The sequence below is a fragment of the Nesoenas mayeri genome (genome assembly GCF_963082525.1).
Source record: "Nesoenas mayeri genome assembly, chromosome: 2".
In the NCBI taxonomy this organism is placed as follows: domain Eukaryota; kingdom Metazoa; phylum Chordata; class Aves; order Columbiformes; family Columbidae; genus Nesoenas; species Nesoenas mayeri.
The window spans coordinates 120,018,738-120,082,311 of NC_137543.1; the positions used below are offsets into that span (position 1 = coordinate 120,018,738).

At 38.8% G+C, this 63,574-nt stretch overlaps 1 protein-coding gene across 1 annotated transcript; it reads left to right on the forward strand.

Moving 5' to 3' along the window:
- Positions 1–16,171: 16,171 nt before the first annotated feature.
- TOPAZ1 (testis and ovary specific TOPAZ 1) lies at positions 16,172–56,745 on the forward strand (the record flags this gene model as incomplete). Its single annotated transcript, XM_080364192.1, has 20 exons — positions 16,172–17,333; positions 18,847–21,280; positions 26,343–26,410; positions 28,781–28,911; positions 30,898–30,959; positions 33,239–33,351; positions 35,261–35,331; positions 36,069–36,206; positions 40,530–40,593; positions 42,269–42,420; positions 42,633–42,725; positions 43,003–43,118; positions 44,575–44,641; positions 45,669–45,843; positions 47,757–47,857; positions 51,853–52,018; positions 52,867–53,031; positions 54,078–54,281; positions 55,041–55,224; positions 56,499–56,745. The coding sequence occupies 20 exons, from the start codon at positions 16,172–16,174 to the stop codon at positions 56,743–56,745; spliced, it is 5,913 nt and encodes a 1,970-aa protein (XP_080220318.1).
- Between the last annotated feature and the right edge of the window lie 6,829 nt (positions 56,746–63,574).

Genomic DNA, 63,574 nt, shown 5'->3' on the forward strand with positions numbered 1-63,574 from the left:
AAAGAACAGTGTCATCAACCAGAAAGACTAGCTGCCTTCACCATCCTGACTAGCACGTAACTGGGAGGCTTCCCTGGGGGACTGGCTCATGGACACACCAGCAGGTTCCCTGTGCAATGCGTGGGAGAAGAATAAAACCAGAACTGGGGCTTATTTTGACTAAGATTCAACTCCATGATGTGCATTCAGAGAGGAGCCACCAAACCTCTCCTGCATCCAGCCGGCAGCTTGCACAAGCCCACTGCAAGGCACAGCGAGCCATCCTGGAATGAGTCAGTGCAAAAGGTTTCCCAGGATAAAACTGGGTTTCCTCTACCCTGGTTTCCTACTTTTCTTCAGTACTTTTTAGCTTTATGTACACTGACATTTCCCAGTTCTGAGTGAAAGCGGACATAAATGCCAGCTCTCTTCCACACAAGCAGGAAAGCACAGACAGCTCACAACACTCCTGACCAAATTTGCAGACTCATTCCTTTCCTAAAGCATCTAAAATATTTGATTGCTAACTCAAATCTTCCCAGCAAACCTTCCATCCAGAATTTCCTGGAAATGACCTAGCCATTTAGAATATTCAGCAACTCTCTTCTCTGGAAGGTTCAAAAGCTAGAAAAATTAATGTGTCAAACAAGGCTTTTAAAGGAATAATTAAGGTAGCAGGAAACATGAGCCAAAAACAGAGCCTCTACCTACTATCCTCTATTATTTTCCCTTTCCTATTATCAAAAGATCGAGTTCTTAAGCCTCCTGAACTCCAATGGCTACAAAAACCTGAGCTCAAACAGTAGCTGCTAATGAGAGGCATTTCCTAAAGCTACTTTAGCAGGTGTTTCCTGCTGAAACAGGGAGGGTCACGAATGTAAATCTCATTTGGGAAGCTTCTAACCCCGGGGATAATATTCAGTGGTGCTGCCACTCTCACTTGCCATCTGCACTAGAAAGTGGTTCCGACTGAACTAGATAGCACTTGATCCCACTGAGTGAGCCCAATTGTTTGCATTCTTGCACAAATGTGTGAATGGCAGCCTTCGGCGAAGCAAATGCTGGGTCTGTTCCCTTCAAAGGCTTTGCCAGTGATCCCTGCCCTGCTGGCTTCATCCTTAATTGGCCTACACGGTGGGGAGCAATTAAAAATAAATGGTGGCTTGCTGTGCTGCTGTAAGGGGAAGTTTTGCGATGCCAAGCATGAGCGCAGATACCTTAGTCCACTGTGTATGCCATGCACAGGGGGAAGAGGGAAAGGGAAAAGAGACCTGGCTATTCTGTGTAAGCACCAGGGGAAAAATATTACATTGTAGGCTGAAATAAATCATTATTAGCCTTATAATTAAAGGTTTGATTGTCTGGGGCAGGAGCATGCTTCCTCTGGTGTTTCTGCAGAGTGTGGGAATGGCACTTCCTATTACAACTGCAGTCCAGAAATGGGGTTTTCACACCACGTTTGCAAGATGGTACTTCCCCCCACCCCCCACAATACAGTCTCAACAGAGAGAGCAGAATGGTTCTTATCCACACCGAAAAATGAGATTTCTTCTAATGAAACCTCCAATACAGGAAGCTGTAAAACTAGTCTTTAATGAAAGACAACTAATCTCAAAGAAAAGCAGTGTCCTCCCATAACTGTCATCAGGTGCTCTGAAACTTTACATAAGAGGGGATTTTGAACCAGCCACTAACTGGTCACGATCATCTGTATCAAGCCACGGAGTTTCTCAGACAATTTCCAACTACTTGTTAAAGAAAGTCCGCTATAAGGGTGAACCGAAAATCCCAATCAGTTATGGAATTAAAACCTAAATTAAAAATACAGATTTTTGCTACAGACCAACCCATATTTCCATGACATTCAGAAGTGGATTAAAGCATTAAAAAAATCAGAGAGAGAGATTTGAGAGTCACTCGATTTTCCTTTGTTCCCAGAAGACATTTGACATGGGGAGTGGTCAGGTTCACCCAGGAACTAACCAGGTACCTCATGTCAGGAACAGCGAGTGTATAAACACTGCGTGTACATCACGACGAAATGGCAGAGTTGCACGTTGCCTTTTGCATCTTGTAACTTTACTACAAAGCATCTCAATGCTTCCTGTATCAAAAATGTGTGTGATACCTTCAGGAGTGTCCCTTAATTTCACGATGGAATAAAAAGAAACAAAGTCTGCACTGGAAAACCTCCAGGCCATCCTTTTCTTCTTGTCTCTCTTTGTTGATACTAAATTGAGGCAAACAAAAGGCTTTGCTCAGATGATACCCTAAACAATCTGCAATGCAGTTTTTAAGAGCTTAGTGTTTAGAATAAAAATCTAGATATACCTCTAAAAATTTTTTCTCCCATACCTAACCTGTGACGTTCCAATGTCTGCAACACATGTTGGGAGTGGGCCAGAAAGGTATATTTGTTATGTACCAGCCCAATTCAACCTCTGTGATTATAGAGAACTCCTCTCTCCCATGAAATGACCTAGAAGAAGTACAGAGAAAAAATTTTTTGCTGCAGATTTCATCTTCAGGGGGGAAACAGGTTATGTAAATCCGATCTCTGCACAGAAATATCTCGTGCTGTGCTGCAATGTAGCAAACCATCTGAAATGCATTGACAGCATATGATTTGCTCAACTGCTGAACTGGGACCTTTATGTGCAAGCACATACATTTGATATATTGTTTGTAGGCACCTTCAAAATTCACTTTCCCCAAACCTGCAAGATTTCAACATCAGTAGGATGCTGTGGGGGCTGCAGAGATGCTTTTCATGTTCTCTCCATAGAGGGCTGGAGAAGATAATGTAATCCATAATTCTTTGACAAAGAAACGTCACTCACTTAAGGCACTTTGCTTTTAGTCCATTAATTTGTGATACAGTTTCTACAAAAGAAAAAGTTTGAAATGATGCAAATGTCTCTGAAACAGTTCTGAGCAGAGAAACAGTGAGGGGCCAGTTGCTTAGTGATAATCACAAAGGCAGGGAAGAAAATACTGCAAGCCCTGCTACATCTGCGCAGTCAATGTGATGAAAAGGCCATGGCCTTGCAAGGGAAACAACATTGAGCTGCTTTGTTGTGTTCCTTGTGAAGATTTCTTATATGCTCATTCCGCTTGATTACACTCAACATTGATAAACAGGTCTTTTGACTCCAGGATTAAAAATTTCCTATTAAACCATGTTAAGGGTCCTAATATATTGTTACTATGACATTTGTAATATGGTCTTTAAAAACCAGGTGGTATTTCAAAGCACAGGGTAATCCATAGCACTTTGCATATACTTCTGTGTTCCTCCCACATACTTACAATACAGTATTTAAGCAGTATGAAATGTGTTTAGATGAGGCACAAAATACGCCAATGATTTGAAAGCTGCCCTAAAAAGTTTGTCTGCTCAGATAATTAGACAATTTCTGTAGGAAGAATTTACTAGGGCTGGTCTTATCAGCCATGATGTCACTGACGGGGTCCCGTCCCCATTTCTCAGGAACCTTGATCCCTTATTAGTCACACCATGGGCCACAGGCAGGAGGACATCAGCAAAATCCTTTCTGACCGCTGCCAGTGCCTTCCTATTCAAGAAACACAGCCAGAACTTAGTGAACACTCACATTTCTTTGTGTCAATTTCTGAGTGCAGTGCTTGTGATAAAAATTGCAGTTTTGCCTACCTAACTGCTAAAGTGCTTTTCACATTTACAGGTTACTCCAAAATAGTAGAGTACAAGGTGATGCAAAGATTATTTTTGTTCTTTTTTTCCCAAAAGGCTCAATAATTCTTCAATGAAGAATGGAAGAGGAGCACTGCCTTGGCTCACCTGAGAGAACTAATGAAATGAGGGTGCACATTATTTCTAGCCCCCGAGGTATGCTGTATATTTATACAAATTATGCAAACCCTGGGGCAATACAATACAAAGACAATAGTGCAAATGAACTAAAGATTAATGCAAATGTAATGGAACACCACAAAGAGAAATTCAGATTGCACAGCACCTATGCATACGTGTAAACAGAGCACTTCCACGTCACATGTGGATGGCTAAATCGCTGGCCATTTCCAGTGTCCTCAGATTCCCTTCCCTCAATTAATGTTACAGCTCAAGTTGCATTATCACAAACTGCTGGTACCGGGACAAGGAGCAGTCCTGGGCTCATCCCTCCCTCATGGTCACCAGGGCAGCACCATCTGCTGGGAACACACACGCTTTGGATAAATCTTTCCAGCACCAGCAGTTGTCACCACCCATCTTCTTAAGCACAAGATGTCCTAAAAATTTCCACTTTTCTGGTTCTTCTCCCTTCTTTTCAGCAAAGATGAAGTGATTCATCATTGTGAATTAATCAGATTGTTACTTGAGCAACTGGCACCTAGGAGAACTGGCCAGAAAGTTTGCATTTTAAGGTCCTGTCCAAGAAGTCATTTCAATACAGTGGCCTCTAACCTCTGCAGGCTAACTTCACTGGCAGACATTTTCAAGAGACTGGGATGCAATGCCAAAATTAAGTTGGGAACCTGATGCAGGGCCCCTTGGACTGAGCAATGGTTTTATAATAGGTGTTCATCCCTTCTGAGCAGACTTGTTTCAGACATCCAAGTGAGACATAAAAGGCAAGGGCTAATCCAACAAAAGGTGGTGCTAGGTGAGAGATCTGAGCTAGTGAGCATGGCACTGAGTGTGTTGTTTTGCCAGCATTAAATCTGTAGAAGAATTAGTCACATTTCCACAGTCAAAACTAAGCTTCATTATAAAGTAGGATATCAACATCTTCATTAGCTATGAAAAACACCATGCATCCTCCCCACATTAACAGCAAGAGCCAGCTGGAAAATTTTGGCAGGCACTTCTTTTTCTCTCAGATTTATTTTTTTTTCTGCTCAGAAAAAACATCCATTGGAGAAGTTTGAACCTTTGATGGAAATCAGGAAGATTTCACCCTGAAAGGGCACTCCAGGACAGAATTTCTTCACCCTCAAAAGCTCTGATTAAGGGTATGGGCAACACGCTGAGACAACCATACCACTGCTGCTGCAGAAAATACCTCCATTTGTCCTTCCTCAGGGATCTTCTCAGCCCATCATGTTGTGTGACATAGGCAGGACCAGAAAGACATTACTGAAAAATGGCCAAACTCTTTTTTCTTGAAAGAAATGCTGTATTCCGTGATACTACAAAGCATTTTGTGTTTTGGGGGTTGTTTTGTGGGGGTTTTTTTGGCAAAACCATAACTCTTGGATCTCCTTTAAAGCAAAACAAAACCTCCAAGAGCTAAGGATCTCTTAGTAAGATGTAGTTAAGACTGAGTTGAACTAAATTATATTATCTCAAGATATAAGCTTTACACTGAGTAAAAGATCTAGGAAAGTCACCCAGGAAACCCTAACAGAGTTGTAGGCTTTATTCAGTATCAGCCAACCAGTTGTGCATGCCGTAAGGTGGTTCAAGATGACAGAATATATCAGAGATTTAGAGACCAGATGCACTTAGGAGAGCCAATTCATCTAGTTTGTTACAGAAACACTTTTCCACTCTTATTGGTAATCCCAGTGGACTGAGTTAGCACAGGAAAATCTGCTTGTGTGTTCAGACTTCCAGCGTGAACTTTTTATTCACTGAGAATATCATCATAGATTAACAATCAAGAAAGGGCAATCCATCATGTTTTTCAAATAAATGCTTCCAGTTCACGGCTACCAACATATCAAAATATTACTGGATTTTCATCCCTGTCTGTCTACAACTTTGCAAATTCACTGCACCACTGTGTCATTTGCCCCACAATGGTATTTGCAAGCAGAATGCCCATTCAGTCCTGAAAAATCCAATCTACTACTTACAAACTGTATTTCTCCTAAAACATTTTATGATTCTGGAAAACAGTTTCTACCATGAGAATTTCATAAAATAGCAGGGAAAATTGAGAGTATAAATCTATATAAATACCTAACTGTAACAACTTCTGGCACTTTAATTCAACATAGTTTAGTTTCCTCCTCATAAAAATGGTTTAATTTCACAAAAGGTAGATTTTAACATAAAGATTACTATAGCTTAAATAATCTGAATGACATTCCTGATTAATTCTTTTTTCTAAGCTAGTAACAAAAAATTAACAGGAAGGAAGATCATTGTGACAAACAGTGTTCTCCGAAACCAGCTGGGGACTGCTAGCAGTAATTATTTACAGTTTTAGAAGACAAATCCACAAGCCTCAAATATTTTTCAAGTTCTAAATCCATTAATCAATATTTAAAGGCCATATATTATGAAGTTCTTCGTTTGGTTGCCCCACAAATGTTACTGCTGTTATCTCATGTGTACAGGGCACAGCAGCAACTTGCAGGCTTCACCAGCTGTTGCCTCACTCTGCAGGTCAAAGACACCCAGAGCAATGGTCCCTGACCCAAAGCCTGCAGTTTCAAAGGCAAGTCTCCCCAAAAATGTGGCATAAATGAGGGGATGTATGACAGGGGATAATAAAAACGTACGGGTTGTGCATTCTAGAGAATACTATTGCAGTGCATACAATGCCCTTTCAGAACAGTGTCTCTGAATCTCTACCTAACTAATGAGACGTGCTGTTTTAGTTTGCTTTTATTGCACATGGGCCATGTATTATACTAATTCATATTATATATCTTGAAGCCTTCATGCATGGCGGAGCAGCACGCAGAGGAGGGAAAAGAAATGGCAGCCCCCTCACAAAGCATGTCAGTATTTCTCTCTCCAAAGTCTCCTGCTTCTCCTTTTTCTTTTCCTCCCAGAGTGCAGAGGTTTGTACGTGTGTTGAATGCTGGTTGTGGTGGCAGAGCACAAACTCTAGTCCACAGGGCCAGCACACGCTGGTCGAGGAGGTTGGCTGTCACTCTGAAAGAGAACAGCAGATACAAAACCCAAGGTAAGGGTTCAAGTGCACTTGCTTTGGCATGGAGGGATTTGTTGTATGAATACCAGCTTTCATTCACACTGGGGTACGCCCATGGCATCTGCTCCCACATAGAAGAGGAAGAGAGACGTATCAGGGAAATAGTTGGCTGGCCATTGATTTCGAACAGCTTTTAGGCCATCTCTAAATCCTTGCATCACTTTATTGAGAGAAATATGCTCAAATGCAGTCATTCAAAATGAAGGGTCAGCTAAAATACCAGCTAGCGCTCCAAAGCCTGAGTGCTCCACAGACCCGGAGCAGAGTTCCCCAGCAGCCCCCAGGCTGTGCCCACTAGAAATGGGCACTGGAGGGTCCTGCCTCATTTTTACATTTCATCAACACCTGCATTGCTTTTTGCCCTGTTAATAATATCCAGTTGAAGCCAACTGAAATTAGAATCTCTGCCCAGTATTCACTGCTCAGGACTCCTGGGGACAAGAAGGCGTACCAGAGTGCAGGGCTGTTTTACTAAGAAAACACGCAGCGACTTGCACGGGACCATTTTTTTTGCTATTTCTCTGGAGTTAAGCAATATCAAAAAACTCCATCACATAACTCTAAATGACCCCACGCATAGCCTCTCAGCAGAGCAGTACATCCAGTAGCACTGACAATTCCACAGTGAACATAAGGACTCTGCACAGTCCCTGAACTATTTACAATAACCTCCTTCCCATCCCACTCTATGGAATACATTTATTTAGGCAAAGAGGAGGATGAGTGTATCAGAAAACAGGTCTCTGAAAAAGCAGCATCAAAAATAAATGCTGTACATAGTGCCTGACTTTTTTAATGAGACAGCAATTTGTTAAATCATCTTTCTGTTTCAATAAACACAGTCAATGAAGTAAGGGAATAGTGTTCAAGGAAGTCTGTAACTACATAAAAGCAAGGATGCTAGTTAAAAACATCCAAACAGATTCCTGATTAGAAAAAATTGTTTGTCTTTTGTTATATCTTTTAATTTCCTCAGTGGCCACGAACAACAGATAACACCCCCCAGGAAGACCACAATGTAGATTTGTGTGACAAACCACCACCTGAAGATGAAATGTAAATAGGATGGGATGGTGGGGAAAAGGCACAGTACCAAGTCTCTCCTGCACCACAGGTAGGACAGCAGGACAGCTTTTTTAGGACAGCATTTGCCTGGCCCTAATCACCTGAATCCCTGGAGGCATCATTCTTAGCTCACATAAGGCAACTGACTGATTTCACTTGTCTCTTTTCAGACTGTTGAGCATGCAAAATGAATACAAATTATTACCTGACTCTTTTTAAGGTTTCAAACAGAATGGGAAACTCTAACATATATTGCAAACATAAATAACTATTTGCATATTTGCAAAAGCAACTTAGATGTTTTTAATGTAAAAGGCAACCTTTATTTACATTTATTTATAGTTTTATTACACAACATAAACTAAGTATAAAAATGATTTTGCTGTAAATTCACACAGACCAAGGAAGAGGTTCATTGGGGCAGCCCTGAAAAATCATTCAGTTGTGTCACATATGGAAACATTAATCCACACATGGACTAACACTGCTTTGCATCTTCTAGCCTGTGTGCCCCAACTTCAAGAAACCCTCAGGAACAATATTGAGGACCTTTTGGTCACAAAGCTCTGCTAGCAAGTGTAATTTCCATAAAAGCTCTCTCGCCTCCAGCAGGTCTTTCATAAGCAAGATGGCCCCTGACAGCAAGCCCTGCCTGAAACCCTGTTCAAGAGCTTATAACCAGTAGCTCTGTAAGCAGTAGGACAACAAGCCCTGGTATCTGAAATCTCCCTTTTCTGTGGATTCTCTGATGCTTAATAAAGGGTGAGCCTTTCCTTCCGTGGATAATTTCTCATCTATGTGGAAGTCCATGTTCACGAAATATGCAGGGACTTAAAAGCTGTGCAGTCTCCCTCCCAACACAGTTGAATTTAGAGGAAATTGCCCAATGTTTGATGCTTACTCAGAGGCCAGGAAGGAATGACTGACATAAGCAGGCACGCAAGCAGTGAGTCCAGAACCATCACTGCAGCCACGAAGGAAACAGACTGCTTTGCTCTTCTGACTTGTCTGTTGAATGGTGACAACATTGCTATTAATCGAGCATTATCCTTATTGCCAGCCTTATTACAGGTGAATAAGCTTTTGAAAGACAAACACCTGAGGTACAAGAAAGGTTCTTCTGCATAGATACAGTAACATCAGAGAAGACCTACTTTTCTTGTCTTCTGTACCCTACGCCGTGCAAATGTGCAATCTCACTTCTCACCTGATTATCACAATATGAGTAATGCAAAGAACTCCAATTCTCGTGTTGAGCAACATGTCAAATAAGCGCTAAAAGTATAGTTTTAATTATCATCATGAATAAAAGTCTTTAAACTATCTGTGTACAGTCTCTGCTCAGAAAGTCTTCATGAAACTAACCCTTGAGATAGCTTGTTAAACTGTCTTCAGCTGACTGGCTTGGGGACCAGGAATTACTCTTTTTAGGACTCTAACAATTCAATAGTAGTAGTATGCAGAAAGCCTACAGTGGAGTCATGACTCATAATGGGGTTTCAGAGCTGTTGTGAGTATTATATCATTAGAGTTGTTCTTTATTTAGAGTCAAAGGAATAGCTCTAGAAAGTAGCAAGGCTGAAGACAACTCCAGCAAATAATTCCTCCTTTAACAGCGAAACATCTAATTTCTTCCGTAACTACTACACCTGATAGGTATGGAGACATTCTGATCAGCTCTCTGCAGTCACAGAGTTGCTGTTTGTGGGACACTGACTTCAGAAAGAACACCTTCCATCATTACTGAGGTACTCAGTCTGACTCAGCAGATTACAGCCAAGTAGAATAGTGGACACTCTTGCATTTAACACATTTTGGACAATCACAAGCACATCAACTATCCTCTTGCTGATTAGAAAAATATTTACCTAGGTGAAGAGATGAAAAAGAAATTATCCATCCTCAAATGCTGCTTAAGCAGCAGAGCATATAGGCAGGAAGTATTTGAATTTTAAATGAACCTGTCTTCTCGTATGCAGAATACAAATAGCAAAGGTTCCACTTAGAGGTTATGACCCAGCCACTCTGCTCATCAAAGTATGAAGACATGCAAGTGATGTCGATATTAACTGAAGAATTTATCCTGGATGCGGCTCCCTGCTGAATGGGTGCCTTGCTTTGACTTAGCATCAATAAATTTTACCTCAAACCCTCACTGCAGCACCTAGTATGTGCCTGGTTTATCTGAAGATCATTTTCTGTTGTTTTCAAATAGCATAGTGAATTACATATGAGGAAGTAAGCAGATGAATGCAAAAGTAGGTTAATCTCTGGTCTCCTCTCCCCTTCCCTGAACAGCAATTTCTTGCACACATAAACCAATAATGTCAACTTCCAGGCAGCTCTTCCCATAGATTACCCTGGATATGCCAGTGGGAAAACGTTCAGCGGTAAAGTCAGCATACGTTTTTAAATGGTTGTACGCTGCTTTGGTTAGGGGAAGCATCATAGTCAGCCCCATTGCTCAATGCAGTCAGCATGGCTGAAACAATTGTTTCATCAATTGTAAAAGGTATTTAACAATTGTTTCATCAATTGTAAAAGGTATTTTCACTGCTAGAGAGTAATACTCTCTCTCTCTCTCTCTCTCTCAAAAAAAAAAAAAAAAAAGGTAAGCAGCATCCATTTCGTAGATCTGTAGATCTGCAGCTCTAAAAAACTCAGATTCAAGTTCTGAAAACATACAGTAACTGCAAATACGCTCCTCAGGTTCAAAACTATACAAATATACAAACTAGATAATATTTGGGGGGATATGGAGTGATCTAGTGCTTATGGATGAATCACTCAAGGAAGAAAAGAGACAGCAAGTTATTCTGAGGCTCTACACTTTGTATGTCAGTCACCTTGACACTATTCAGCAGACAGAAACGTAAGGCCTTAATGGATGACCATAGCACAAGAAATTGAACTGAAGTCAGGCACTGTTCAATGCCCAATAGCAAGATTAATTAGGATTCCGATCTGGGTCCTAGTTTGCGATTGATCACTGTCACCATTCAAAGTTCAACGCTCTCCTTACTTTCCCTAGGAGCACTGCTGAAGATGATCCTCCACTGTTTCTTCAGTCAATCTGAATGACAGAGAAGTTTCCAATTACTATGTTTTGTCTTTACCTCTCTTTTCTTTCCCTAAGGGCAATTTTGTGAAGCAATTTGCCAATTTTTGGTGTGATCTCTGTCTAGCACTGTTTCGGCTATTTATCTACTCTTTTATTACATTCTGTCTATACCCTACCCCACACATAGAATTTCTAATCCTATGCCTTTTCTAGCTCTGATTTACTCAACTTCTATTTCCTCTTTTCCTTTCTTTTTTAATTCTCATTTAGAAATCACATTTCATAATCTTTTTTGGCAGCAAGACAGAGCTGTCATGTACTTGCTGGTATGCAGATGCTTTCCTTGTAAGTCCAACATCTTTTTCATCCAGCCACTAAAAGAAGTTGATTCTGAAGGCAGATTTAGTGGTAGATACGTGGTTATGTACTATCTAGTTAAAACAAAGATATGCTTTACTATGAGAATTTTAAAATAAATTGAGAGTGAATGTGTAGTCTTCTAGTTGACTAGTTAATCCACTACTGCGTCTGTATTTTTTGAATCTCAAATAGTTAGTTAATTTCATGAACTCCTAGCATTGGAAGTTTAAAACAGAGCCATAAATAAAAGGGAATAAAACAGAACACGACCTTAACACAGGAGTTCCCTCGAGGAACCTTAAAACCTATTAGTGCCACTTTCTGTAAGGTTCAGATCAGATGTGATCATCTGGAAAGTTGGTCTTCTAGAATAAACGTCAAGCAGCATGTTTACCAAAAAAAGGCAAATGGTATAGATGTCTTTCAAGCTTTGCAAAGCTCAGTGTGAGAGGTGCTCATCCCTCTTATGACTATCCTTTGAGAGAAACTGAAGGAGCACAAAATGTGCCAGAGGGAAACACTGATTCTACACAATCAATAATTTTGATTTTCATGCTGTCACAATTCAGTAGCAAATTAGGAATCAGAAGATCCACCAAGAAACGCCAGATGGTTCATTATGAAATACACCAGCTGTCCTTTTTCCTCCAGCGTCTCATTTTAAACTGGTGGAAAATTAAGTTACTTTAATCTACCCTGTATAGCTCTATAATAGAAACAGACACCAGAACAGAGGTTGAAATATCCATCTACTCACCAGATTTACCTCGTCTACCATCCTGACGCCATGCAGTCTAATCACTTGACAAAACAGATCACATATTTCCACCGAGGTACCTCTGCTCCCAACACCATACTGGCCCTCGTCTATTGGAGCGAATAGCTTTGGGCTAGACAAGCAGACAAACAGCTGTCAGTATAAACTGGATCAACACCTCTACATTTTGAGCTACCAAAGATGAGTTGAATGTGAACATTGCACCTCAAGCCTAACAAGGGCAGCTAGCACAATCCTCATCAGATGTCATGTCAAAAGTGGCTCCTGCATTAAGTGCTGAGAACAGAAAGCAAGGGCAGTTTTAGAGGGATATACATGACTGGCTTGAGACAAAACTCCTTTATTTAACAAATTAGCACTACACCTATTTCCCAAACACCCATGTATTTGGACAGAAGGCGGAGCGGGGGGAGGTAAAGACATTACTTAAAAATCATATCTATGTTTACTATCTTTGGGTGCTACCTTTGCAAAACCAATAAATCAGAACTGTTAACAAATCAATCCCTGGGGTTATAAAAGGGTACCTCCCTGGACATACTGGACTAAAACTCCTCCCTGTTTCATTTTAGTTGTATTAATTAAGGGATGAATTTGGCGCATTTTAAGGATGTAACAGACTACGCATATTCTTCAGAGCTCAGTCTCAGTTATTACAGCACAGCCAAGCTCTTTCCACTAAGGTTTGCTGGAGATAACAAATCTATCCCTCAGCCAAGCATGAAGATGTAAGCTGTGCAAAAAAGAAGTGGTCCCAGGGGACATTTTTCACATTGCCTCACAGAAAAAAACAATTCATTTTCAAGTTAATTCTTTTCAGTTCCCTAGCTAAAAAAAGACGACTTAATTCTGTTGTTAGATGAGTGTATTAGCAAAGCCTAAAATACAGCCCAGTAAAAAATTTATACGATTTGCTCACCTATATAGCTGGTTCATGTGCTTATAAATTTCAATCTTTCAAGAACTTTCAGAAGGTTACTCAAATGTAGCATTGTTAGATCTGCAGCCACGATTTCTCCACACTTGTAATGTAAACTACATTAGCTGGGGGGCTAAAACCACACACTTACTTTTCTGAGAGAATAAAAAAATAATAATTTCATGGACTTTACATAAATGTAGTCACACGAGTTCTTTTTTCTCTTTTGGAAATTGCCAGGCAGCTCTGACTGTACTCGTTATTCTGGAAAAACATGTTTTTAGGATTCCCTTTTTACTTTCAGATACTTGGTATCTCATATTTATCTTACTGTGTTTAACTGTCTAGGATGAACAAGAAACAAGTGAAACAAAGCAAAAGTGAATTAATAATAGCTCGAAAATTTAGATACCTCACTGAGATACAGAACTTACAAAACTCAAGAGAAACAAGCATTTATTTCCAAACAAAGCATAAATTTAAAATAAAGTTTAAACATTCATTTGTAGTATTACTAATTCAAATGTTGTTCAAATGTGAAAATAACTTTTTCCCCTTAAACTGTTTAAATTACTTTGAAAAGTTATTTCCACTTTAACACTACAGTTTTAATAAATATTTGACACAGTTCTTGTTTAAATAATATGCCTAGGTATTAAAATTCTCTCTTTTTTCAAGTATTTTTAAAAGATGGTTAAATTGATCCACTTTGCAAGACAACGTTTACACTACCTCTTTTTAGCAGTGTTGCAAACTGAATGAAATCTGGTTTTTAACATAATCCACAGCTGCTTCAAAATGCCCTTTCTGAGGCTCTAGCCCTTTTTTCAAAGGATTTCATGAAGAATGTCTTTAATTAGTATTCATTTTAAGTACACTTTTTATTCATTTCATAAAAATCTGGTCTGAGTAGAGTTCTCATCATTGTAAATAACTGACTAAATACTCAAATCTTAAAAATTATACTGAAGAGCAGTAAGATAATTCATATGCTTCTCTTCCCGATTTCCTTTACTACTGTACTGCTTTTCAGTATATCTTCCTCTTTCTTGTCTTGCTATCAAACTTAAAAGTCTGTGTTACACAGTGGAGAAGGTTATATTTGAACTGGAGAAGGTTAAATTTTCCCAGAGCTGAATGTTTTATTTAATACTAGCCTTGCAGAACACTGACGATGATAAATGCTGTGTAGCTAGCTCCCTTTTATCGGTCTTTTCTGTCCCAAGGACTTGAAGCACAATGCTGAGCTGGGGGAGAAACTGCCTAAGAAATCTGTATTTTCTGTTTTGATTAGCTTTAGTTAGCCACTCACCGACTTTTTTGTTGTACTTAAGCGTGTCCGTGTAACCTAAGAATATGATAAGCAAAAGAAAGTTAATGGCTTCCCAGCCTGCCTGTTCTTTCCTCATCTATGGAGGGCTTTCACCAAAAATCCAGTGTTCTTTGTCTTTATTTGGTAAGCGATGTATTATCTCTACCTGTAGATGGAGAAACAGAGATAAGGTGAGTAACATGAGTTGAAGACACAACGAGCCAACATGAGTTGGTAAAATATTACTTTACTCTTCAACTACTCTTTTACATTCCACAGCCCTGCCCTTCTTGAAAGCAGTGACACAAAAAGCTTTGTTTCTGTGCAGGGGTCTCCAACTAGGACAGGTGAAACATGAACACCACCAAGCACAAAGTCAGGGTGAAATGAAGGAGGCGCGTCATCTCTCAGAGACACCTGCCAACAGAAAGGGACCACTGCTAGGACACAGCCGCTTATCAACCACGTGCAATCTTGCTGATCGCATTGTTGGCACTGTTGTCACCATTCTAGCTTTAATCGTTTAGGATCTTTGTAGCACTCACCATTTAGACTCAACCTTCATATAACTTTGTTTTTGCAAACCAGTTTCTACGTGTTCACGTTACTGAATTGTCTTGAAGCTTTGGTGTCCTCCATTTGTGTTGAAACTATCACCACATTTGAAGCTCAAACACTAACTTGCGCTGTTTTGACTACATAGCCTAACTCTTTGAGCTACTTATTTTCCAACTCCAGTACGGAGGAACTGTGTTATTTGAAATATAAAGTTCATGTAAGCTATGGTTATGCAATTGTATCGCCCCTCCATTCTGTAGAGCTTCTGAGGCGCTGTGGACAAAGGACGCGATGATGCTTCGTTGAGGTGGATGAAACACCTCAAGAAACTGGAAAGCCGGGCAGTCTGGCATTTTTATTTCTCTCAGCTCTGGGCGAGTTGAACATTTGCTGCCATTTGGCGCCTCGCAAGGTTTGGTAGCTCTACCCAGGACCCCGGTACCTGGCGGCCTCTCACCCCGTGGCCGCCGCGGGCACGGAGCTCCGGGCCACAAAGGGAGCGGCACGAAGGCTCCGCAGCCGAAACCAAGGAACCACTGCCCGCACGGGCAGCGTTCGCCACCCCAGCGCCCGGCCCCGCCTCAGGACAGGGGTTTCCGCCATGAAGGCGGCACTGTTGACGCGGCAAGAGGACGAGCACAAGGAGGCGGTGGTGGCAGCCGCTCCTCTCCTCCTGCCCGTGAGTGTCAGCCCGTCCGGGGCCCCCCTCCGCCCCACCGCGGGGCCGCCCTCACGCCGCCGCCCTGCGCCGCCATTGCTCCCCGCGGCGGGCGGCTCCCTCGCTCTGCGAGGGGCGCGTTGCGGGCAGGCGGCGCTGGCGGGGGCTCCGACGAAGCGTCGAGGGAAGGAGCGGTAGAGAACGGACGGGGCGAGGAGAGAGGGCGGGTGGCGGCGCAGGCGGCTGCTGCAGTCGCGGGCGGCGTGGCGGGGGCGGCCGCGACGCGGTCCCGGCGGCGGGGGAGGTGCGGGGCTGCTTCTCCTCTCCCTCTCTGCCGTGGTGCGGACTCGCTTGTGGCCGTGAGCTTTCCCCAGGCGGCCTGGGCTTGATTTCTGTTCGGCTGGGCTCCCGCGGAGTGACCCCTGACGGGGGTTGTGCTCCTGTCCCGGTCGGGCCTGTGCCCACCTGGGTGCCGGGTGAGTCGGGGTTGCTGTTACAGGCGCACTGGTGAGTGGGTTTTGTGGATGTTGTTGCCGTCTCTAGGCTCCTGTGATGCCGCAGTTAAGGTCTGGGAAAGTGGTAAGGGCCAGCGAGGTGAAGTTGGCTGACAGGACAGTCGCCAGCCCAAGCTCTCAGGGTGCCGAGGTAGGACATGAGCCAGGGAAGGTGTTGGTAGTCAAGCAGAGGCCTCCTCTGGCACCAAAGAGAAAACCTGGGCAGCCCTTACCTTGCTGTATGCAACCTGCCATGCCCTCCAGCGATTCCTGTGAACAGTTTGTTCCTCCTGTGCCCATGCAGAAAGAGCAAGGTGAGAGTAGCCAGAGACTCCCAGGTAAAAAAAACAAGGGGGTACGATGTAGGAGGGCTGCCAGAAGCAAGAAGGGTGTAACTATGCCAATTTCAGACACTGCTGTGTGTGAAGATTGGCAGACAGCGACCACAGCTGCAGCAGTGTGCTTGGAAGAGACTGTAAGGACAGGGACGGGACAAGGTCAACAGCCATCTTCTTCAGGAACTACTCTGCAAAATAAATCCTCAACAGGGATTGAAATGAAAGAACATAGCTCAGAAGGACTGAACCTCTCAGCTTTCCAGGAGAGTTCTGGAAGCTCAGCAAAAAAAGACAAATACTCCTTTATGGAAGTAAAACTACAAATCCCATCCTCAGAGGAGGAAGTTGAGAACACAGAGAGACATGACATTTCTTGTTTGCCAGAACCAGAGGTGTTGCATCCGAGCACATGCAGTACTCAAATGAAAAGCACTGGCTCTTTAATGATATTGAATATGCAAACCCCAGATCTCGAGAAGAATTTGGGGACTCAGGAATCCTTGTGTGAACCAAAACCTCAGGAAGAGGTAGATATGCCAGAGAGGTTGGATGGGTATGCTTTAATTGAAGCAAGAAAGCCAGGGACACAAGAGAAAAGAAAGAGATGCTTGAACAAGAAGAGCAGGACATCTTTGAAACCAAAACTACAAGGTCCCAGAGAAGGGGGTAGATCTGCCTTGGTAGAACTGCATATACCGTATCCAGAGTCCAAGAAAGGAGCTCTGAGGAAGAAGGACAGAAACATGCTGGTGTCAGAGCAGCTACAGGGTGTAAGTGGGCAAGCACTACCAACAAGCAGAGGAAAGATGCACAAGTGTTGCACGCAAGAAGAGCAGCAGAGCTCAGACCCTCAGAAAGGAGCAGACGGCCTGGGGGAAAGTGGTAAGCACTTGTATCCCATTGTAGAAGTACAGGTGCAGAATTTGAGCTCCCAGGACAAGGGACTGGTGTGGCAGTAAGACGCCATTAGAAAGTGAAAAATACAGGAGATAATTTTTCTTTTGCACGTTTATCCATGTGAGACAAAGTCATGGGAGCAGGGAAGAGTGGCTTGTACCCCATATCAAAGTGACTGTTAGTGTGTGGCAGCTAACTTAGCTCAAGAAGTGTAGAGAAAAGAGCTAGGATCTGCTTTACAGTACAGTGAATACCGGCCTTAGAAGAAAACAGATTTTTAGGAAGAGGAAAGGCTTTTCTTGAAGGGGTGAAGCAGTTCTTTAGCACAAAAGAGGGCAGACCAGATTCCTGCTTGGAGGGTGGAAAGGATATTGGCAGCACCAGGCCCTGAGTAGGAATTTTTTTTTCCCCTGTCAAAAACAGTCTGTTCATTTATGAGTGAAAGGTCAGGGACAAGCAGAAAAGGAGGCAGTAGTTTCAGCAAAGCCCAAATAAAAGTCAATTATTCATTTATGTTTATATTATTCAATTATTTTTGAATATGCATAATACTGTTTTGTTTTAGTGATTGCCTTTATAGGAGGCCAGGGTTTGTTTTCAGAACATTTTACTTTTTAGTTTCAATTCTCTGCAAAATCCTAAAATATTTAGAAGCAAAGACCGTCTTTTGGTGTTTTAAGAGCATGTTATATCAAACTGGAAGAATTTTGAAAGAGGATTTTTTAAAGTCTCATTTTTTGCAGGACTATTATCTAAAAGACATTCTTTTTACCCTTGAAGTGGGTATATCCACATGACAAATACTTGCTGTAATTGTTAATAAACGTTTTGTCTAGAACTGATATTCTGAAAAACTGAGGTATTAAAATAGTATCTTACTTTGAAAATAAAGATCTAAAAAGCCCAACATTTTACTAGTACATAATTGAGCCTGTTCTCCAGACAAAATTTTCAGGTGTTCATTTTTTTTTTTTACATAATCTGTACTTGATCTTAAATAAAAAATGTCACTTTGTAAAAATGCAAGTCCTGCAGTTTTTCTGGATCTTCTTGAACTGTCTGATGCATTTGTTTGGACTATACATGTGAAATAAACAACTATATTCTTACGAACAAGCTTTCTTATCACAGAGAATCTTCTGTGTAAAAAAGAGATTTTAAGGCTGTGCGAACAGCATCTGCACTTTCTTGCCAGACTTGCTCTAATTTGGTTTCCACCTATATTTTAAATATACAACTTCCAGTGTCCTTGTGACACCTTAAGATTCTGTTCATCTTTGCATTTTCTGAAGACAAAACATTATTTGATACTGTAAGTCTGCTAACAGTGCTTGTTTTTAAAAAATTGATAAAACTTTACAGAAATGTTTTAGTCTTACACAGTATCATGTTCTTTAGTAGCCTTGAATGTTTTTTTCTGTTTATAAAATATTGCAATAGGGTAGTCTTTTTCCCTTAATGTGTTCTTTAATGACACTTCTTTTTTTTTTTTCATCAGCAAGGGAAAAATGGAAAGCAGTTGAGCAAGACTCCAGTACACAGGCTGTGAAGAAGCTTAAGACAAATCGAAAGAGATCAGAAGATTCCAAGGAAAAGGAACCTCCCTACTCTAAATCTCCAACGGTCACTACATTAGGTGGGACTCAAAGCAAGAGCTTTTTATGCCATCCTGTAACAAAGTCTGGAGTAAAGCATGGAAAAGAGAAACCCAGACCTGATGAAATCAAGTGCTTGCAAAGTTTTAGTGTGACTCCTGCTGAAAAAGTGAGAAATGTATCTGCAAAATGTGATGCTGAACATTGCAGAAACGCCCTGAACCATTGTAATGGCTTGTTCTGTGCAACAGAAAAAAATCCGTTTGTGAGATTAGAGACCTGTAGTTACATCAATACGTTTGTAAAGTCTTCAGCTAGTGGAAATACCAGCAGTTATAAATTAAGTGGATTCTTCCATGTAGCCCGGGGTAAAAGAAAGCATATTTTTCCTGATGGCACTGTAGAACAGAGTGATATAAACTGCAGCACTAGTAGCATGCAAAATGAAAGATCACCCATAAAAGGTGGTTTATTGTTTAATAAAGAAGAAAAAACTCAAAATGGAAAAGGGTGTTTTTCATGCTGTCAGAGTGAAAACAATAAGTGTTTAAGGGAAAAGAAGTGGAATATTGGTAGAAAGCCTAGAAAAAAGATGAAGATGACTGAGAAGTCATCAGTGCAGAATATTTTCACAGACGTAGCTAATGAATGCAGTGAGTGTGAGTTAAAAACAGAAGCGGCAGTTGCCATCTCAAGCTCTTTTGCAGTCTTAGGACTAAATCATAACGAAATTACTCTGTCAGCTTCAGGTGATCATACATCAAATCTTCATGTAGGAAAAAATACTCAAGAAGCACAAAATAGATCAGTCTGGAGAAAGAATAGTACCAAATTACTTGCATTTGAAGATGGCTTTAAGAACACATCTGAGCTCTCTGTAATGGCAAAAAGAGAAAATTCCAACAGTGTGGCACATCATTCTGCTGGCTCAGGTAGCCTGAGAGTGCTAGCTGAGGTCCCTGATATTTCTAATAGTCACAAAAGCAAGAGAGAATTAAAAATTAACAAAGTTAAGAAATTGCTGTCGTTTACCTGTCAAAGAGCAGTACCTATGACTGGTAAAAATGTTTGGCCTTTGGAATCTTGTGCCAGGACTTCTGAATGGATTCATAAAAATCATGGGTCTGTCTCAAAAGGAAAAAGACATTTGAGGGCTGCCCCTGAGGAATCCCCTGATAAAAGCAGTGTTAAAGCTGTAGGAAACAGTGCTGTGGCTGGGAATTTGACTCAGTTGGATTTGAATACGTCATCGACACAAATTAACAAAGAATATACACAGAAAATAATGGATCCAAATGCTGAACGTCTGACTTCACTTGAAACACCAGAATCCTCTTCTGTGGATATGGATGAGAATTTGAGAATAAGCAATGAAAATGTGGAATCACCACTTAATATGGATAGAAGTGCCATGACTTTTAGCCATGATGATGTGCAAGAAGTTAAATCAACCTTGAATCTTAAAACGAAACAAAAAGATAAAAATAAAAGAGCTGTAACAAAAAGAAACCTGTCTGTGGCAGTCCAGAATGATACATCTACAGGTAACAAAAGCAGAATAAACTACAGCTGTAAAGCATCAGTAGTGAACCAGACATTTTCTGATTTAAAGCTAATGAAAGTATTAAACCCTGGAAACCTGACAAAATTCAAAATTCCTTTATGTAGAAACAAACCTGAATCCAGGAAATTGGAATCTGCCCATTCATTGGAAAGAGAAACCTGTAGTCCACTGGAGCTTCTTGACAGCAGTAGTGTTTCAAGGAGGCAGAAAACAGGTGAAGAGATTTTGGTAAGTTCTGAGCAGCAGTCTCTTCCTGTCACGAGTGATGCTACATGTACAGCTTCCATGAAAAAAGAAGCTGTTGAGATCAACAGTGAGGACTTGAAGCATGATAGCTCTGAAAACCTTTCAAATGAGATGTCTGCACTCTCTGAACATTTTTCTTTAAACCCACCTCCTTTTCTTGATGGACAACTGGAGCCATCTGTGCCTGATTTCCGGGCTACTGAGTGTGTACTGAAATCAGTTGATCACCCCGTTGCATTAGAAATAAATGATAGTAAATCGAGAGAGGATCTTTCACAACATAAAAGGCAGAGTTTTCCAGATATTCTTGACGCTTATGAAGAAGATGTTCTTGTCATTGATGTAATTCAGGATGACCCTGACCTTTTTGGAGCCATTGATGAAGAAGAGCTTGCAGTTGCAGACTCTGAAAATTGTCCTCTGAAGGCATCCTGTACTAGCATCAGCATTAAAGACGAAAAGCGGGATCTTAAGCCTGAGTATCCAGTTATCTCAGGAAACCAAGATTCAGTAGACAATAATTTTAGGTATGCATATTGTTCTTTCTATTACAATAATCCTAAGTAGTTTGTTCTCATATCAGTATACTTTGGTTGTAGGAGTTAGCCTTCCTTACAGAATTTCATTAATTTCTGGGTTGATTTTAAGTGTCAAAATTTGATTGAGATAATGACTGTGTTCTGAATGCAAATTAATTTGTTCTGCATAAGAACTAGGATAAACTCCAAATCAAAGGAGAATGTAGCCCTAAAGAATAGGTTTAGACCAAGCAAAGTGAAATATGAAAGTATAAATAAAACTAATTAAGACTAATATTCTTAATAAATTTAATATTTTAAAATATATGGCTTGATTTGAGACAGCCGATATCTCAAGGTGTTTTTTTAGTTGTAAAGTAATATAATACTTAGACATATTTTTTACTTTCTAGGTGTAGCTTATTCTTTTGCTGGATCTGTATGAGTAGATGGATGTTTCTGCCATTCTTCTTCCCTGCCTTTCTCCTATTGCCAGACGTGTGAATAGTTTTCAAATCTGTAATTTGACTAACACATTATAGATGTTCGTGATCCTGTATCTTCATTCAGGAAGTTCCTGGTGTAAATTATTAGGCATTCGTGTTCTTCTGGGTTTTGAGATGATAATGAAGTCACTAAAGGAAGAAGACAAGTTCAAAGTAGAAACAAACTTTTGTAAAAGAGGTAGTAGTCCTTCATGGGATAGATGAACTCATCAACTGTCTACCCTGTTTTCTCTTTAAGGTTTGATTCTTGTGTTTGATAAATGAGTTTTAAGATTAAATTTTTCATTTTATGAAGAAAGACATAAAGGTTAGATAGAAATACAGTACAAGATTTTCCTCTGAAGATTAGTTTTTTTATTGGGAGGGGTGTTTTAATTTTCTTCCTCTGCTCTTTCTGGGTGGCTTTATGTTATCTGTATTTTAAATAATGTTTTAATTATTTTCAACATTATACCATCTTGTAAGTGTGTTCATTTTTTTTCTTTACTCTTCACTCTCCTTATCCTTTCCCCTTCATTACACCCATATGCAAAAGAGGAAAAAGATTCTTTTTTGAGGTGCTGAGCAGTTTTTTAGACATGAGAATATAAAACTTTCAGATGTTAGTAGAATAAAACTTCTGCTGAAAACAAACTTCTGAAGAACAGGGCAAGTCTTTAGTAGGACCATCCAACTTCTTAAGCAGCAACTAGGCTGTATAGTAAATTTATTAGAATGAGCATTCATTTTGTAGTACAGGGTATATTATATGCACTGTATGACAGAATGAATATTCACTGTTTATTACCTCTGGGTAAATAACGACTGTTCAGAAATGGTTTCTAACTAACAGTGTCCTGACAGCTGTTGCAGAGAGCACCAGAGCTGCTGAGCCCTTTACTATTATACCATAGTGAATACATGAGTGTAAAGTTTGCTATTTGTATAAATACTAACGGGAAATTTTATTTGGTCTTGTAAGTAGCTTTGTAGGGAGGACAAATTGTCCTTTTAATTAGTAATGACATTTAGAGTGACATTATCACAACCATGAGATAGGTGAAAACTGAACTTGTTTGAAATCATATTTCAACTTTCTTCCTGGTATCTGCTGAATTTGTGCACCATCAGCTAAGAAAAATAAAAATGCATGGTCCTTATTCCTTAGAATATCCCTCTAATTTGCTAAAGAAGCAGGCAAAATTGTCCATTTTTGCTTTTCACCAGCCATGATTTCATGCAAAGATCATTAGACAGTGACTAATCATAGTTGTAACAGTCAGGAACATATTAATGAACTGAATACGAGAATATTAAAATAAGGCAATAGACCTTATCACAGTTTTATCAGGCAGCTTATGATATCACTGGATGATACGACGAATGGCCAGTTCCTACTGTTGTTTTTTATTTTGTTAGTATTTACCAGATGCAGCTGGGACTTCAACTTTGGCCAACCGAAAACATTATTTTGGTGGAATTACTCCCACATCATACTACATATTTTAAAATAAAATATTATTTTCTGTTAGTATACTTTTTTTTTCCTTTAGAGATATTCTAGAGTATTGTATATGTGTTCTTGTTTGGCTTCTTATTTTATGCATACTCAGTTTTGTTTCATTGCAGTATTAGTTGGTAACACCACTATAGTCTGTCCATGTAGATCAGTGAGTCAGAATTGCACTATTGTAAACCATCTCTAATATGCACGTTTAGTTGAACATTTGGTTAGTGTTAGCCATTACTCTGTAGATGAATGTAATCCAGGGGATTTTACATAGAAAAGCAATGCAAGCACTTAATGGCTGCACATGGTGGTTGATGCTGAATGTTTTCTTTAACTATCTATATGTATCTTTTGTTAGATGATGATAGAATCTCCATCCTTGCTAAAACTGTCTTAGTGCATGTATACATGGGGATGAATTTCAGCACGTTGCTTCTTTTGTACTGATATTTTAGTCTGGAATTGTACAGATCAGTAAGAACTAATTCTGCCAGCAGCAAGTTATTACGAAAGTATAGCTGGGTTGTTAAAAAGCTTTTTTAAAATGTGTTGAGTGTTACTTACAAGTTTAATAGCACTTTAATTGTAGTTGTAAAGGAACTGATTAGTGCCTTAATTTCTGGTGTTCTTCCAACCACAAAAATCTTACGTCTAGCAGCTTGTCAAAATGACAGTTGCTATAATGAAGTAATACTTTTAATTCAAGTTTCATTTTGAAACCAAAGCACTGAAACTGTGTGAAGGTTATTTCAGGTTGATTCCGTAACTGACAAGTGTTCAGTGGCAACTGTGAGCCATTGTGGATGTGGAACCATTAAATGTGGATCCATTTAGTTTGAGCTTTGAATTTAAACACCAAGAAGTGTTTAGCCAATGACACTTTTCATCTTTGAATGTATCCTCAAAAGCCAGAGTGGTTTTTTTAGTTCTGAAAATCCAAGAAAAATCATTTTTGCCTTCCAGATTCCAGATAATGAGGACACATGTCCTTCAAAAGTAGAACATACTGGTTGCAAAAGTGATGGAGGTCCAAAATTCAAATAAGGCTTGGGGTTTTTGGGGGTTTTTTTGTTTTGTTTTTCTTCGTTTCAAGCAAACCAACAAAGCACCCAACAGCCAACAGACACCTGGCCTAGCTGTGCGTCTGTCTGGCTTGAAGTTTCCTGACTACTGTAATTTTGCTTGTGCACGTGCTCAGAACTGATGTCTCTAAACAAGTAGGTTTAAGTAGGACAAGCAAGTACTCTTAATCCAGGATGATTCAGAACAGGCTCTGTGTGTGTATGTCCTGAATGGTTTGATTCAGTTAGCATACTCTGACCTTTAGGATAAGTAGGACTGGTTATTCTTCTTCTCGTGGTTGCATTTTAAGAAGAGAAGAGCAGGTGCTGGTCACTTCCAGTTACTAGTTGCCATCATCAAGAGAGGATTCTGGACCTGCAGCTTGAATGGGGCAGTGAAACTCACTTTTCACATAGATTTCTGTTTGCTGTTTTCTACTGCGTACCCCTAAGTAACTCCCAACAGTGCAGATTTTTGAAACAATCATCTGAGGTGTGTATTTCCTCTCATGTAGGGAATGTGGACACTTTAAATGGTATCCAGTGTGTGTTCAGATCCCGACAGAACTAGTAGATTCAGTGGATACCTTTGAAAGCACATCCGCAGCCATTCTTACTTTTAGGAGCATTTTACTGTTTCCCTTTAAATAAAAAGCCTAAACTTGAATCCATTTTTCATATGCAAAATAGCAAATTGAACATTGTGGTTCATGTAACTTGTGCTGTAAGGAGAGATTTGTTTAAACTTCAGCAGCAGCAACATACTACGAGAGCATCCCCCATTCTGATACAGTCTAGTCTCCATTTCCAGATCGCTAAAATGTGTTGACCTCTTCTGCTTCTGCCAGCGCTCCTAGATTTGTCAGGCTGGTAAGCAAAGGCCAAGTACTGTAATTAGAGTAGTTTACTGTGTCTGTTTCAGGCGCCTTCTTCACAAGAACTTAGAAAGTGCTTCTGTTAACTATTTCACACTACACGATTAGCAGAATCTGGTAAAGATTTGGAAGTGGCTTTTACCTGAAGATGAAGATTTCAGTCTGCTGGTGCTATTAAATGTTTTCAGTTTTAAGCAGTGTTTATGAAGATAACAGCCATCTGGAACTGTCTGCACTGCAATTTTGCAAAAAAGTCAATTGTTGTAGGCAAAATCAATCAAACTTTAAATTTCACATAAAATGTGTGAGAAAGAGGAAATAAACCTACAGAGAGTCTGCCTTTAAAAAAATCCCTCTCATCTTGCTGTAACTTATTTAACTCTGCTTCTTAATATATCTTGTGTATATACATAGATAACTGTGCCTGTATATTTGTATAGTTCCAAGTGATGTGTACTGGGGAACTTTTTCATTTCCACTAGATTATTGCAAATTTTCATTGTTCATTTTACTGGGCAGCTTGCTGTCATTATACTTGGTGTCATTCACCAGGTACAAGTTTCTAAAATCTGTGATGATGTTGTTTTATATATTCTATAGGTAATATTTTAATTTGTATTTTTGCCTTCTTAGCTTTTATAAGGAGAAATACTTATTTTTTTCCAACTTACCTTTAAAATGGGTGAAGTAAATATCTTTCTATAAACAAATGTTTTGTTACTTTATTTTAGATTCATGGTTAGGCAAATTGTCTTGAATATAAAATTACTATAAATTACATTTTGTAGAGACTGATGAATTGGTTTATTAGCACAGTATTTCCATAATTTACTATACACAGATGATTTCCCTTCTTGGTGTTTTAGGCAAAGGTGAAATGACATAATGAGCTTTTACTGAAAAATTTGGGGATTTGCAATGTCTTGGTTTTACTTAAGATATTTAAGTGTATATTTATAACGATGGACCTAAGAAAGCCAAAAGAGAGAGTTAAGAACAGTCTTACAGCAGTGTGTTGTAAGTTAGGAACCTGTTCATAACTAGAAGTGTTACTGAGAACTTTAATTATGTGTAACTGGTTAGATTAATTCTGCTTTTGTGCAAGATGGAAATGTTAAGTACACTTTTTGTCCAAAACAGACACATTACCATTCAAGAATCTGGAATGTCGAATGGTTCTGAAAATTCCTGTGATTGGGTGCTGAAAGGTAAGAGTCCCTGGAGATTTTTGAATGCATAATCAAGAGAAGAAGGTAATGACAAAGATGCTCAATGGCAAACCCTAGGATTTCTATTTTCTGTATTAACAGTTCCGTAATACTTTTGTATTGTAAAAGCTATGTGTTTCCTAATGCATACAAAATGAATGTATTTTGAAAAGGTACAAACCTTAGGCTTACAGGCAACATCTGCTTCTCTCTAGTACTGCTCTGTTGGGTGGGTTTTTTTTGTGTGTGGTTTTTTTTTTGTCATCTCTGTGATACTTTAGGCAAGAAATCCTGTTAGTTGATGAGGTGATAAGACGCTGAGTATTGTGATACTGCTTTGGAGTCTGACTCATAATCTCACTTGGTTGTTCTTTTGTGTTCATCAGCAGATAGAATTTTATCTATTTTTTTTTCCAGGTTGTACTTTTGATTTTTGCGGATGCTATGTCCATTCCTCTGACAAACTGTGCTGTTTTATAAGTATGCTAATTTTTTTTAGGGAAGGATACTTCTGATTTAATGTTGTGGGTTTTTTTTCTTCCTGTTTTAAGCAGAACAGTCCAACTAGACAGCATCTGAGTGTGATTTGTTTTGTTTTTTATAGTTTGCATACAGATGTAGTATGCAAGGTATGTCTGAAGTGGTAGATTCTCTTAGATATGTTGGAGGAACAGGATTTTGACTTTGAACAGAAGCCTGTTAGTGGCACACTAGAGAAGGTACAGATAGCTGAGACTGGTTTTGAAGGTTCTTGGTGTATCCCTTTCTGGTGTCAGTTTGTCAGCTTGGTGTTTACCTGGCACTCTGACATTATGTATTGATTTTGCTGCAGGCTTGAAAAGTATCTGTGACAGTACCTCTTGTGCTGTTTTTCTGTATTAATGTCTTATGTTCACGTAGAAAGGGTGAGTGGTTCGAGCAGATGTAGCTTCCTGGAGAAAAAGGAGTGAATAGTGATTATCTGGGGAAGAGAAAGTTTCAGGCTTCAGTGATCAGAAGAGGAAATAAAAGGCAATGAGGGTTTAAGAGCTCAGACAGCAACAGGCACAAGTTCCCCGAGCAGGAATAGGGAGGAACTACATAGTTATGCCTCTGGTGATGTAAGGAACCAGGAGATCCTGTTCCATGGCATCTGCAGAACCGAGGTGATTGAAACTAAACCTGGGAGCAAACCCTGTACTATTTAGTAATTCAACATTTTCTTAGACTGTTGGTTTACTTTATGTTTTAATGAAGTTTGAGGCTAAAAGTCTTTGTGTCTTTTTTGCAGTGCTTAAAATAAAGAAAAAAGTTTAAGTCATTCTTCCCAGATCTGAGAAACTTAGGATCACATCACACTCTTAGATTCATATGCACATGGTAACTTATGTTTGATGTATCACTTTTTAAAAAGACCGGTACAGAACAAAAGAAAGATGTCTGGGTTTGGTAATTCCTGACAACTTCTGTATTTGTTTAGAAATACATGTTACTGCTTTGGTGTCTTGTGTTATGTGGTGATGTCATGGCTACTTGTCTCAGTGGCTTCACAGTCTAAGAAGGGCAGCAAATACTACAGTTAAGGTATTCTGGATGGCATCAATCTTCTTCATCTTTGAAGTGGGAATCTTATGTACATTGTCTTCACACAAATGTGTCTTGTACTGATGATCACACAGAGACCAGTGACTTATAAGATAAAAGCCTTTCCAATAATAATCTGATTTTTTCTTCCTGTATCTGGACAACATAGTGCAGTTGAAATACATTCATGTGATCTGATGAAACAGTGATTTTCTTTTCTGTATAGGGCTCTTCTGTTGTACCTAAACAGCGGCTTCATAAAGCGGCAGTCAGGTGTTCTGTTCATTTCCTGTGGCATCTGCAAAAGCTGCTGAAATTTCCTGACACTGAGTTCTCACTGAGTTTACTGTATTACAAGAATTTGGAGTTTCTTAAACCTATCTGTATTTAGTTCAGGGTAGCATGATATCATTATCATTAGTTTATCCCCTTTTCCAGCAAAGACTAAGTATTTGCTTAGCAAATTACCATAAGTATCTTTGGCTGTGTTTTAATAACAAAACTTAACTGAATTTATTTCTAAAATATTGAATTCAATATTATGTAAATAAACCTATTGTACTGTTTTATGGGAACTGCTCCAGAACATACAGCTTGGATAGGATTTTAATTGCAGATTCAGTTTAATGTTGTTTGAAATTATTCGTTCTTTAAAGGTGAAATAATTTTATATATAAATTTCACATGTAGGAAATCCTAGGAGTTCTTAAATGTCATTAGTATTAAGGCTTTGTAATATTTAGGAAGCAAAAGCTTTGTTGTCTTGTAGCATGCAAAACACAAAGTAATGTGTGTATATGTTTTCAGCTGCAGATATTAAAACCCACAACTCTTCCAGAGGTAGCAGTCCTTTGGGAGGTGCTACTGAGGACTTTCTTGAAGATGGGCAACTGAAGGAACTAGATGAACTTCTAAAGAGTTACAGTGTGGATGAAAAGGTACTGAGAAATTATGTTTTGTGTCACTAAATAGTTTTAGGAATGATTGTGTAATTGGATAATTTTAATTACTAATGCTGTTTCATCAACAAAATTTTTAATTTCCTGTAGTAAAAAGAATATTAGCATTTCATAGTTTACTGTGCTATTGACAGTGTAATTTTTGCTTGACAGAACATGTTTTGTTTTGGTTCTAATTTGTCACTAATAATTCGTCTTCAAATTTGACGTGAAACAAGATACTGTTATATGAGTTATTAAGGTAATTCTGTATTACCAATGCATGAAAATTATTGTTCTGGTGAACACCTAACAGTACTACTGTGCATATGTGACATTTTTACATAACATACCTAGTTTTAAATTTGGTGTTAAATGCTTCTTACCACACAGTCTCAGAAGGATGGGGTAGTGCTGGAAGGCTGAGGAGCTGCAGAGCCATCATGCATCCGAGGAGGGTTATTGTGTGCCTCATTACTTGGGCAGAAGTGCCATTACATTAACATACTGACTTCCTGGCAATACAGAGGGAGCATTAAGCCATTTTCTTGCTCAGTGACTTTATCTGACCTTTCTACTCTCTCTGTCCTCCTTCCTGTAGATAATAAGTCTAGGTCTTTTAAGACTTGCTGAAATGTTATGCTATTTACTTCTTTGATAATGGATTGGAATTTACATCTCACTGCCCTTCAGACATAGCTGCTGATAGCATTTACTGTTTTCCTCTGCTTCAAGAGTGAATAATGTTTTAACTGGATAAGTTAAACTGTAAAATTCACATAGCTAAAAATTGATGAGTAATTCATAAGGTAATCAAACAGTAGGGAGTCAGCTTCCCTGGCAGAATCACTTTTTAAAAGCAGAATAGAAACATTTCGTTCAGCAAATGGTATTGGGTCTGCTAACATCTGATTCATAAAGTGAACAGCACCGTTTTGTTCCCTGACCTCTTAGAGAGGATAAAAGGGTTTGTCAATAGTATAGGGTACTGGAGATGTAGTACTTGTTGCAGTATTGCCAGGTCAGTCCCAATTGGGCTGGTTTGTAGTGTTGTGGCCTTATAAAATCGGTGTCCTAATGTTTGCTTTTCTGTGCCATGTTGGACAACAGTAAATATGTACAACTAATTGCACCCAAAACTCAACCTTAAGCCACGAAATACATGCTACAGCCCTAAACTTATTCCTGTGTGTGGATGGAAAACTAGCTGTGCAGACCTGGGGAGGGAGTGGAATGGCAGAACACTTGTTGCAAATATTCGACCGTTTGAAATTATTTGAGGGCTTGGGTTTTTTGATGGTTTTTCCAACTAATAGTGCCATGAGAAGGACGAAAACTATCCTTGGAGGAAAACCTAAAAATATTTGGGGAACTGCTAAAATGAAGTTTGGAAATCCAGAGAGAGCATATCCATCTCCAATTCCTTGGCTAAGTTCAAGTTAGTTCATGAATAATGGATAAAACAAAGCTGGGATTCCATGACTTTGTTCTGTTTCAGTTCTTTCAGATTCTCACCCCCAAATAGGTGCTCTCTTTTTGGTCTGTATTTTTGGGGACTTTTTACCTATACACCATGGTGCGCAACTAAGCAGAAGCCTTAGATTTCTCCTCCATACAGCTTTAAATTCTCATTACACTTGATGGAATGTTTTTTGTGGGTTTCTCCACATCTGTCAGATGCAGTTAAAATTAGGTAGTAGGCCTAAAAATTGCTGGATTGTCAGTGGGAACAAAAAGAAGCGAAGACAATCGTGTCACTTTTTTTCTGATTAAAAATCCCTAAAAATGGCAGAGTATAATGGCAGCATGTCCATTAAAAAAGATGGTATAAGAATAAACCCACAGTCCAAATTACAGTTTTTACAGTCAAGACTGTATTATCACACTTTTCAGTGATCACTAACAGTTTTAAGTCTGTAGTGTAAAGTGTTACGGGCTTAGTAGTGCTTTGCTGTATCTGAAAGTACATTTTAAATATCTTCACAGTTCAAGTTTGCAGATGGAGTGCCTGATGTTAAACAAGAAAAAAAGAGTGAAGCTGAGAAAAGGTATATATACTGTGTCCTTCATGTAACCTGTGATGTTCCCCAGATACTGTGCAAATGAAATGTGATGTTTTCACCAAAACACCATCAGCATTTTGATTCAGTTTTTCTATGTTATTGTGACTCTGTGATGAAGAAAATAAGTATGTCAAATAATACATTTTCACTGTGCGAAGTATGAGACGAGTATAGTCATAGACTGACAGGACAATAGAGGTTATTTTGTCCTCTGGCTAGTGATGAAATAAATCCACTTTCTGCCAGTGTCTCAGCTTGACATCTCAATGTGAGTATGGCGTAAGATACATTTCCAGCCACAGTAGTGCTTACTAGAAGTTTAAAAAAAAAATCAATGAAACTTTCAGCTTTCTTGTCTGCCACTTGGGACTTTGTAAACTGATGAGAGAATTGAAAGATCTCATTCAAATTCAGGCTGACAAATATTTGAATAGCAGTAGAAAAAGGCACTTGAAAACATGGCACGTGGAGTTAAGCCTGTGCTTTACTGTTCTGCTGTCTTCAGGCTGTGCTTACAGTGTTGATTGTACATACAGCTTCCAGGTGTCAGACTAAGAAACTTCCATTCAACAGGAGCCCAGAAATGAAGCAGAGTAAGACTTTGTAGAAAAAGTATACTTAACTAATGGAATACTTAAGTAATTAGAAGAGAAATAACATATATTTCAGAGCCATTTTCATAATAATCAAGAAACCCTAGCTGGCGTAGAAGAGGGTATTGCTTTTTTCCAGCACCAATCACATTTCTGTGACAGACTTGAAGTGTACCAGAAGTCCATTAAATGGAGAATATTGCATCTTTTCATTAATCCACTAGAGAGCTCCAAGCCTCTTCTTCTGGTAAAATACCTGTTTAAATTTCCCTTAGTAGCATAAATAGTTCTTGCTACGGAATAAGTAGATTATGCTGGTTAACTTATGTTTGTGCAACTGATACTACATTACTTCACTTCCTTCGTTGAAATGCAGCACTCTGCAGTTAGAGAAGAGGCATTTATTTCTTCATATGGAGTCTTAACTATTTTCTGTATTTTTACTCAAAAATGTTACCATTGCAAAGTTTCATCTTGAAGAAACCATAGTTACTGTTCTTATTTAGCAAACTCTGCTTCTAGTGATGCTGTTACTTAAAAAAAAAATAAACTTATTGTAGAGCTATATAGTTAGGTATGTAGTTTACAGTTCCTGGCAAAATTGTCTGTAGTTTCATCTCTAGATTAAAAGGAGAGCTGAGATTGTTATCCTGAAGGTAAGCTGCTATGAAAATGTTGTTATGTCACATCTGAGGCTGGCATCACAAGGAAACATAAAAAATTTTTACAAGGCAACTTGAAAATTTTGAGTAACTAGATCTGCAGATTTTTTCCTCTGGAGACCAATACAATACATGGACTAAAATAAAAATAAAGATTAATGTTGCAGAATCTGGCTTTATTAGATAGAATTTATTCTTCTTTAATTGAGCATTTTTATTGCAGATTGTATTAAAAACAGCCTGCAATTTAGGAAATATTTGAAATATCCTGGTTATGAGAAGTATTAAATAGCTAGAATGTGCCCCTCATAGAACACAGCAAACTTGTCTCCAAACAGCAAGCAGGCTGAGATATCAGTTGTACCGAACCTAGGTTTTTAATTGTAGAGGGCAGGGGAAGGCTTTATTTACAAATAAGAAAGAGATCACTAGGTATTTTGCTAGCAATATTTGTAGCTTATTTTGGAAAACATAACATTTTAGTAGTTGAATTGTCCAGAATGTACATATTTGGAAAAGTTAAGGGCAGAACAGTCTTTAATTGGAGTTCCCTTTGAAATCACTTAAATCTTGTTCAAAATAGAGTCATATATTAGGAAATAAAACAGTTGGCTCTTCAAATGTTATCTCAAAAACTTTGTGGATTACTTCTTTGGTAACAGACTAATGAAAAGTAGATGCTTCTTCACCTGTCACCATAGTGAAAAAATGAAAGTGGTTCACAGGTGCCTTTTCTTATTATTTATTGACTTTCATATCATTACACTTTAGGACAGAGCAATCTCAGCTAAATTCATAATTAGATTGAACCAGGCAATGAGAGTAATTAAAGTGAAGTTGCTGGGACTGCTAACTGTTGAGATTTACAGCAAGTTTTTAAGTGTTGTTTAAATTGTTGAAAAAATTCTCATATTTTATACACTTAATCCCCCTTTTTAGGCATTGAGTATGTGTTACAAGCACCTGTTTAATATGGTTAAACAAATTTTGTTTTTTTAATACTCAACAGTGACTGTAAATACAAAGATCTTGTGAACTGTGAATTGCTATCAAGATTGCCATTGCATGCCCCAAAAGTAAATGTCCCCAGAGAAGCCACAGTGATGAAACCCCGGACAAATGGTATCGTATGCTGTATTGGTGAAAACTCCAGAATTTATTTTTACGTGTGTTTTATTTAGCTATAAAATCTTAACTAATTTCTTCAGGTCCTAAAGGCATTGGTTGGGATTTGTTTTAGTTTGCATACGTAGAAGCAAAAATGCAAGCTCTCTAAGTTAGTGAGGTTTTTGAGGTTGGGTTGAGGTTTTTAGCAGAATCCTATTTGGTAGGCTTGAATAGCAATCATTCTGTCGTTTTCAGATAATTTAATGGTACAGAAATACCTGCATTCCTAGTATTTTGACAGGTGTTTGAGCCATGCTATTGGAAAGTAACTTGTTTTTCTTAATTTGTGATCAGAGAAAGTGACTGCAGATTTTCTTGGTTGTTTGTTACCTATCAGCAAAACTTGTCCAAGGGATTTGCCCACCTTGCTGAACATCAGAACTTTGTTGTTTATGCCAATTCAAATGTTTGTGAGACATTAACTAGATTGGATCAAGTAAATTACCTAGATTTAATAAGCAGCACTTCATTTTGACCTGGAATATTTTGCACTTGTAGAAAAATTTGATCATATCATTGAACAGTATTTTCAGGAATTGCAAGAAACTTCTATGACATAAAAAGCAACTGTGAAATATGTCTCTAGATTACAGTACTTTGAAATTGCTCATGTCTTTGGCCTTGAAAGTGTATACACCTTCTGAAGAATTCTTGTAAGTCTTCCTTCTTAAGATCATTTGAAATGGTTGCCAAAGCAAGAGTTTCTGTGCTAGAAGAGGGCAAAACAGCCTTTTTTCCCCAAAACTCTGCAGGTAAGATTGGCTGGTTCACTTTAGTGCCTGCTCCCTTACAAACTTGACATAAAATTGTCAGGGAGAGTCTAAACTGTTGAAGGGACCTGGTCAGAAACTCTGTGCTGTGGGGACAGCAGGAAACTGAAGGAAAGACTTCTGAGCTTGAGTTCCCAGTGGCATTTTTCTGCAGCTGGAGGTTGACCGTTTTCTCAGTCTTTTTCCTGTCACTAAATTTATCCGTTCCTGAATTTACCAAATTGCCCACCATCACTGCACAAAATTACGCAGCTGTGACAGTATGTAACATTTAGATATTTAATAGTTCTATGTTCTATTTCTCCTTCGTATCCTGTCATAGTCCTTTCGGCTTAAAAGGATGTGCAGATTGAGAACCATGTACCTCGTGCAAGTCTCTAGTGGAACATGCATCTTTCTTGGATACTCTTTAGTACCTGTAGTTTGTCAGAAAGGGCTAAGCACCCTGCCTTTTGAATACCCAGTTCTCTCAAGAGGCCAGATGGGAACCCTGGAAAGCAAGGCGTTCAAAAGCTCTTCTTTCTCTTTAAATATGGAGTTGAAAATTTGAACTATCTTCCATTAACATTATTAATTTTTCAGAAAAAGAGATCTGTTATAAATAATAATTACAGTTCTAAAAGCAAGTTTCATGGTTAAGAAACCATTGGGCTTAAGCTCGATATTGCACTGCTTAAAACATAGAGTACAAAAAGTTTTATTGAAGTTCTGGAAAAATGGTTTAAATTTATGGCAAGTGATGTGGGAATGCAAAGATTAGTGATAAAGTTGGGGTTTTTTTCCTTTTGAAATTAAAACTTCTTATCTCTGTAAGTTAGATTAGAAGCCCTGGAAAAGTAGTGGAGTTTTTAATTTAAATGTGCTTACTCTTGAAGTTTGTATAAAGTCTCAGTTTTAGGATAATTAAGAAAACTGTAACTTAAATTACTGACTTTAGATTGTATTAATCAAATTTTCATTAATCATTGCTGTGACTTGAAGGAACTATGAATATAAAGGAAAATAAGATAAGTGAGAGTGGTTTCAGCATGATTTGTTTTATTACATGATCCATTTATTGCCCTCATCCTAATTTTTAGATCACAGATTTTCAGGAAAAAGTGCTTTGCTGCCATTGCAAAATTATGGAGATTTTGAGCCGTGGAAGATGGAGAAAAATAGAGTTGTGAGTTGTTAAATCCTTAATGATTTCTGATTGTTTGGCACTGATTTTGTTGTGGATATTCAGGCAATTCTCCATATATCTAGTCAGAAATTATGAATCTGTGTATGTTTACATTTCTGCTCCTTTGAAGATGTTAATACTGAGTAAATACAATTTCTGAGAAGAAAATCAATGATACGGGGACAGTTATTCACAGTCTTCACAGTGGAGCTCTGTTGATTTCTATTTCCAGCTTAAGCAAAATCAAATAATGCTTTCTGCTTTATTGTTTTTGTTGAAGTGAGAAGCAGACAAGGTTTCACATGTTTAAAACAGACTGCATCATCCATTATGCTGGGCACTGAAAAAAACCCCATAAATCGATGCCGCAGAATTCTCAGACTGTTATCCAGAGCCACGCTGGAGTTCGACACCTTTCTTCCTGCTCTCTACTCATTGCCCATCTCATTTAGCGGTTCTTGCATTCTCTCTGTCTGGGGTCCTCAAGACAGATTTTTGTTGTGTTAGACACTAACACAACATGACAAGGGATTGATCTTGGTCTGCCTTGAAACGCTGCAAATACGATATGGTGATGAGGGTTGTTTCAAAGGTTTAATTGGAGATCACAGAATTTTTGCTTTTGTTTATGAATTGTAGGTATTTTGAAATTCTCAAACAAATTAGCATGTTTGCTTTCAAAGAGTATTATCTGTTGTTTTTTTTTTTTTTTCTGCTTGTTTTTTATTTTATTTTAGGCTTCTCATTCAGTGCAGCAGATGCTTGATATGATTGGATTGCCCCGTAAATATTGCAAATTTTATTTCATGACTTTGCGTGGATGTGAAAGAGGAAAATGTTGGTTTCGGCATGTTCCTGAACAAGGGGATGAAAAGGTAAAGAGATTTACTGAGGAAAGGAATTAATTGTAAGTGTGAGTACTTTTTTAAATGCAAAACTACATGTCATTTGTTCATTTGCATATGGAAAGCAAGTAAGTGTTGGAGACTGGTTCGAAAAATGGTTAGAAATTCATCCTCTCAATGTCCTATAAAATTATTTTTCAAAAAAATGGTATAATTTTGAACTAGTAGACTTCTTAATGGAATGAACATCAGCAAAAGATAAAGAATTAGGCAGTACAATACGGAGTAGAAGAATGAAGAGCTACTGAGACATTTCTATCCCAAGGATTGGAGACCTGTAAGCAAACCCAGACTTCGTGTGTGTTCTTAAAGTCAAAAGCAATTTATAGGGTATTGCTTTCTACATGTTTTGTGCAACAGGGACGTGTTTGTTTAAAGATGCTGTAATCTCCTTAAATGGAGCAACAATTCTCATAATATTTGCAAGGAAAAATATTTCTCCAGTGTTGAGCAAAGTAGATGTGTTTTCAAACCATTTGACAAAGAAAGTATGAGTTTGTAATACTTCAAGGCCTGTGCAGGGCAAACTAATTGTGCTGCCATGTAATAAGATTTTGGAATTGGCTGTTTGAAAGCGAAATGTAGGTGGTTCTGTAAGTCACTTGGAAGCAAACAAAAACATTAAAACAGCTAAACAAAGACAAATGCCTAATCCTCATCAGGCCTTACAAGATTTATTTCTTATCTGCTATCTTAGTAGTATGAGTACAATTTTATCATTGGTGCATAAATAATAACAAAAAAATAGCATCTGAAGGAGCTTATCTGTCTCCTTGATATCTTAAATATACTTTGTCAGAATTTTTAAAGTACATCAGTGTAATTTAGTTTTATCTTTCTTAATATTGTCTCTTTTCCTTTTTATGTCTCAAAAAAGAGCTGTTTCTTTTCTCATGTTTTGTAACCCCTTTGAAAATTTCTGTGACAACTTAAAAATACTAATATCACTTGAGAGTAATTCTGTATGGGATATTTTCCCTCTTCCTCAATTATGAATTAGCTTTGGCAGACTGTAGTGGATATTAGTAATTTTCAGCTAATTTGTATAAATTATCAGGGTTTGCTGTGCTTCATTATATACAGACACATTAGAAAAGGAAACTATTTGCCTAAAACTAATAAAAATCTATTCCATTTGATATTACTTGTGGTTTAACACTCAGCACACTTACTGTTCTGCCCACCAAACCTAGCCTAACTTTCTTGGTAGTCTGGAAGTATCCTTTAGGAGTTTTTTTGTGTATTTATTTTTTTTTCAGAACTGTTCATTTAAAAATGATAATAGGCCAAGCACCTCATGGTGGCACCAAAGTACATAAATAGAAGACAGGTAGAGCAGCAACAGTCATCTAGTCAAATACAGGGGAAATAAATCTCTTCAGGAACTTTATGCAGAGTGGTGGTCCCCTTGCTTAGTACTGTTTTCAGTAATAATAATTACCAGAATTTTTGAAGATAAATACCTTTCCCCATGATGGATATTCCTTCCTGTTCATTAGGTAACTGGTTGATGTTTTAAGGCATAACTTGGATTTCACACTGTTCACGGTTGTGGTTGATCACCCAACACAGCAGTAATCTAATTCAGAAAAACATAGTATGTTTTGAAGATCAGCATACTCTTGAGCTCGCAAGTTCTACAAGTTTTATTTTTTTAAAAGATGCCTTTAATTTCAAACAGTGAAATATCCCTTGTTTCAGACAAGGTAAACAAAACTATTAAGACTGTGTTTTAAATACTGCCAAAAGTATTTAGAGGGCAGGAAGCAGGGATCATAAGGATGGGTATCAGTATTTGATTGGAGGAGAGCATAAAGCAGATTAAGCTGGACTCTTCTCAGTGGTGTCCAGTGAAAGGACAAGAGCCAGTGGGCATAAATGGAAATTATAGGAAATTCAATTTGGCTTGAATGACACTTCATCCTGTAGCATAGGTAATCACTGCACAGTTAAATAAGTGCTTTGAAAACATGTCTTTATTCAAACTGTATTTCTCTGATTTTATTTTAGCTTTCTACATCTTACTCATGAATTTTTTTGGGGCTTGTATCCACTGAAGAAATGTTTACTTTTTGTGACTTCTTACTCTCTTTGTCCTTGATCCTGTGAACCTCTAACAGGAAACAAAGAGGATTTAGAATAGCAAGATTTCTGTCTTCATTAATGTCATCTTGCAACTTCAGGGCCACGGGAGTATGCTTCTGCTGTTTGTTTGTTTTAATCTGGTTTCCTGAAGAAATGAGACTTTAAGTTGCACTGCCATTTGTTCACTGTCTCTAACAACCTTAAAATAATTTTTGAACCATTTCAGCCACGTTTAACATGGAGCACATGTCTCAGAGATGCCACAGGGTTCATAAGCAGAACCTCTTAGAAAAAAGGATCCTGGTTTTGATCTCACTGAGCAAAGGGCTGTAGCATGGGGTTTTCGCCCTTATTAAAGACCAGAGTGCACACTGACTCGGAGGTGCTGAAGGATTTCAGAAATTCTGTTACTTCTGATTTAAGCACCTCTGGGTTACTGTAGTAGAACTGCGTTTTACCAGACAGTCAGTTGCTTGTATAAGATACACAGCCCTTTGTTACAGTTTTTATTAACTTGTCATGTTAAATGAGTTGTGGAGTCAACTGATAGATGACAGAACAGTGTGATGTATACTACTTTTAGAAAAATGGTAATTTTCTCTTTCATGTACCTTCATTTGAAATCTATTATGGTTAGCTTAAAATTTAGAGATTCTCACATTTTTACATGGTCTGTAGGTTCAGTTACACCTTTTAAAATTGGAACAACTAACTCAACTGAAGCCTTCTAGAAGCTGTAAATGAATAATACTTGTTTCTTTTATGAATGTAATGTAACGTGTCCCATGATTAAATACTATTACAACTGGATTTTCCAAGCAATTTCACTAATGTTTGGAATAGTCAGAGCTCCAGTACAGTCTTGGCTTCTTTTGGGAATCAGTTCAAAGGAGGAGGAAAACAGATTCCAAAAGAAAGCAAACTGATTTACATTCTGTAAGCATGTGCTAAAGTTTGTTTTGGAAATGCCCTCAGCCACCTGGGATTGTAGATTTGGATTAAATGAGTTAACCCATTGGCAGGTGACACAGCATATATATTAATAAGTAAAGTTTCTGCATGATTTTCTGAAAGGTTTATCTTAGACTATAGTTCAATAACATGATGACACTGTTTCAAAATAAAACCAATAAGCTTTATTTATATTCAACGTAGTTCCATGGATAATTTTTGTGTGCTTTGACTTGATGATCTGAACAAGCTAAGGGTTTTAAAAAAAGGAATGTGTCTTGGCCACAAACCAGTATCTTCTGCTTTGGTGATAATTACTTTGCTGTGTAACAAATTCCATGTGTGGATCCTGTCTAGTTTTGAAGTTACATGTAAAAATTAACCCAACTTAGTTCTGTAATAACATGACTACTAATTTAGGGTGTTTTCTGTCTCATGTTTTTTCATTATTTGACAAAACAGCATTAAATATGACCCATTTACATTGTTACGCAGAAAGGCTGTAAATGTTGCCAAAGTGGCAAAGGGTAGCTGAAAGGGTGTGTGGTCTTTTTCCTGACTTGGAATTCTAAGACTTAATCTCAGTAGCTTTTAATTTTTTTATCTGCAGAGATGTAGCAAAATGTGTAAGTATCACAAAGCTGACAGCTAAAGATGTTCAAACAAGAATGTTCCCATACCAAAGAAGATATTCAAACATTTAGTTGTGGATTTTTTTTTTAATCAAGTGGGTCTGGGATGAAATGGTTCATTAAGTCAGGTTAGTTCTGAGTTTTTTCTTCTATGTCCTTCTGAGTGACTTGATGTGATGATCAGAGTTACCAACTTCATTTCTAGGTGATTTTTTGACTTCTTAGTGTATTTATGGATTTTTGTTTATGATGTTTACTCTTTCACCATTTTGCTTCCCTTTCTCTGTTTACAGTCTGCCACATTTATACTAATTCTGAAGTAACTGTATTTTCAAGTTCATTTTTGTTTGCTATGAGTATATACACACACATGCATGTAGTTGTGGTCCCAGCAGCTCCTTTCCCAAACTTTTCATCTACATCTTTTTTTCTATTTGATTTGCTGTCTTTTTTACAGTGCCTTTGTCTACAGACACAATTACCTTCTTCTACCATTTTTCAGTATGTGCGGGTTAAACAGAAGTAATGTAAAGCTCATTTCCATATAGAATTCATGTTTCTGGGTAGTTCTGTTTGGCATAAACTGAGGTAACATTTCACTATGGATTTTTTCCTCTTTTTCTAGATTTGCATGGCAATACTTAGGACATACATCAGTATCAAAGAATCAAGCCTTCTAAAACGTGCAGGTATGATGTAGTAGTAGCTTTTGACGTATCTTTGGTACTTATTTTATTTAAATAGTCTGTGAGGGAAGAAATGGGTGCATCTTCAGCATTGAATGAGAAGTTCTGATTTTGAAGGAGTACATTCAGTCCATGTGTTTGCATGTTCCAATTTCCTATTGAGACTAGGTATTTAGAGACATAGTTATCTCAGGAGCTTGTTATAAATCCTACTTCCATGGAAAATGAACTTAGCCTGAATGGAACTAGGCTTGAGAGTCTAACTGAGTAACTGGAGCAGGGGGGCAGTTTAACAGAACCAAAATTTTGTTAAGGTACTTATGAACACCCTGTCCAAACATCGACAAAACTTGAGAATTAAGCTCTTGAAATAAAGTGCTGTTACAGTGCCCAAACAGCTTTAGTTTAGTCTTTTCACGTAACCGTATATGCAAACAATTATGGTTAACAGCTTTTAGGGATGGTAGTTGATTCAGATCCGTCTGAGCTTTTGAGTTTGGTCAGAAAGGGCTGAGTTTCACTCTGTGCAGTCATGCCTTTTGTACCTGTCCTAAGCAGTCCTGAGTTTTTGAAAGCTTATTAGAGTGTAGCACAGTGTGAATGTAGGATCCACTTGCACCCTACATAATAATATCCTCAAGCTGAAATACTGAGTATTGCAGCACAGATAGCGCTGGGTACCAGCAGGCTGCAGTACGTGTCTGCCAAGGCGAGCACTGGAACAGGTTGTGAGACCATCCACCGTGATAACACTGCCCTTCACTTCCCAGAGCTTCCTGTCTGGAAAGTCCTTACTACCTTGATGTGCTTAACCAAATCTAACCTGGTTTTGTGCACAAAATCAGTTGAGCTTTCTTGAAACCTACAGGGTTTATGGTGTTCAGCTTAATGACATGATGGCATCCTGGGGTGTATTAAAAGGGGGGTGGTTAGTAGGTCCAGAGAGGTCCTCCTTCCCCTCTACGCTGCCCTGGTGAGACCACATCTGGAATATTGTGTCTAGTTCTGAGCCCCTCTCATTTCAAGAAGGACAGGGAACTGCTGGAGAGAGTCCAGCGCAGGGCAACAAAGGTGATTAAGGGAGTGGAGCATCTCCCTTATGAGGAAGGGCTGAGGGAGCTGGGTCTCTTTAGCTTGGAGGAGACTGAGGGGTGACCTCGTTAATATTTACAGATATATAAAGGGTGAGTGTCACGAGGATGGAGCCAGGCTCTTCTCGGTGACAACCAACAGTAGGACAAGGGGTAATGGGCTCAAACTGGAACACAAGAGGTTCCACTTAAATTTGAGAAGGAACTTCTTCTCAGTGAGGGTGACAGAGCACTGGAAAAGGCTGCCCAGGGAGGTTGTGGAGTCTCCTTCTCTGGAGACATTCAAAATCCACCTGGACGCATTCCTGTGTAACCTCATCCAGGTGTTCCTGCTCCGGCAGGGGGATTGGACTAGATGATCTTTCGATGTCCCTTCCAAACCCTAACATTCTGTGATTCTGGGTCTAGTAATATTAGTGCTGTATTCAAACTGGATTCTTTCACGCATTTTTCTCCATATCCCTGTCCCATAATATCCCAGATAATTAAGGGTTGTTACACTGCATTTAAAATTTAATGAAATAACTTGTTTAAATAGTTAGCATCAGTTACCTCAAAGTGAAATTAATCTAATTGGTTTTTTTCAGTCCAGATATTTGTGAAATATTACAGAGAAGTTACTCCTGGTGTGGATTTTGCTTCTCAAGTGCTGAACGATCTTCTCATTTCTTTGCTCAAGAGCTGTTTGTTGCAGGAAGTATTTCAGATATTGAGTGTAACTGTACAAATCAATACACTGGTAGGTGACCTTGTAATATTTTTTAAATCTTTGATCCATAGTTTCTTAGTTTTTTGAGTACTAAGCCATTTGTAGTAGTAAGTTTGTTTTTACTCTGGTAGTCAAATGTTGCAGGAAATAAAAGAACAATTCAAAAGTTCCTGTTGTAAAAACTCTAACCTTTCTAATTGAACGGAGTTGCAAAACTGATTGTGCTTTTTTGTCTGAAATAGCCAGCTGTAGATGTTCTTCTGAAAGTTTTTGAGCATGTGGCTTCTTTGAGTGTAAGAGACGCTGTGCCTGCATTAATCAGTACCTTTTGTAAGGTATGAGTTTGATTGTACTATTGCTACTTGTTGGAATTTCTGAAATGCCTTGCCTGTTTTAAAACTCAAACATACTACTTTAATACTATTTTAGTACTGTTTTTTAAATTGTGACTAGCTGAATTAGTGATGCAGCTTTCCATTTATCCTGTAATTTTTACCTGAGATTCGCTGTGACATGTTTTTCCCAATGTTGTTTGCCACTTACCTCTGGAAATACATAAGTAATCACAGTTTTTTATATGCTTACTTTTCTTCCCCCTGTTTGACATTACAGTTCGTTGATGCTGGTATGCTTCTTGAGCTTGAACATTTTGACTGTATTATTAAGTTCCTACACCAATTGCAAGTTTCCAGTCAGGAAATAAATATTGTTTTGAACATAAAATCCAGGTATGTCTTTAAGGAGCTATTTCATAGTTGCTTCTGTCTAGTTCCTTCTTCAGGTTCTATTTTCATAAATTTATGTAAAAACTTTAAACGGCAATTAGAAAATGCAAGTCTAGTATTTTGGATGAAAATACTGTCATATCATGTCTAATTGTATTTTAAAGTGCTGCCAGTCTACTGTGTTTCAAAGATCAAGGATTGTTAACTCAAAACTTAGATTCTGACCACAGTTATGATTCTTTTTTTCCTTATGGATCATCACTGTATGATCTGTTCCCAGCTGTGCTACAAATGTATATAACTGTAGTCAAATTAGAAACATCATGGTTTAATATATCATTTAGACCTGCATAAGCAAACAGTACTTCTGCAATAAACAACCCTTCTAGGCAACAAGAGGATTAGTTATAATCTTAAGTAAGTTTTCTAGTTTCATTTACTGTGTAACTGTATAAACAGTTGTGCCAACACAGCTAGGGAGGAGAGTAATTTTTTAAGTACTGCTGAATTATCCTGGGCAAAATGTGAAATCACAGCCCAAATCTTGTTCCAAAACTGTTGATGTCTCCCCATCACTTGCACAAGGTCATGATCCTTTTTCTTGTATCATCTGCATCATACGTGCACACACAAGTTGAGAAACTAAATTTGTGGTCCATAAAGCAACCTTTTGATTCTTAGAGGAAACCAGACATGCAGCATCTACTGTGAGAAAACAAGCCATCACTGTTTCAAGTGAAAGCACTGTAGAAATTATTTGCCGCTTTTCATACTTTTCCCATGGAGTCTCTTTCAGCCACAGATCTCAATGTTTTACCAGTGCAAACTACCACATATGCTAAAGGTAATTTTTATAACTTTTTTTTGGAATCTCATTCGCAAATGAGTGACCCCTTCCAGGTTGCTTCAGTACGTATGTGTTTTCAGCACAAACTGAGAAGCAGTCTGTACCTGTGAAGACTGAGCAGCTGTGCTGCTTCAGCTGCATGTGTTAGCTCATAGAGGTGTAGGTTATGTATCTCTACATGATGGCATTGTGCTGGGTAGATGTATCCATTTTTGTCAGTGGCAGCATCAGAATATAGTATTATGCTCCTGGGCACTTTCTTTCATGGAATTAACTACTTTTTTACCGTTATGTCAGAAATACATGCCATAAAGTTCTGCATTTAATTAATGGATTGCAAATCTTATTCTTACTTTGTCAGTTACATTTCTACTGAGACAAGGGAATATTTGCTGTGAAAATAGCTCTGCTCACTTATTTGTTTAATACATGTACTGACTTCCTAATGTCTGTTTTCAGTGTCCAGTTTGCGTAGTGTGTAGTAAATAAGATCAAAAATCACATCAGCTTTTAGTTCATATATGGTAATTTGTTGGTCACCTTCCACTAATGCATAATTTAGTTTAATAGGATGTGTTAAAAATAAGTATTAATTTTTTTTTCTTATGGAAGATTTCAGGAAAGACATTTTGAAAAGAACTGGGTTTTTGACTTCAACTTGGCAGTAGCTGAAATTCAGGTACAGTATGTACATGCTTCAAGCCTGTTGGAATACTTAAACTATGAATTCTTTTGAACCTACTAGAAATAGCAATTTCTAAATCATTTAAAATTAGGGGCTTTATTATTAGATATATCAAGATGATGATAAATATATTTATGCAAAGCCATATTTGGGAAAGATTAATGTGCAGGGTGAAACTGTCTTTGGCTTTTCTGTGTTGTCAGCCTTTTATTTACATACTTGTAGGTTTTATCTTGGTTTTGCATCTAATTCAAAGACTTTATAATGTTAAGCAATTATTTCCTGTGCCTTCCATTTGTTTTGCTTGTAATTGGTAGTAGTACATTACTCCTCACCAAAAAAAAAAATTAATGCATTCAAAAAAATACTTAATGCATTATTTAGCAGATAGAGTTCATATCTAGTATAAAAAGGCACAATTGTAAATGGTGGTAATTGGCAACACTAAGCAGATATTTTAAAGAATAAGAAAATATTATAAAAAATTATTTAATTGGACACTTGTATCTTTCATACTCCAGGGCAAATTATTTATTACGCACAATTATAATGTAGTTTATATTACCACACTGACTGCACAGATCCTGAGACCAAAATTTAAGATAGGAAGAACCAGGACTGATTTTTCACTCCTTTAACACCAAAGTCATCAAGTGATATGTCAAGCAAAAGACTAACCCATATAGAAAATAACCATCAGTTTGACATGCATCCTGCAAAAAAAATCTTGAAACACTGCCAGTTCTTAAATAGGATTAATAAGTTATGCACTTCCCCAACTGGGGTCATGACATAAATGGAAAAAGGTTTTAATGTCTTGAGGGACAGAAGTGGAAAGCAGTCCGTGCAAGTCAGACAACACATAATTGTGCCATATTGAACATGGAGGTTCTTGGCATTTCATCTGCATCTTTTTTCTGCTGTAAGTCTAGCCCAGGTGTATCTCTTGACTTTCAATGTATTTTCTGTTTGGTGTTCTGTAAGCAGGTTCGCTTATATTTATCCTTTGCCTTCTTCACAGCATTGCAAGGAAAAAAGTGATTGGACCAAGCTGGGAGCTTTGTATGTTAACGCGAGGACTGGATGTGAACACTTCGATGATCTTCAGAAATTGTCTTTATGTATCGCTGAAATACTGACCAGAGATTCTGAGACAGACAGACCAGGAGTTCCTTTTTGTGATTTTGCTGATGCAGGTAAAATTAAGGCACAAGAAATGCTTTTTGTTAATCCCTGTTCTTTGTAGAGTTTTTAAAAGAGGTAAAAAAACCAAATTCATATACTGTTTTCTGAATATTAGTTAATTTTATGCGTTACAATACCCATAATTTCTTGAGGTGCAAATTACAATCAGCTAAAATGCTCAATAGAAGCCATTTTCTAGTAGAAGTAAAATCCATGGTGCTTACACTTTAAGTCAAAGTTCTGAAGAACATTTGAGCTTTGTGAAGTCATGAGAAGAAACTGAAATTGGTGATCTTTTAATAAGAATCCCCTATTGTCAGGACAAAGGCAAACCTATTGAAATACAGTCACGTGAAGTGTCACAATCTTATTAGTATAAATAAACTTTTGAGCTGTAATTATAGCTATGTATATATTTGTATATTTTGAAACACATTGAACAGGGTTACATCATACAGTCGTAAAATCAAAAAAATGGTTTGGGTTGGAAGGGACCTTCAAAGCTCGTTTAGTCCAACTCCCCTGCCATGAGCAGGGACATCTTCAACTAGATCATGTTTCTCAGAGCCCCGTCCAGCCTGGCCTTGAATGTCTCCAGGGATGGGGCATCTACCACCTCTCTGGGCAACCTGGGCCAGTGTTTCACCGCCTGCATTGCAAAAAATTTCTTCCTCATGTCTAGCCTGAATCTCCCCTCTTTTAGTTTAAAGCCATTACCCCTTGTCCTGTCATAAGAGGCCCTGGAAAAAGTCTGCCCTCATGTATACCATTTGTACTTTTTGGTTGGTTGGTTTTGGTTAGTAATTTGGATTTTCAGAATTATTCTCTAAAGAAACAAAAATTCCTCCAAGGGCTGGGTCCACAAAACACTTCCTAGCTTTTTATCTTTCTGGCAGGTTTTCCCTTTCCTCCCTTATGCCCCTTCCTTTACATATCTGTATCTTTATTCCTAGTAAGTTTGCAGAAAACTGAGGCTCAGTGAAGTGTCAGTGGAATATTAAAGCATTTTATAATGGGTAACTCAGATCTTTTTCAGCCTGTGATAACTACTAAAATATGATGAATATTTATTCCAGACATGTGACATGATGTTTCCGACCACAGACCTTCGTATTATAAAACAGCTATCACAGCTTCCAGTTGGGGGCTTGGAACTTTGTCTGTCTTCCCTAAAGCAGTGGTCTCCAAACTGACGGTCTCAAAACCTGGTCTCCAAACCTCTATCAATTAAAAGTTTTTGAGCAGTCACACCTGATTTATTTATCTATCTACCTATCTTATCTACCTGTCTATCTATCTATCTATCTATCTATCTATCTATCTATCTATCTATCTATTATATACATGTACTACTGCATTAATATATTAAGTATATTTTAAAACATACACAAAGTACAAATTAAGAAGATTATGTAAAAATGAAATAGACACTACTTTTAGAAATATTTTGGTTTATTTATTTTTATTTTTTAATGGGACAAAACCCATTTTCTTCCTACACCTGAATGGACTGTTGTGCTCACACCCCACTTTGGAGACCACTGCCCTAGAGTGTCAACAGTGCTTCCAAAGCATCTGTATAATGTGGTTGGAAAAACTTAATTACTTGGTTCTGTAATTGCCAACATTTCTTCATGGTGCCAGAAAATGCAAAGCTTACTTTACAAAGAATGATGTTACTAAATTATGCCATTACATGTCCAAGCATCTAAGGGATAAATTAGCCTACTATGAAATAGTGTCTCAATAAACTATAGTTATTTACCCTACTTCTAGTGTTATGACTTAGGAAGTTACTGCTTTTAATGGCAAATATTTTGTAAAGTATATTTATTTTCACAGTGACTATGTTTTTCAAGTGTATAATTTCTTTAAAACTGCATTTACATGTAATTTTTTAAAAAATCATTGTTTTTCTTTCCAGTAATAAAAAATTCACAACATAATGAAGCAGACAGAATTTTCATTGGAAGGATTGGGATAAGTGTAATGTATTCTTATCACAAAGTACTGCAGTGGATAAAGGTATACTGGACTATAGGAAACTGATGGGAGGAGAAAGAACGAGTTATTTCTTCTCTAGATGTTAAACTGTGTTCCTCTAGTTGAATGGCTGGATGTGCCACCTGCCTCCCCACCATCTTGGTCCTTATTAATTGTCCAGCCTGGTCAAAGTATTTTATTGTGCCTTTCTGAGCTGCAGTCTTCTGTGGAGCCTGTCACAACTTTGTCTTGCAACCCAGAAACTTGATTGTTCAGGTTCAGCTTTTGACTTTTCTGAGCTAAGGATGAATGTGAATTAGCAGACAGGTTGTCCTGGGATTCTGGGGCGAGGAGCTGATGGTATTGTTTTGCAGAAATGTCACTTTCTTTTATCTGGCAATACTACTGTATTCTGAGACCTCTCAACTCAAGCAATACTTAGAAAAGTTTGAGTGGGTGCTTTCCTGCACTGATCCTTCTGAACCTGGCCTCAAAGGGAATGGGTAAGGCCAGGAAGACAGAAGAGAAGCACAGCAAAGCTGCTCCTGCAATTCGTGAACTGCTCATTCCCCAAAATGTCACCAGAAGTGTTTTTCTTCCATTGAAGAAGGGTTCTAAGTTCTGTGAATCTTGCAAAGACTTGGCCTCTCAAATAAATACTCTTTATAATATTTTTTTTGTTGTCAAATATTACAAAAGGCCAGGGTTAAGAGACTAGGCCTTTGACTGGATGTTTTACACTCTTTAGGGCTCATGCACTATTGATCATAAGTTCACTGCAAGATCCATTTCAACGTTAAATTTGTCCTTTTTTTGTTTCTGGAAGAAGCAGTGTGTACCAGACCAGATCTCCCACACAATGCAACATGACCAGTGACAACATAAGAAAAAATATAAACCACCAATGATTTTGGTGTGTATTTTGGTCAGTGATCACATTGTGAACTTACCTTTGTGTCACTGAGCCTGATCCTTACAACTAATAGTTATGCTGTACTGGGATGTTTCTCTTCCCATACAAGATGGCTTCTAGCATATATTTTTATGAACAATGTCCCTTTTGTCTCTCAAGGTTTTTTTGTGAATTGTTGTTGAGGAACCCTTTCTGGTTTGCACCAAAGGATTGAAATGTCTTTTATACTATTGTCTCTAGGGGATAACCTTCAGGAATTAAGTTATGTAAAACCTATGAACTGCTCAGTCTTTTTTGCCAGGTCAACCCAAGTCCCAGGAGATATTTGACAGAGGTGCTTAGTCTAGAGGCAATACACCCGTTTTGATGAATCATTGATTTTGCAGCATCAGCTTGCTGGATGAATGGTCTTCAACAGGTCCCTGTGAAGCTGCAGCATAGCATGGTACTATTTAGGAAGGAGAGAGGGTCTTTAGCACTTGTGTAGTAGTGCACTAAAGCTTTTTTAAGCATTTTTGTTCCACAAAACTCAGCAGTTAGAATAGTCAAGATATTACTGGCCATAGAAGAGAGAGTCTAAATTTTTGGCGTTGTGGAGTGACCAGCACTTACATGCCCATCAAAGAACTTAGTTTGGCTCGGGTTTTGGCTGTCTTCTTCAGCAGAGACAGCAGGTATTCAGTATTTGTAGGGAAATGCCCTGATACATTTTTGCTGTTTTCCAGATCCATCTTAAGGGAGATCCCAATATTTGGGTTGCAGGACCTCTGATATTCCAAGGAGGTTCTTCTTCATGTCCTACTTTCAGAGGTGCAGGGTGTCAAAAGCATGTGTAGTCTTTCTCTTGTATAACAGGAGTTACTAGAAGTAGACAGTTCTTACGATAGTATGATTTTTTTCATGTCTAGAGCAAAAGATCATTGCTTCTTTGAGAATGTTGTACTAGGCATCAAACCCACCTCTCAACAGACTGCTCACCAAAATCTTCAAATAGCATTGTAGACAAGCTGTGTTGACCAGCCGTACTGCAGTGTGAATGAGGCTGAACTGTGAATGACTTTCATCGGAACTGGTAGATCCCAAATTGATCTCTTCTTCAGGGATGAACTAGAACTGTTGTTCCTGCCTCTCTCCAACCAGTTTTATTCCATTAGACGCATCAGCTAATCCTTTGGTTACAGGGCACTCTCAGCTTGATCCCATGTCTTGTTTCTTATAAGAAGTGATCCAGAAAATAAGACAGTGATGGATTTGTTCTTTCTGCTGTACCCAAAGTAATTTTGGCTTTAGGACATGCCCTGTGTCATTTTATGAATATGTTGAACTGCCTAAAGCTCTAGATGTGCTTTTCAGATAATTTTTCTTTCATGAACATCAAACCCCTTTATCAAATAGCTTTGATGCTTCGTGCCTCCTAGAGGTAAAATATGTATGCTCTTTGGTCCTGAAGAGAGAATTCTTTCTAAGAACTGAGCAAAGTTCATAAACTAGATGTACCCCCAAAAACCATGCAGATTTGAGACATGCGAATAGGTCTTCCATGGAGACAGCTCTTCAAGCAACACTAGACTCCTTTCTGGGTATTTACTTCTACCCTCCTTTAGCAACTATTTCCTCCCCTATTTTTCCTATTTCAGCTATTTTCCATCTTGAAGGACTTTGCCATGGTTTATTTTTACCCAGCTTTTTATGACTTCAGAGGATTGGCCAGTGGTTCTTGTTCAATTAAGGTTCTCATTCCACAAGCGCATTTTAATAGGGTGCCTTTCCTTTATAGATAATTTGTGCTTATAGCTGAATGCTTTCCGCGTTTGTAAAGAGACACACTTCTTAGTGGCCCTTCCTTTTGCTGGAAGGATGGAATAGATGTAGATCCTCCTTAATTTCATATTTTGTCTCTGCTTCGTGCTTAGATTTCAAATTTCTATTTTGCTGTCAAAGTTTCAGCTGAGTTTTTAGGTATGTATTTTTCCCTTCAAACACATACATCTACAGCTGAATGGGTTCTTTATACCTTAAATGTTAACTTCAATAATGTAGTCAATATTCTTTGATGCTTTGTGCTGAAATAAACTATTGCAGATACCTGTAGGCCTTCAAAAGTCTCCAGTTTTGAGCATATGCCAGGTCTTCTTAATAAGTAAGTTTCATTTTCTGTCAGCTGCTCTGTTCTCCTAAGGCTCCCTTCCCCTCTGCCTCCATGTCCCTTTTTCTACCACCACAATGCTTGCACACACATGACCACCATTTTTAATAAGCCACCTCCTCGTTGATGCACCCACTAAGCAAGAGCTGAAACAAATCTAAAGCTTCATCTGTGTTGCTTGACCAGCAAGGTGCAGACAGACAGGGTAAGTGCTGAATCCTGCCTGTCCTTGCCTTCCTGGTGACATCAGTTTGCTATCCCACCTTGACTTGATCATCATGTTTTTTAGATTGATCATGTCTTAATTATCTTTGTGATTGCTAGCTTTCTTCTATCTTTGAATGAAAAGGCCAACCAAAAAGTTGTGAAGAGGAAGCCTCTATAGCAAACCAGTATAAAAATATTAACCCAGAATATTATGATAAAGTTGTTGGTTTTACTGTTATAGGCCAAATTTTTTCCAGCTTATTGTCCTGCTGGGTACAGCTATCAGTGTTTTTTTTTTTGCTTATGCTGGAGTAATTATTGCAGTTTAACAGTTACACCTCTGCTGCAAGATGAAAACTCTCTGTATGATATTTTTAGAATTTTATGGGTCATGTAGTGCTGAATGCAATCAAAAGAGTAAAAATATTGATATACTAAAGTCAGCAAATACAAATACATTACGAAGTATTTTTAAAATGGTGTATAGGAACATTATATAGTAGAAATAATGTTGTGGAGAATAGTGTGCTGGGAACTGTTCAACAATGGGTTGGTGGAGGGGTTTTGCCTACAGTCAAAAAAACCTTACTATTCATTAGAAATTTTACTATGCCTGTTTTTTCCCCTCACTCAGTTTGGATAACTAAACCGATGCCTTTAAATCTGTATCACTGAATTAAATCTGCTGTATTTTATGTAACTATACTCTGTGTTCACTGATACCGTTGCTTTCTCTGACCTTCCCCCTTTCCCTCCTCCCTCTTACGCCAGGGAAGGAAGGTTTTGGATAAATTGCATGAGCTACAGATACATTTTACAGTCTTGAAAGGACTTATAGGTGCAGAGAGGTTAGCATCAAGATGTCAAATTGTTAATAAAGCTGCAGAAATTTTTCTTAAAACTGGAAGTTTGGATGGAGCAACTTGGGTATTGAGAGGTAAGCTTCTTTTATAGAAAACTGAGTTTTGACTTAAATTTGAACAGTCCCCTTCTATGACAGCTTTCAGATCAAAGTTACAAGCTGGTCTGTGTTATTAGATAAAGTTAAAAATACTGGGACATCAAAAATAGAATGTGATACATCTTACTGGTTAGTACTCTTCTTGATATATGCAAGAAATATTTGACTAATACCAAATTTTTTTCAGAGAAGTTTTCCCAGTAGTCTGCCATCAACACCACTCAACTCAAAAGCCTACCATAATAAGGGAGGGCTGCAGCTTGGAAAGTGACTCTGCCCCGTGTAGTTTTTCTTTGAGCCGGGTGACATTCAGTGTCAAAAAATTTTCAGGCTTGGGTCAATGCAGAGTTTCTTTACCCCTCACAATATCCACATTTAGTAAAATAGCTTTAGAGTTAAATTAAATAATGCATAATGACTGCCTTTTGGAACTCTGATCTCCTGAAAAGAGGAGAAACTCAGAAGTATAAACAAGAATAGAAGGTGTCCTATAAAGTAATACTGAGGATCTAAAATTTACTATTTGATTTTATATATGTACATAGATAGATATATATTTATATACACAGATATATTTATGTGACAATCCATTTTACTACTGTGATTTTTAATAAAAGGGGTTATTTACAGTATAAAGGTTTAGAGGATCCATCTGAGAAGTATTGGTGATATGGAACGAATTACTAGTAACTAGAACTGCATTTTCTGTGAAATTCTGAAATTTGTTTTCTGCTACAGTTTACAGTGTATCCTTAATGGTGAAAAGTGTCAACGTTCAGCAGTTTTGGTTCATAGAAATAACACTGCCCTGTTTTTTGCCACAGAGTCAGAGTGGACCACAAATGGGCCATTGTGGCCCTGTGATAAAGTGGACATCCTCAATCGACATAATCTCTTATGTACACTAGTGCACAAATCCTTGAAGAAGAGTTTATACAGGCAGGCATTTGAAGTGCTGCAGAACTTACCAGGTTTTCAAAACCATTCTGGTAAGTAAAGAAAAAGGTACTGTGTTAAGAGCTAAAAATTTAACAGATGATTCCGTGCTGTTCTTTTTGTTTGTTTTACAGCTCAAATTTTTTTAAGAAGATGGTTGTAGACAAGCCCATGCTTTTTATTCCTGAGAGTGTAGTGTCAGTTAAAATATATACTGTACTCTGCAGCTCTTGCTGCACACGTGCACACACACATCCATTCACATAGACACAGAGTTTGTACACCTGTCCTCTTTTTTCCAGTTGGTTCAGTTACACAGAGCAACACGAAAGACCCACTAAATTTTTAAGGATCATACACAGCCTATAAAATAAGATAAAATAGGGATGTCATCGGGGCAATTCATTTTATCGTAGCTTCAGATGAGGGCATTGTGTTTTTCTCTAACTGAGCTAGCTAACCTAGGCTTCTTTCACATACCATGTTAAGAACTGTGTGCTCTTTGGGACTCAGTTTATCTGACAAATTTTAGATGTGTACTTCAGAATGAGATGCGTAGTTACTTAGACTCCACTGAGGAAACCTTAGCTGATGCTTGTGTGTAGGTCGCAGTCCTGTTGCCAGTGTGTGCTTTTGGGTATGTTAGGAGAGCTTAGTTGGAAGAACATCTGCTTAGAGAATCCTAAAAGGATCTAGTTCTTTGAGGCATGAGGTGGATACAATGCTGCTTGGTCCTGCCAAAAAGTGGACAGTTGAGATGAAGTGGACAGTTCAAAGTAAGAGTAGAAGCAGAACTTTAAACACCAAGGTGATTTTTATTGGTGCACATTTTAAGTCTGAGAGAGATTGTTATCTGATCCTATTATTTTTGGCAGGAAATTATTACTTGGACCTTAAAACTTGTCTTTCACAGCATGAAGGAACTAACTGTATGGAAGTATTTTTGACAAATAAATCATTATCATAAGTTATATCAACCCTGTTCCATATTGCTGATAGAAGCAAGAGTCCTGATTTTAGGTACTGATGGAGAAGTCATTCTTCAATTAGATTTGCATTTGGCTTAACTCAGTAGTTAATATTCTTCATTTCATTTCAGATACTATAGATGTTTCTCAGTACAGCTGCCTTTTTAACAAGCTGATAAAAGCCTGTTTTGAGAGCAAGAACCTTGGGGTCTCATCTTCTGCAATAGACTTCATGCTTTCAAAAAACATAGCTATTGATTTTTTCTTACTTAGAGGATTAATCACAGCTTTGGGAAGAAGTTCTTTGTGGTCTAAAGCTAGGACCTATTACAAAAGTAAGTTGATTCTTAAGCAATATCCTTCCCTTATATTCTTTGGACGCTCATAATAGCTCAGTAAATTGGAGAGAAATGGGTAAGAGTATCCTTTGTAAGAAGAAAAAAGTATTTTCCATGTCACTATCAGGAATTTATTTATAACCAAAATGTTTATTGGGAAATAGTGACAGCTGAAAATATGAATCTGTTCATACTACCTGGCATGAAATAAATGTAATTCTGATAAAATTGGTTTTTCACGCTCAGTTTCAGAATTTAAAAAATGTGAACCCTGAAATGGTTAAAAAGTGCATCATCTTTTTTTTTCATCTAGGCAAATTAGATTTCTTTATATTTCTGTCTAGATCTGTGGTGGTAAAATTATTAGTGGACCACTTGGCAGAGGAGGGGGAGCAAAGGGGGAGATGCTGTTCAAATGTGTTCTCACTGTGATCATTGCTCATAAAGCTTCTGTCTGACCTGTCCTAAATTGTACTTGCGTTATTATGCACTTGGGAGTCCCCAGATTTCTGAAAGAGCTTTTTAAACATCGCTGATAGTATTCATTGATAAAAATAACATTTTATAAGTGAATATTATGAGTGAATACTACTTGCTGTCTTCTGAAATCAGGCCAAATAGGTGAAATAGTAAAATCCATTAAGAGTTTGTTATTTGGGGTTTTTTTTCCCACACTTTTAGCCACATACTGAATAAAACAGATCTATATTCAGTATTTGTAATCCTAATTCCTCTTGTTTCTGCATTTACTCTCAGGTGCTTTATCATTGGGTTGTTACCCACCACTGCAGGGAAATTTATATCACAAACTTTTGATGATTCCAGCGTACCTGTCTGAGGTTGAGATGCTGTTGGCCATTGAAATATTTATTGTTTCAAATGCCAGTGATATTCAAAGTCCAACGGCTACTAGTCAGTCTCTTCAAATAATACTGAAAAGGTTTGTTGTTAGATATGTACCATTTTGATTGTATTTATCCAGGTGAACGTGTAATTAATAAGAGACCTTATTTTTCATTGGCTGGGAAAATGAATGCTTGGTTTAAAATTTGTCTTTAGTCCATATTTCTAAATTGGTTATAGAAGAGTAAATGTTTGGGGATTTTTTTTTAATCATTGTTTTTACATGCTTGTACCAGAAACTTAACTGTTCCAGAGCGATATTGGCCTGTGTTCCCTGACCGAATGTGTCTACTGCACCAAGAGTGTACTGTATTTTCAAAAACAAGATGGCTTCATATCTTGGTGTATAAATTCTTGTGTTCCGGTTAAGCAGTGGAGTGGCAGAGTCAAGTTGTTAATCCTCTGAAAAAGCAACTGTAACATTTCTTGACTGTTTCTTGGAAAGTGCATGAAGCCATTTCACTTGATTCTCTTTCTAAGGGATATCTTAAATTTGCTAGATTTTTTTCCACTTTCTGTAAGACTTAGTACCTTCAGATAAAAATGTGTTTTGCTGCTTTTTCCTTTTGTCCATAAACCACCAACCACTCACACTAGATTATACCTATAATTTATTTTTTCAAGACCCATTTTCTCTGAGATTGACTCATTCAGCATCAAAATCTGAAACTGCTTAGGAAAGGTACATTTGTTAAAAAGGGACAGGGACATCTCCAACTTGAATACTCTGTCTTCCTTCCTCTCTACCCTTCCCAAGGAATACTTCTCTTAATTTTGTTCTTTAGATAACTGAGAAGTTTTTTTCTCTCTTGTTTTCCTCTGTATGCTGTTGTACCTCTGCTTGTTTGCTTGAAGAGTAAGTTCTGCTCTTGTGAAAATGTAGGCATGTCACTTAGGCACATCCTTATTCCAAAAGTGATTACATGCCAACAATGAGTGATCCTTTTGGATTCAAGCATGAACATGAATTCTTGCTATATCCAGTTGGTAAAATGGTTTACATTCCTTTACTGAATTTTCCATCAAGCATTTCTTCATTAAACATCCTGTGAATATTGCAGACCTACTTTGCACTGGCATTAAATTCTATTACTTTTCATTCATGTAAAATATGTTAAAAGATAAATTTTCCTAACTTTTTAATTCTTCAATCAGATAAAATTTGTCTAGAAATTTACATAGTCTATTGTGAGTGAACACAAAGCATTATTTTAATGGTTTTGTAACCTCATTGTCAGTATAAAGCATTTGGCAAGTAACAAAGTGCCTGTATGGTACATAATTTTGTATTTGTGAAAATTTCCCTTTCAGATGTGAAGATCAGGGAGTTCAGAATAACAGTGACTATCAAGCGGCAGCGGAGAGACTGATCCTGGCTGCTCGTTTATCCGATCCAAAGCTCTTTCTTAAACATATGACAATGAATGTTAATATGGAAAATGTTTACAGCTTGGAGCTTGCATCTGCTGTAAAATGGCTTCAGGAGAATATGAAGTGGGCTGCGAAGGTCTGGCTGTTTCAGCAGTCGTTAATTAGTAAAGACTCTTTTGGTTTTTAATGGTTAAAGCAATCATTGTTGACAATAATACAAATTAATAAAGGCAGTTCCCACTGTGTTCAGACTGTGCCTTACTGATTTACAGCAAGGCTTCAAACTCCAGTTGTGTTTTAAATACTCATATTGATGATAATGCAGATAGTAGCACAGAAAGAGTACAATTTTTTTTTCCTAACTATATAGATTGTCACACTGGCTTACACAGATGTTTTGTGAAGGCATCATTAGATTATGAGAAAGCCACAGCCTCGGAACCTACATTCTCCGTTTTTATGGAGCATCTAGCACTGTTATTCTTCACCCAGCAGGTGATAAGTACATTGATTGAGCATATCTACTGTTCTTGAGAGGTTTTCCACACTGCTTCATAGTCTGTAGAAGTAATACATGTTTCCCTTTGTCTTCCTCACAGTATCTTGGGAGGATATTTTCCTGTGTGCCCCTTAGATCTTAATTTCCTTACTCCAAAAACCCAGAAAAAAGGCATTGAGTTTAAAATAACTTCAAGATCATTTGAGACATGCCTGACTTAAGATGCCTTCCTACACAGAACTGAGTCTACACAAGTTGCTCACAGCTGAAGGTTTAGTTGTGTCTTGATAATAATTTGTATATGGCTTCACATATGTATATGTACATGCTTTCACTGAAAAGGAAAACTTGCTTTCTCCCTTGATTGTGCTCTCATAGGGAAGTGGTTTTGCCTGGTTTTTGTTTGTTTGTTTAGTTTCTGCCATCTGCATGATGAGGCTTCTAGCAGGCTGTTTCTAGCATTCCTGGTTCTTCGGGAATTCTTTTTTCCAGCTACAAATCCTGAATCAGATTCAGAGCATTAATTGCTTACATCACACTTCATCTACTGATCTGCAGCCTGAGTAAAAAGGACCAAACATTTTATATCAGAAAACTCTCATGGCAAATCAGTGAGACCTCTGTCGATATTGATACTTCCCTGAGCTCCCCACTTCTGTAGTGTTCGTTTGCATCTCCAGTATCAATCTTCACAAACATGGCAATAATACTGCTCTTTTGGTCCTGTTCTCCATCCCCTTTAGAGCTTTTTGTGCTGAAAATTTCTGCTCTCTTGGGCATAGAAGTTCATGAGGTTTTTCAAGACTGTTCCATCATGAGTGAGATCAAGATGGTGGCATCAGCCTTCAATGTTTGAAAAGTCTTTCGTTCCTTTGAGGCAGTATGACTCTCTTCCCAGTTCCAGCAGCATTATTGCTTTGTGCGTCTGAATCATGAAAGCCATCATGATCTTAGTGCTGGATGGTTGTAGAGGGTTTTGGAGGCGTGTCAGTGTGTTTTTGTTTGGGGTGTTGCCACTCTGGTCTTGAGGTTCATGCTGTTAATCTGATGTAACTAACTTGGTGGACAGTTGTGACCCTCTTCAGGGTCAGGTCCTGACCCTTTTCCATAGCACTGCTCACCCAGTCTGCCTAGGAGTTGCTACTGGAAGACAGAGGATTGAATCTGATGACCGCCAAGATCACTGCCCTCCTCTTGTGCCACCTGTACAGAAAAATGCAGGGGTGGAGGCTCATGTGTTTTCACAGAGTATCATTCTTCCATGGGGGACTTACCTGCTTTCCTTCTAAAAAATGGTAGATTCGGTACTAACAATCAGATGGCATTTCTATAAAGGCCCATTACCTCAACATTTCTCTTGAAGAACAGTTGACGCTAATTCAAACAGACTTTGGGTTCCACCACTTGATATTCACCAAGATGGCTCTGCCATTTCTAAGGCTGTCGACCTGGACAAATCCAGGAGCATTCTGCTGCTTTTGCTTCCCAGTAGCTGAAAGACAGGATAAGAAGTGATCAGGTTTCAGATGAAGAATCTAAACTGATGTTAATCCAACCACTCCAGCATTAATGGCAAGAGTAATTTTGGAAGGTTTTAAGAAACTAAAACTGGCAGTGAGAAACTTAAGTCATTTTTGCTAATTACTTTTTGTAAGATACTTCTTTGTAGCTTAATCTTCCTTGGAATTAGAGGCTATCTGAACCTCAGCTAAATCCCACACTTGTGTAAGCGGTACCAGATGTGACTAACACTGTGTTTGAGAGACGCAGAAGGACAAAATTCTCTTGCTAATCTGTATGACTTGAAAGCTTGGGATGTTATAGAAACAGCATTATTTTTTCCACTATAAGCAACCTTGAATTTTCACTTAGATCATCCACAGAAAAAAAAAATTCCAAACGTTGCCTATTTTTCAGTCAGAGGTTAATCATTGACCTTCTAGCTTAACTTGGAACTGTGTAAAATTTGTGCAATGTTTTGGCGTCGTCTCCTGAGTATCATCTTCAGCTGATAGGATGCAAAATCAGTCATGTTTTATATTAACAAGCAAAGCAAGCTCCCTGCATCATCAAAACATCAGAAAGGGTTTTTTTGAGCAACATTCTCAGTATCTTTTTGGTGACAGAAATTCCATGTGCTGAATAGTACAAAACCTCAATGTGGAACAGAAACAAGCCTGGAATGATGAACAAATGTTCCAAAGAATAAAAGTTCAGTACCACAGAGACAATACAGATTTGCAGAGCCAGCCACTCAGTAGACAATGTTTTTGCTTTTGCCCAGATATAAGTTACTGTTTCTTAGTAGCTGAAAGAACTTTAGTGTTTGGGATTAAGCAACTCATTTGATATATTTGATTTTTCATATAGGAAATAAAATGTATGTTTAACTGTTTGCAGAGGGAGACAGAAGAATGTGCAAAAAAACTTTTCTGCACTCAGTAGCTCGGTCTAGGCAACACTGTATGTTGTTAGATGCACGAGAAATTCCCTTTGTGAAAATATTTCTTCAGCTTTCACTCCCTACAAGGTATGCTCTTGGAAAGATTACTTCTGTTAGATGCGGACAGTTTCTTGTAACTAAACCAGAATAATGTTGTTTGGAAGACTTACCACAATTTTATTTCAAGGTATTCATAGTTTTGAGAGATTCTTAACCCACATGGGGACAGAGGTGACAAGCTGGATAGTTTTACCATGTTTTATAAAGTATATAGTGTAATTGGAGGGATCATTTTGGATTATTTGTTAAGATGTTAATAAACGTTTTTTTATTCTTTATATGAAGTATCCAGAATATTTGTGAGTCAGTATTGTCATTAAATTATTTAACTCTGTTCAAATCTTTGGAATTAACATTCTTAGGTATGCAGGAAAATAGGCCAATGTCAAAATAATCATGGAGTTTAATATCTCATAACTCTACAAGAATCTAGACCATGATATTGCTGCATGAGGAGGTTAAGAATGTGTGAAGTCAGTCAGACTCTGCAGTTTTTCACCATGCTGTAGCACATAATGTAGTAAACACTCATGAATAACTGGACTGAAGCTCCCAGCTGTGGATGTGGCCAGCTTCCAGTTTCAACTACGGACTCGAGGGGAGGCTACAGCAAGGCCTATGGGCTGTGCTCAGTTTGCTGAAGAATTCTAATGGATGTTAGTGAGAGTTTCACATGAGGAGAAATAGTAAAATTAAATGTCCCTGGTGTAGTAATCAATCTTTTAATTACCAAAACGCCATACTCCTCCGCTCAGTAAAATACAGCCACGTTAAGAGCAATTACTAGTTCACATTTTTGTCCATTCACATTTTCCAGATACATCTTGAATCTTGTGGAGCTTTTTTTTTTTTGGCAAAAGCCTTTTGCAGTCTTAGCCCCTTCTGCATAACTCTTTTCTAAAATGACTGGTATGATGACTAGTATAAAAACTTCCTGCTGACATTTGCCTCAGAGCTTCTGTGCCATTGTGTGTGATGGGACTGGAGAAGCTGATGCCACTTTTTGACCATCTGCAGTTCGAGGGCCAGAACAGAAACAAAGGAGCAAGGAGAAAATGGCTCAGTTGCCAACTTCATTGTGATGCTTAAAATTCTCCTTCTGTTAGGGGACAAGCAGTAATCGAAACCCATGCTCTTTCAGATGTCATTTTTATCTGGTATAAAACAAGCTTTCCATTTGGAAATGCCTGAGCCAGTGGGATGTATCCTGGGAATTGATGGGGAATAACAAAACCAGATAAAGCCACAATACTACTGCCACAGCATGTGGTGGTGATATTCATAAGCAGCAAGTGTTCAGACCTTTAGCTAAAAAGCAGGAATTCATTCCTGTGCACGGGGGGCTCTGTTTGAAAATGGGTACCCTGTGCAATGGACTTGGTTTCTGGCAGTGTCACCTCCTGATTACCTTCCCCAGTTTCATTTATTCCTCACGGATTTAAAAAAAATCCTGGGTGAAATGAACAGCACACTTTTCTGTTGAATCAATTAAGTTTATTTCCCTATCTGCATAATTATGCAACCAATTTGCTTACATAACTGATGGGTTCTATCAGGAGGCAAAAACATGCTGCACGTTATGGAAATTATGCAAATCCCCCAAGGGTTGTGAGAGTGTTGATTTAAAGCTTCACTGAATGACAGATAGTTCCTAAACCTTGTCAGTCCTCTTTTTAACCTTTTCTGCCTGGAAATGCTGTAGATTGTATGCAAATAACTGCAGTCCATAACAGTTAATCTCTCTTTGTTCTGAAACTCGTCAGCAATAGGCATTTTTGCTCTGAGGTTATATTTCTGCTTCAGCTGCTTCTTGACACCAACTACCTTGGAAGAAAAATTGTTATATAAATTTCATAGAATCATGGAATGTCGTGAGTGGGAAGGGACCCACAAGGATCATCAAGTCCTACTCCTGTCCCTGCATAGTACAGCCCCACAGTTCACACCATGTGTCTGAGGGTGTTGTCCAGTCTCTTCTTGAACACTGTCAGGCTTGGGGCTGTGACACCTCCCTGGGGAGCCTGTTCCAGTGCTCCACCACCCTCTGGGGGAAGAACCTTTTCCTCATGTCCAACCTAAACCTCCCATGGCACATCTTCCTGACATTCTCTCAGGTTCTGTCATTGGTTGCTAAGAGTTCAGCACCTGCCCCTCCTCCTCTCCTTGTGAGGAAGCTGTAGACCATGATGAGGTCTCCTTTTAGTCTCCTCTTCTCCAAGCTGAACCAACCAAGTCACTTTAGCTGCTTCTCATACAGCTCCCTCTGCAAACCCTTCACCAACTTCCTAGCCCTCTTCTGGACACTCCCTAGTAGCTTAGTGTATTTTTATACTGTGACACCCAGAACTGCACACAGTGCTCCAGGCGAGTTATGTATCCATTGAGCATTAGTAATTGCAGGAATATAGCTTGTGCTTTTCCCCATGGGATTGCAGAGCTCCCAGTTGGTTCTTTGCCCATTTGGCACTTTCCTTCTGCAGAACAAAGGGAATGCAAAGTGCGAGTGCCTGGATAACCCCTTCCCTCTTCTTTGCAAAAGAGCAGCGGTTTTTTGTGTTGGGGATTTCATTTCTGCATCACCAAGTAACAACTGCAGACATACTCTGCTATCAGCAATGAGAAGGGACGGCTTCTCTGCATCCTAACAGGCCTTGGAGAAGTGGCTGCGGTATCACCAGTCAGACTCACAAGATGAGGTGCAGTCTGTAACCAAGGACAGCAGCAACTCCTTCCCCTCTACTCTGCCCTGGTGACACCTCATCCGGAATATGGTGTCCAGTTCTGGGCCCCTCAGTTCCAGAAGGACAGAGAACTGCTGGAGAGAGTCCAGTGCAGAGCAACAAAGATGAAGAGAGTGGAGCATCTCCCTTATGAGGAAAGGCTGAGGGAGCTGGGGCTCTTTAGCTTGCAGGAGACTGAGGGGTGACCTCATTAACGTTTACAGATATATAAAGGGTGAGTGTCACAAGGATGAATCCAGGCTCTTCTCGGTGACAACCAATGATAGGACAAGGGACAATGGGTATAAACTGGAACACAGGAGGCTCCACTTATATAAGAAACTTATTCACAGTGAGGGTGCCAGAGCACTGGAACAGGCTGCCCAGAGAGGTTGTGCTCCTTCTCTGGAGACATTCAAAACCCGCCTGGACACATTCCTGTGTAACCTCATCTAGGTGTTCCTGCTCCGGCAGGGGGATTGGACTGGATGATCTTTCGAGGTCCCTTCCAATCCCTGACATTCTGTGATTCTGTGATGAGGTGCAGTCTGTAACCAAGGACAGCAGCAACACCTAAAGCGTGTCATCAACGTGTTTGTTTCGCCTGACCCTCCGCCCCCGACGCGTAACACTTTGCAAAAGCGCTGGTCAGGGCCGGGGGTCCGCACCGCGGCCCGGGCCGCCCTGCACTCCGGAGCCCCCGGCGACCCTGAAGGACGGGCTGCGCGCGGCTGACGGCGGCCGCCTGCGCCTGCGCCGGGAAGGGCACGTGGACGCCACGTGAGCGCGAAGGGGCGGGGTGTAGGGCGAGGCCGGTGAGAGCGGCCGCTCACGGAGCAGCTGCCAGGGCAGAGTGCGCAGGCGCGCGCTGGCCCCACCCTCCCCGGCCACGCCCCCGGCGGGAATCCCCTCGCCCGCTGCCGTGCTGCCCCGCCCCCTCCCACCGGGGCCGTCTGCGCCGGGCGATGGGGGCTGAGCCCCGGCGGGCGCTCTCCGGCCCTGGCGGTAAGCGGGGGCTGCGCTAGGGACCTGGGGTTCCTCCGCGAGGGGGGCACCGCGGAAAGGGGAGGGAAGGAGGGGAGCGGGGAGAGGCAGCGCGACCCCGCGGGCGGCGCTCGGCCGGACCCGGGCGGGAGAGCAGTGGGGGACTGCGCTGCGTTGGAAGCGGGCCGGGCTGTGTCGCTGCCCCCCGCCGGCGGGGTGGGTGCCGGGGGTTAGAGGGGGCAGCTCCCCGCCGCCGCCCTGGCGGAGCCTGCCCGCCGCGGGGCTCTGTGCGCCCGGCGGCCCTTGGCGG